The sequence below is a fragment of the Topomyia yanbarensis genome, chromosome 3, assembly GCF_030247195.1.
Source record: "Topomyia yanbarensis strain Yona2022 chromosome 3, ASM3024719v1, whole genome shotgun sequence".
NCBI lineage: Eukaryota > Metazoa > Arthropoda > Insecta > Diptera > Culicidae > Topomyia > Topomyia yanbarensis.
This window is the reverse complement of record NC_080672.1, coordinates 7,618,610-7,690,698: the sequence shown is the minus strand read 5'-3', so window position 1 is coordinate 7,690,698 and position 72,089 is coordinate 7,618,610. Positions and strand designations below refer to the sequence as shown.

The 72,089-nt window shown below is 36.9% G+C and overlaps 1 long non-coding RNA gene across 3 annotated transcripts; it reads left to right on the top strand.

Moving 5' to 3' along the window:
- Positions 1 to 39,787: 39,787 nt before the first annotated feature.
- Positions 39,788 to 69,673, top strand: LOC131691239 (uncharacterized). 3 transcript variants are annotated; one of them, XR_009305744.1, is made up of 4 exons: positions 39,788 to 40,075; positions 40,135 to 40,290; positions 51,598 to 51,689; positions 52,080 to 52,494. It is a non-coding gene; the product is annotated as an uncharacterized LOC131691239 (long non-coding RNA). The 3 variants fall into 3 exon arrangements; XR_009305743.1 differs by lacking the exons at positions 51,598 to 51,689; positions 52,080 to 52,494 and adding an exon at positions 68,773 to 69,673 and having other exon boundaries at positions 39,791 to 40,075; XR_009305742.1 differs by having other exon boundaries at positions 39,792 to 40,075; positions 51,598 to 52,494.
- The last annotated feature ends 2,416 nt before the right edge of the window (positions 69,674 to 72,089 follow it).

Sequence of the window (72,089 nt, the reverse complement as noted above, 5' to 3'; positions counted from 1 at the left end):
TTTATCGAAGTTTCAATACAATATATCACAAATACATCAAAATATGTATTCGGAATACTTGCACATTTTTACCCTATATGTCGGTAACCAACCTAATTTGGACCCCTACATATTTTGGACCCTGTTCATGTATTTGCCTCCTACACTGCCAAGTTTCTCTGAATTTGTTTGGTTTGATGCAGCAATTACATTCCTTGGGTTGTCTATTAAGTTTCAATATCATTAATTCATCTCTAATTGTTTAAAATTAAACAGAATCCACAGTTTTCAAAGGTATCACCGAAAACGCTTCATGTTTCAACGATAGCCAAGAGGAACAGGTGGAAATGATACATTTTCAAATTGGATTAGTTTGTATGATTTGGTATTATGCATGTTACGTGCTTGAAAAGGCTCCTTCGTAATGTTTTATCTAAAAAATCTTAAATAAATGGTGTCCACAATATGTCTTAAAAAATTGATATCAACTTATTTTGGACACCCCTCGGTTTTTTTTTTCTTTACAGCTATTTGTTTATCGAGTTAGAATAATCAAAAAGTGAAAAATTTCGTAACGGTAGGTCGCCTGCTCTTTTTGGTCAAAATCTTTAAAAATGTTCAAATCAATGGATGTCGAAAATCAAACGATTGAGGAACATTTCATTGAAGACCATAATATGACCAAAAAGGAGACTTCTGAAATCCATGTTGAAGAACATTTGTAGTTCGAATTTGTTGAATTCGACGAGCTATATGTTGACAAATATAAGAGACATATCACAGCTAAATAATGAAAATATGAGTGTGCTTGCTGAATTCCTAGAATCGCCTAAAACACTCACGCGAACAGGAACATCACGATTCAAGCGACGTAATCCTGCTGTTTTAACATTGCGCCGAACAGTTTAATACCACAAGGCGAAAACTGAAGAAAAAGGAAAGTAAAGGAAGAGAAACAAAGAAAAACTGAGCTTAGAAGGAATAACAAGAAACCACCTCGTAAACAAAAGAATTAAAAAATAATATTTAGTACAAGAAGATTCCTGACGAACTTTGAACCTTGATTTATCATTCACTTGAGGATGTTACTCCATAATACTGCTACAGATGAATTGTTACACGAAATATATTATTGTTAACTCTATTGCATAACATTTTATGCTGCTTTGTTAAGTCTGCGCAACCTAATTGTACCGAAAGTTTTTCTATTTCTCAAAATGATAAAACTAAAAAAATACTTCATGCAGTCAGCCTTCCATATTAATGTACCATTTTTGATTGGCAGTCACTGATTTGCTTATGTTCTTCTTTCATGCATTAAATATACTGCAAAGAGAACGAGCCAGTAGGTCAGTTTAGTAGAAAAAACTTCACTGTTTCCAAAATATATGCAGTCACATTCAGTGTGTCCAAAATATGCTTGGAACACTGTCCAAATTAGTGTGGAAGGGTCCAAAATGTGAAAAATTCATGCTGTGAAGAAATGTCATTTTCGAGTTTATGTCAATGTATAAAACATCCATTGATAGTTTTTTTCAAGAACAGTAATTTTGGAGCAGACTCGTGCATGTATTGCATTAAAAAACATAGGCGAGCAAATATTTTTTGACGTTCACGTAATTTCACTTCCTCTAGGGGTCCAAAATTGGTTGGTTACCCTACGGTACACAACGGAACGTCGATAACTTATTGCAAAAAGTAACACCTTTTTGAGAAAACTGATTTTTAAAAGCATTATATTTTTTATTAATTTTGCTCACATTTTACTTCAATTTTTTCGGAAATTCTTAAAGATTGAATTTAAATATTTTCGACATATTCCATAAAATTTCCCCTGGTTGTAAATGTTCTAAAACTATGTCGAAAACTCCAATCCTCTAAAATGCGAAATAAGAAAGTAAGTATCGCAGCGCCACCTATACAGTGAAAGTTCAAAATAATTTCATTCTCCTAAAGAACAAGGTATTGAGACATTCACTGAAATTAGAAAAAATCTAGTAAGAGAACTGCGGAGAGAGAAACAGCATTTTTGGCAACGTATGCCCCGGCATTGTATGGCAACACGTCCAATGTTATAAGGATAGGCAATGTTCGATTGGATTCGTTTTTTGACAGCTAAACGCGAATCCAATCGATCCAAAATGGAGTCTCCGCAGTTCTCTTTCTAGAGTATTTCTAACTGAAATGTACACGCCGCACCAACTGCTTACTAAACGCCGCCCTAAGGTTGCCAGCAAGGATGTAACTAGTATTTCTATTTGCTATTTGCAGTAGTAATAAGCCTCTCATTTTGGTTTAAACGCAAGGACAATTTTTAAAACAGAATTTGATTGATAAGTATAGCTCATTGAACCAATTTTATCAATTGTGAAATTTAAACAGAATTTTTGAACGTGATGAATTTGGCACCACTTGCATCTGGTACACTCAACCTATAAACCTATGCATAAAGCAGGGCTGATTTTTGGAACAAATTATTTGCTCATTCAGCCCTTCGTTATGCAAATTTGCAGCATTATGACAGATTAGCTAAGCGCGGCGTTTCATGAAGCGCGGCCGTTCCTTTCGATCAGGAAAGGTCGCGTGGAATTTTGGGGAAATGCGCTAATACTATAACAGCGTTTCAAAATATTGCCTACCCAAAGCGCTAGAGGTTTTGTCTTGCTAATTTCTCTTTGTGTCCCACTATGCATTGCGCCACGGCCTACTTTGATGCGTTTGAATCGTTGTTGCACGTTCGCTTCGTGCAATCATCGGAGACGAACGTTTGACGGTTTTGGTAGCGTTACTACATATTGAAGATGATTGCAGGTGAATATGATCAATTTAATCTACTCAACTTGCAAATTATTGATTATTGCTTCTTTTCAAAATTTCTAAAACGACCAAGCTGTTGAAATTACACCCATGTGAAGGATCCAGCGGATGACCAAAAAAGTTAAAGCTGCTGAATATATAAATAAATATACCGAGGTCAATTCTATGTTTAGGATACGTGCGGCGCTGCTTCTAAACTGTTTTAATATTTCTTTTGGGCCTGGCGAAAACACATTAATTACAAGATAACTTCCATGATGTTAACAAATATCATTTACAGATCTTTCTTTCAAGGTGGACTTGAATTTAAGTTAAGCTTTCCTGTATATGATATCTTCACATGATTCTTATAAGGAATGAATGAACAAGCATCTTAAAATTTCCGATGCCCCAGGATTTCATTACAGGTACGTATGTTTGTATTTCAGCTCTAAAACTAAAATATTTCAGATCTTTCATATAAATCCTAAAGATACAAAGATTTAGGATTTGTACAATTTTACAACTCCAATGCAGAATCCAGTGATGACTGTTCGAACGAATGAAGCATCCTCCTTCGAAAAACTTGTAATGCCTACCTTCGTACCGCAAACTTAAACACCCGAAAACTTCAATACTAAAAAAACTCGTTGTATACCCGTCTTTACTCATAATTTAATATCACATTACTCCTGTAGTAGGGGTTTTGAAATTACCACCACCGCAGCAAACGGACTAACGAAGCAAGGGAAGAAAAAAATCTGACGATATTGCATGCACGCACCGACTGTCGACTTACCACCGCGGTGCACCGTGGCCGAAGAGGGTGAGCATCCGACCCACGCCACGTACACCGGGAACTGTAGGTTACCGGGAAAAAAATTGCCAAGGGAGATCGGGAGAAAAATGCGATTTTTTTTCGTGGAACTTATTGTGTTCAAGAGCCACGAGCCCTTCGAGATGTATGAACGAAAAAAAAATCCTGTGGGGTGAAAATATCGTTAGGGTAAAAAATCAGCTGCGGGATGACAACATCGGGGTGAGAAAAAAAAAACCGTACGGAGTATTTGGATCAATGTGTGAGTAGGCTTATTCTGAATTTGTTCGATTTTTGTTTTATCGGAACGTGCCATCCGTTAGGAGTAAGCAGTTGCAGTTGCAGTTGTTCTGCAACGGATTCAAGGGAAAATAAAAAAAATGCAAATTAAACTATTCGCTTTTCTTTCTTTGTTTAGAGACGCATATGGTTTGCCCTTCGGGAAGGGTGCATACTTAATCAGGTGGAACGAATGTTTTACCGATTGATTTTTTGTGGGATGGTCGCTGTTATGGTAAGTATTAGGAAAGAAAAAAATGTATTACTCAATCAGACTAGTTTCGGGCTCGCTACCAGCGTTGATAAGCTGCCTATCGAATATTGAAAGAGATTTAGGTTTATTCTTCCAGAAATTGTTTGCTGTTTACAAAACAGTTCTATAATTAGAATAAAACTTCAGCTGACAAACGATCAGCCGGGCACATTACCTATTATTTCGAAAGATTTGAAAATAATGTTTACTTTGACAATAAATTAAATAAGATGTCGAAGTTCATCGCAAACAATTTGTTTAAGCACGAGTTTAAGTATAATACTTATTTTCATCTTAATCTAGCAATTTTTGGTTAATATGCACAGTTTCTTAAAATTTGTTCACGGATAAAACCTCCACAGACATTTTCATTCGATTTTGCAATTTCCAAAACATGCGATCGGCAGTGCGCTATCGAAAGCTCCCGTGAAAGCTAAACTAGTACGATACCGCCATCTAAGCATGCTACGACAAACTAATTGAAATTATTCCAGTGAAATATTTCGAAGCTTTGGGTCTCTCTTCACTGCAACAGCTTGTGCGCACGAACGGCTATGTCTTTTCCAATTGTAGCTTTTTAATCAGGGATGCCACATGTTTTGATGGAATACCTGTAAAATAATATTTGTAAAAGTCTGTAAATGAAAATAGAACACAAATTTGACGAACGGATCATGTTCTTTCAGTATTACCAAGTTACTGAGAATATTGTGTAAAGTTGATGCGTAAAAATTTAACAGTATTTTATACCAATAACTTTGAAAAAAATGTTCATTACTATTTTTGAAAATCGGCAAATGTCTGGATCCGCAAATATGCGGAAGAACTTTTATATATGTATAATTATGAAATACAGTTACATTTCGTAGAAGTTTAGGGCTATTGTAATATTCATAGGAATGACAATAGTTTAGCTTGCTTCGAAAGCATTTTATTGATACAAATTGCAAAGCTTGATTATTTTCAGAAACTTTACATTCTGAGGAGTCCATTAAAGTAAAATTTCGTGTATATACAGGGTGTTTGGTTCATGGTTAAGAGCATCTCGAGAGATGATTGACTGTCATATTTGGAGAAAAAAATCCATCTACGCATACCTTCAAATCTCAACCGTTACTAAGTTATTGAAATTTTTGTGTTAAAAACTTAGTTGTCTTAAAATAGCTCTAACTCAAAAAATGTACTTTGTATTTCAAATCTTTTGAATCTATTGGATACGTGAGAAAATTTTCCATTGAAAAATGCCCTCAAATGTTTCAGCTAATGAGGTTAAGTAACCTTTTCACAGTAATTTACTTGAAATTTAACAATTTTGATCGATTTTTCGTTCATTTCTTGAAAGTCTTAATAGTTAACATCACCATTTTAATAATTCAAATTTTTAGTCTTGAAGAGTTGCATAATTTGTTCCATGACATGATATCTTATCTTTTCTTGTTTTCATGTGTTTGTGTTATTGAACTTGAATATTTTGATCTCATATTCACTTATACTAGCTCTTATTGAAAAAGTATGGCACTTATTGTACCTTTTCTTATTTTTATTCTAAAGCCAGGAAAATTTTGCATAGAAAAAAGTATAACTACATTTCATTCAAGTGAATTTAGCATTCTTTTAGAAGTTAATTAGTTTAAAGTTAGTGTTATTATTAGCATTTTCGTTATTTTATTAAAAGAGTAAGTAAGAAACAGCACCACTATTATCATGAAATAAATGCATCTTAGCAAGTTGTACAATTCTTTTTTTGGCTCCATTCAATTATCTCTTTTAGTTTCGAAGCAAAACCATTTATTTTTTGCAATAACAACGATTTCGAATCTACTACATTTGTGATGAGTAGAGCTTCCATTTCCCGACGGTTTTCAGCTTCCCGGGATTCGGGAAATCTATATATATAAAAATCAATGTATGTTTGTATGTATGTCCGCTAACTACTTCTAAACTACAAGTCCGATCTTGATGAAATTTGGCATACATATTTTTTCACCCAAGAAGATGTTCATGGCATAGTTTTTTTTTAGGAAGGGGGGGGGGGGGTACACTGAATTTGGGGGGGGGGGGTTAGGCGAAGAATTATTTATATCTCCAAATTTATTAGTATTTGACATATGTATTTCTCCCACTGAGCCAATGGTTGATAGGAGTGGACCACGAAAGAGGGGGGGGGGGGGGGGGAGAAGAGAGTAATTGTGCTCCAGGTGATCAAACCAAGAACATTGTCTATCTGCGAGAATTACAATAAGTTTCTTCTTTGTAACAAACATATTTGTTATTTTTGGTATATTTAAACTATTTTGTTTAGTCCTGATGGGTGTAGCGAAGCGCACCGGGTTATAGCTAGTAAATAATAAATTTCCCGGTAAATCCCGGGATCCCGGGAATTCAGAAGAAAAATGAAAAGGTGAATGATTTTCTTGAAAAAAAAGAATAAATTGAAAAGTTTTCAAACCCATTTGATTGCATGTATATCTGTCCTAGAAGCAGTTGTCAGAAAACGGCGATTTGGTGTTCTACAAATCATTCAATCATTTGATATCTCGTCAATAAGTTTACGCAATATCAACTTCTTTTGATGATTTTTCTTGGCTATATGTGTAACCTAAATTTTGGTAATTACGATTACAATTGGACGATATATTAAGCGCAGCTGCTGGTGTTACTGACCAAAATTGGAATTCGTTGTTCTGATACGATGGAATGTGATCAATTTAATGCAAAGCACCTTCTTTGGTAATCTTGAATAAAAAGATTGAGCTGCTTCAGTGTATTGTGCAGTTATTTCTGATCAAATGAGAAAATGTGATATATGGAATCCATTTCCGTCGCAGTAGGACCAGCAGCGTTCCGAATTAAGTGTGAATCAAAATCTACCATCGATTTCCTGTTACGGGCGAGTAAGAGTTTGGATGCGCATGATATTGGACAGCTACAGCGTTATGCATTTCTTTTCATGCATCCAAAAATTTATAGATATTACAGTTACGGTATAACAAATTAGACGAAATATGCATTCAATGAACCGATAAAATATTTCTGCAGACGTTCTAGAAACATTTCTTATTTTAAATAGTGTTTGCGTTAAGCAAAAAACTTGGGATGGTTTGTAGTAATATAAACCATCCCAAGTTTTGAAACAAAACCTCTTTGATTTTTTAAGAAATTACCGCTATTTCAATTACTAATTTGATTGCAAGCCCTTTCATTCAAGATATAATTATTAAAATAAACTAAATAAACTATTAAAAGCACTGAAAAAAAATCTGATTAATCAGCTTAACGGTTGCAGAGATATCTCATCACTAACGCTACTGTAAGGAAATGCTTTGGTACAACGGCCGGCAAATTAATCCATTTTTGCATGAAAATATCAACATTTTTAGTAGTGTTTTGAGTAAGGCTTGGACTATATACATAAAAAAAATCACGAAAACATTTCAGCGAGCCTATTTTATTTAGGATATTTAGTCCATTGATTTGCAAATCAGTTGGAAAAGCACAATCTGCATTCATTGCTCACTCCAAATATTTGCCGGTAAAGATATTTCCCATAGAATTTCTTTCGCAGAACCGAAGCCTTTTGGAATAAATTAAAAATTGTTTTTCCCGGTATTCCCGAATCCCGGGAATGAGAAAACCCAATTTCCCGGGAATCGGGAATCCCGGGAAATCCAAAAATCCCGGGACTCCCGGGAAATAAATTCCCGGGATGGAAGCTCTAGTGATGAGGTCATGCTGTGTTAACTATTAAATTGCAGAGAAATGAAAATAGCGATAGGGATAAAGTGCCAAATAACAAGTTGTAGAGAATATTATGGGACACCAAATGAACAATAGTGATGATAAATTTAGTTGATTAATAATTAGAATAATTACAAAACTCTCAAAAAACGCTAATTTTGAGTTATTTTACTAGTAAAAAGTCATTTAGTACACTTAACTAAAAGATATCTGTACATACGTCGAAAGGAAATTTTCTCAACTTTCTAATGAAGCCCTGGTAATAACGATATAAAGCATATTTATTATATTAGAGTTAGTTAAGCACTTGCAGGTCGATTACAGGAAAAAAAAATAGAAGTGAAATTACAAGGAAACGAGAAGAGATAGGAATATCATGTTGAAGAACAAATTATAAATCGTCCTCAAACCCATCTTTTGGATAATAGATATTGCTATAATCATAATTCATTATTTTGAGAAAATTAACAAAAACCTTAACAAAAACACCAACTTTGAATTACTTTATAACTAAACGGTCATTAAACTATTTAACTGAAGGATATGACACCACTCAATAGAAAATTTTGTCACCTTTCCAATGGAACTAAAAGATTTAAAATACGAGGTATACTTTTCGAGTTAGAGGTATTTTAAGATAAATAAGTTTTTTACACAAAAAGTTCAATAACTCTGTAACGGTTGAGATTTGATGGTATGTGTGGAACGATTTTTCTCTCTAAATATGACAGTTAATCGACCCTCGAGAGATTCTTAATCATGAACCAAACACTCTGTATGAGTATGATTTTATTATATATGGTTATACAAAATAAATGAATATTTTTTCAACAATATTTTTAAAAATACATCAAGTTTGCCGCATCACAGCGCGGTGCGGTGCGGTAAATGCAGTGCGGCTGTTGTAAGCGGTACAATTGTATTATTATTTTGCTGTTACGGTCAAGTCAGTTGCTTTGAACGTTCACATGTGTCGAGTGAACTGTTTGGAATTTTTTTTTGTGTCTAACTAGTGCTAATTTGGGTACTAGTTAAGATACATCGTCTAATTAGTTGGGGCTAGTTACTGACGAGATGAATTCGAAACACAAAAAATAAAACTTAATTTAAATTAATTCATTTACCGCATCGCGACGAACCTGCGAGCTTCAGGAGCGGTGCCAGGAAGGTATTTTTGAATTTAAAGGTGAGCTAAAAACATGAAGCAAGTTTGACAATTTTTGAAATAGTTTTTCAAACTTCAGGGAACTACTTCGAACTGCAAACAAGATCAGCGATCTTAAGATTTACAATCGTCCAGGATAATCAGCTATATTTAAAAAAAATTCTGCAATATTCAGCAAGGTTCTAGGTTCATTCTGTTAGCTTCAGAGAAAGTTTCGAAGATCTCGAAACAAAATCTACATTCCTAAACTAATTTTGTTTGCAGAACTGCACTTTTTCGAAAAAAGCTTAAATTTCATGTAAGTTTAAAAAATTATTAGAAGTTCAGAAACAAAATTAGTCTAATAGATGCCTTTTATAAATTACAATATGCGAAACTGTGAAAGTATGATAATTCAAAGTACACGTTTAAAGTGGAATAAATGTTCCAAAACTTTTCTATCGGTCAAGATCATATAATTTCAAAAGCATCAACTTTGGAGTTTTAACAATTTCAAAGAAGCTTTCCAACCTAAATAAGCACATCTTTTGATGTAATAATTTTGGTAATTAAATTTCCTAGAAATAATTATGGAGAATTTATTTTTCAAAAATAGTAAGAGACTTGTTGTCTTTAGCTAAGCTGTTGGTAATGAAGTTTTAAACAACTTTGTTGAAAATATGAAGGCTACATGAAAATATTTACTCTGGACTTTGTTCTAGTTATTCCAACGCAGCAACAGCGTTGGAATAGGTAGAACAAAATCTATAGTGAATATTTTTGTCTTATGTTCTTATTTTTGTAGAATATTACAACGTAAAGCAACCCTTATCTAATAAAATAATTTTTGCGGTCAATCCTCCTAGTAGCAGTTATAAAAAATTGCTATTCAAACAAATTTAATTCGAGATTTAATGTCTTCATTTTTTCGAAAATGTTATACTAAACAACTTTATGAAGCGAACATAGTATAGTTGATCAGTCGATTGTCTTGTACGCAGCTCACCTGAGTTCGATTCCCAACCCCTGTACGTCAGGTTAGATATTTGCTTACAGTCCCCTAAATTTCATAAATAGCATCCTCGAACAAAAATTTTATCCTTCTGTGATTGTTAACACTTAGAAACTGAAATCAAGACGAACAAAGTTGAATATTTTTACAGTTTTACAATTTTACTCCGGGTACTCAAACCCCCGTAACGCTGGCCACAGATGCGTACAGTGGACCAAACTAGTTGCGTTTGATTTCTCATTAAATTCCGCAACTTTTGATATATAGATTATGATAGGAAACTCGCGGCGACTAATTAAGTGCATCTGGGGGTCACTTTTTGCCCACTGTGCATATCATGTCATGTCAATACATCAATAACCTAATGCGAAATTGATTGTGTAGGCTTCGAATGTTGCATTTGAACTGGAATCCGTTCAGAAATCCCAACTGATTTATGGATAGTTTAACCGGATTGGACCAAGTTAAATTGTAGCGCTTTTCACCCTTGGTTACACCACTGGGTTAGGCTAACCCAGTAGCGTTTCGGTCAAAAGAGAAATGGTACAGCAGTCTCAAACAAGCATGAAATAGGGAAATCTCGGTCCTCCGGAGAAAGAAGCTCCAACAGGAGGAACGAGATCGCGAAGTGATGGAACAACTGTACCGCGTAAACGACACACGGAAGTTCTACGAGAAGCTGAACAGTTTGCGCAAAGGACTTAGACGACAACCTCACTACGTACGAGTGTGCGGTGATTGAGAGGTAGAAGCAGTACTATGACGAGCACCTCAACGGTGCAGCAGCAGAGGACGAAGGCAGTATGGCAACGGATCTTCGAGCACGCACAGAAGACGATAGGCTGCCGGCCCCTGATCTCCAAGAAGTCAAGGAGGAGATCGGTCGACTGAAAAACAATAAAGCTGCCGGTGTAGATCAACTACACAGCGAGCTATTGAAATACGGTGGTGAAACACTGGCTATAGTGCTGCACTGGGTAATCGCCAAAATTTTGGAGGAGGAGATTCTTCCGAAGGAGTGGATGGAGGGTGTCGTTTGCCCAATCTACAAAAAGGGTGACAAGTTGGATTGCTGCAACTACCGCGCGATCACACTATTTAGCGCCACCCACAAGGTCCTCTCCCAAATTCTTTGCCGCCGATTGTCATCATTTGCAGGGGAGTTCGTTGGGCACTACCAAGCGAGGTTCATGGGTTCCCGCACCACCACGGATTCGCGATTCGGCAGATTGTGCAGAAGTGCCGCGAATACAACGTGCCCACACATCATTTGTTCATCGATTTCGATTTCGGCGTAAGACACAATCGAACGAGATCAGCTATGGCAGATAATGCACGAGTACGGTTTTCCGGATAAGCTAACACGATTAGTCAAAGCGACGATGGATCGGGTGATGTGCGTTGTGCGAGTATCAGGGACTCTCTCGAGTTCCTTTAAATCTCGAAGAGGGTTACGGCAAGGTGACGGTCTATCGTGCCTGCTGTTCAACGTTGCTTTAGAAGGTGTAATAAGGTGAGCGGGGATCGACACGAGTGGCACGATCTTCAGGAAGTCCATCCAGCTTCTTGTCTTAGCCGACGACACTGACATAATGGCACGAAACTTTGAGGCGATGTCGGAAACGTACATCAGAATGAAAGCTGAAACCAGCAGGATTGGACTTGCCATCAACGTTTCGAAGACAAAATACATGAGAGGAAGGGCTTCTAGAGAGGACAATGTGAACCTCTCATCCCGAGTTTGGATTAACGGTGACAAAATCGAGATGGTCGACGAATTCATGTATTTGGGCTCCTTGGTAACCGCCGACAATAATACCAGCAGAGAAATTCAGAGACGGATCTTGGCGGGAAATCCTACCTACTGCCTACTTTGGACTCCGGAGACGCTCCGATCGAACAAAATTCGCCGCCACACGAAATTGATTATCTACAAGACACTGATTAGACCGGTAGTCCTCTACGGCCACGAGACCTGGACTATGCTCGTGGAGGACCAACGCTCCCTTGGAGTTTTCGAACGAAAGGTGTTGCGTACCATCTGTGGCGGCGTGCAGATGGAAGACGGAACGTGGTGCAGGCAAATGAACCATGAGTTGCATCAGCTGCTGGAAGAACCATCCATCGCGCATACCGCAAAAATAGGACGTTTGTGGTGGGCAGGACACGTCGTAAGAATGTCGGACGACGACCCGGTGAAGACGGTTCTTGAGGGCGACCCTACAGGAACAAGAAGACGGGGCGCACAGCGAGCACGGTGGATCGACCAGATAGAGGACGACCTGCGGACCATTCGAAGACTGTGAGGCTGGCGACAAGCAGCATTGGACCGAGCGGAGTGGAGATGGCATCTGCATACAGCAAGAGACAGCAAGGCTCTAGCCTGAACGGTAAGGTAAGTAACAGCGGTCTGCAGCCTGGAGGGGGAAAGTTGTGCATCTCCACTATATATGTCCAGCTTGGCAGCATCAGCCTTTAACAAACTTTCGAAGGGGACGCCACGAAAAAAATTTCTGGCTAACACAAGGGGTGTAGCCAAAAGATAATAGTAAGCTTTGAGGTCAATATAGTATTTCGAAGATGGTCCGTTAGATTCAGGAGAACTATAAACTATAGGAATGTTTTGTAAACTTCTGCTTCTAAGCAAATGTGCAAGCATTAGCTTCGAGGAAATTTTGTAAACGCTAAGAAGGCATAGCGAACTTTAGAGAAGGTCTGTGAACTGTAGGAATTTTATTTCAGAAAAATTTTGCAAACATATCAGTAATTTATTGCAAACTTCAAGAAATTTGTGGAGCATTATGCAAAATTCAGGGAAGGTTCGCGATCACTTTAAGTAATTGTTTTGCATTTCACGATAGTTTTTCAAAATATTACCGAACTTCAGAAAATTTCTACAATCTACAAGGAAATTTGGTTATTTGTCTACTAGCTCAAGGATAGTTTTGTAAATTTTGAAGAAGGCATGCGAGATCCAGAGAGGTTTGAGCTTTCATAATTTAATGGTTCTTCAATATACGATTTTGAATTTTTCAGTATTCAGTTTTTTATTGGTATATTTGCGATTTTGAGTTTATTTCATTGCTCACTTTTCTATTTCCCATTTTCATCTTTTTTTTCATTTTACAAATTGTTATTTTTCAATTTTTAATTTGCCACTCTCAAATTTGTATAGTTTTCAGTTTGTTACCTCTTCATTTTTCATTATGTTCCCATATTTCGATATTCTAGTACCTTTTTCCATGTTTAGTTTTGAAATTCATCTCATTTATTATTTTTTATACTTTTACATATCTATTTTTCAATTAACTATTTTCAATTTCCAGTTTTTCAAATTCCTAGTTTAATTTTCAAATTCCCATTATTCAATTTTCCTTTATAATATCTTAGTTTTTTTTTTCAATGCTTTCCTTTTTAAATTTTTTAGTTTATCATCTCTCCCGCCCCTTTCGTTAAATGTCTATTTTATTAATATTTTTTGTTTCGTTTTTCCAACTTTATTTTTTTAGTTTTCAGTTTATCGTGTTTCACGCTAGCATTTTTCAAAATTGCATTGTTTCATTTATGAATCTTTCATATTTTAGTATGGAGGAATGAAACAGCGGGTTAAGCAATTCTTCAATTCCCCAATTTTCATTTTTTCATTTCCCACTTTTCCATTTCGCACTTTCTATTTCTCAAATAATCAGTTTTCAATTTGTCTGTTTGTTTGATTAATGTCCAGTATCTAAATGCCTTTTAAAACACCAGTTTCGGGATCAGTACGTCAAATTATAAAAATAATATTGTTCTAAACCTATTTATTATAATATTAAATTTTTCAAGAAATTCAAATGATCACTTCAAAAATTTGCTTCCCTTACCATTTTTGAATTTCACATGTTAAATTCAACATTCCATTGTTCAATTTCGATTGTTTTCTTTCCTTCAATTTTAATTTAATTTCTCAGTTCCAATTTTCAATTTTTAATCTTTTAGTTTTCAATTATTATTAAACTTCATCTCATTTTTGAAATTTATTTCTACCTTTCACTTATTTTTTTTAAATTTTCATTAAAAAATGGTAACTTGCTGTTCATAGGAGTTTGCTACACAAAACTCTCAGATGTTCCAATCGGTTAAAAATACTAATCCAATTTGACGAAGTGGTTATTATTTTCATGGATTATTAATCTCATCCTAAAATACAGATTTCAAGTTTGTTTAACATAATGTCGATTTCACTAATACAAATACGAAAAACCCGTTTTAATCCACCTAGTGGTGCAATTGTGCCTTTCTCATTTATACAAACTACGATTCCATCGCTGGTTATGTTTAATATAATGATGGAACTGTCTATTAGGTATTCTGTGCGATTTACACATACGTACAATGAATCGACAGCTACGAACTTGAGTTGCTATGTGTCGACGCTGAAACACTTGAAACCAGCGGCGGAGCCAGAAGAAGGGGTTCGGGGGTTTGGACCCCGCCAAAAATGTTCAAATTGTTAAGATTTTAAAGCAACTCAAAATCATTTCCAAAAAAAATTTCACTGGTTTTTCAGTCCCACAAGGAAAGTTTATTTTAGAGGAATTGGATAATTTTATTCACGTAGACGGCGGTTTATGGAAGGGTGGTGAGTGGTGTGGGGGGGGGGGGGGTTCCCCTCACCGTATCCCCCTAACTACGACCCTGTTATAATACAGAAAACCTATGTAAGTAAAAAAAATAGATTGACGATGTTCAGAGTGATTGCATAACCTTTCTATAGGAGAAAGCCAAAAATGTGAATTTGCTATGTGTCCGCACTCTTAAACCCGTAACTCCGGAACCGGAACTCGGAATTTAATGAAATTCAGTAGCATGAATGGAAACGTTGTACCTTTCATTTGAGACAAAGTTTGATGAAATCGGTTGAGCCATCTCCGAGTAACCGATGTGCTTATTTTTGGTCACATACATACATACATACATACATACACACACATACATACGCACACACACAGACATTTGACGAACTGAGTCGAATGGTATATGACAGACGGCTCTCCGGGCCGGGATTATGTTGACGATGTTCAGAGTGATTGCATAACCTTTCTATAGGAGAAAGGCAAAAACGTCAAAGTATTTTTACACTGGCAGTGGTGCAAATTAAACGAGCGCGTAATTTGACGCTCGGCCTGGTGGTGCATGGCTGAAAAGTCGCAAAGTGAACTTTAGAAAAGATTCGCAATACTTTCGCGTATCCACTAATAACTAAAAACCAAAGCAACAAAAAGTTCATTTGACAGTCGGTCTGGGAATGTTGACAGAACTTCGGTCGAAATTAATTTATTTGCTGTGGTTGCAATAATCACATTTTGTGTTTTTTAACCGTTTAAGTAATGTACAGGTATATATGAAATTCCTATGTGACCGCACTAACCAACCTATAACTCAGGAGCCGAAAGTCAGATCGGAATGAAATTCAATAGCAGCCAATTGAAGCATCGCACCAATCACTTCATATATAGAAGATAATGGAAAACGGTCAAGAATGCGCTCTGAGAAAGAGGCGTGAAATTAACTCTGAACATTGGCAAAATTTACGGGGCATGAAGACATTCTAGGTGACCAATGTGATCAAAGTGACTACAGGCCAGCGAATCTAAGTAATTTAACAAGCATTTTAATAAGTTTTACATCTTCTAGGTATCATGGCAGTGCCAGTTTATATGGGAATTTACTGTATGATCGCACTTGTCAACCAGCAACTCTGAAACAGGATGTCGGATCAGAATTTAATTCAAAATCAACCTAGCAATACTATCTACCTTGAGTAACCGATGTGCGATTATTAGCCAAATACGTATGTACATACGCACACACACATTCGCCGAACTCGAGGAAGTGAGTTGAATGGTATAAGAGTTACGGCTCTCCGGACCTCTGTTGAAAAGTCGATTGTCAGAGTGATTGCATAATTTTTCTATAGGAGTAGGGCAAAAAGATTTATTTGGGAAATTTATTGTGTGAACGTATTCTTTTATTTATAACTCCGGAACCAATACTTCGTTAAAATGACAATCAGTAGCAATCAATGTGAATACTATACCCTTCATTTAAGAATAAGATTGTGAGAATCGATTCAGTAATATATGAGAAACATGTGTGACTCTAATTTCAGAATTTGGCCATTTCTTCGGACCTTCTGGAAGCCTCGATGGTTCCCAAAGTGGTCATAGAGACTTTGATTTACAATAAGTGATCAGGACCAACAATTTAAAACAATGTAAAATTCATTTCAATTAGTTTTGCATCATTTAGATGTAATGATTATACCGGTTTATATGGGAACTTCGCATGTGACCTCATACTTCAACCCGTAACACAGGAATCAGAGCTCCGATTCCAATGGAATTTAAGAGCAGTTAATAGGGATGCAGTAGCTTTCATTTGAGACTAAATCTGAGAAAATTGAGACAGACATTTCTAAAAAGCAGATGTGAATTAAATTCAGGAACTTGGTCATTTTCCCGAAGTTCCCGGTTCGGCCGAAGGTGTCCAAATTGGTCAACGTGAGTTTGATTGGACATCAGTGAGCTGAAACTACAAATCCAAATAATTTAGGCCACATTTTATGAAGTTTTTCATCTTTTAGATAACATGCTGATGCAGATTTATATGGGAATTTCATGCGTGACCGGACTCTTTACCCCGTAACTCCGGAACCGGAAGTCAGAATTAAATGAAATTCAATAGCAGCCTATGGGAACGTTATACCTTTCGTTTGAGATTAAGTTTGATGAAATCGGTTGAGCCATCTCCGAGTAACCGATGTGCTTATTTTTGGTCACATACATACATACATACATACATACATACATACATACATACATACATACATACATACATACATACACACACATACATACGCACACACAGGCATTTGACGAACTCGACGAACTGAGTCGAATGGTATTAGAGACTCAGCCCTCCGGGCCTCGGTCAAAAAGCCGGTTTTCAGAGTGATTGCGTAGCCTTTCCATAGGAGAAAGGGACCGTTCATAAACCACGTAGACCGAAATTTGAGAATTTTTAACCCCCGCCCCCCACCCCCCCCAGTAGACCTTAGTAGACTTTTACCAACCCCCCCTCCCCTCCACGCCAAAAGTCTACGTAGACTTTTAATTTTTAGTTTATTCGCGGCAAAAGTGGAATTAGCAAGAAGCCCATTATAATCACAGACTAACAGACATAACACTCAAAAACAAAGCTTCGCCCGCTTTAACGGTAATTTTAAAAATATTTGTAGTTGGGACTGTGGCCACATTTGAAATTATGGCGCCACTGACATATGAACAAGCATATGGGGGATAGACCACTAGTGAAAAATTGTTCCCAAACCTGAGGGGTAACCCACCAGTAAATGAGTGTTTGGGACTGTGAATAAAAGGTGGAGCTAGTGTTTTGGAAAAATTGTCGGATCGATGTTTTTTGAGGGAATTTCCTCATAGTGTTATGTCTGTTAGTCTGTGTTATAATGTTCAATTAAAAATTAGCGTTTAGATTTATTTCAAGCTTTTCAAATATCAAAGAAAGGTTTTTCACATTGGGTTTTTGTCTATGCTTGATCAAATCAATTAATACCAATTCAAGGTGCTTTGCAACGTTTGCGTAGCGGAATATTTCTTTTGAAGGTTACTCACTCAAGTATATGTAAAAAGATATATTGCTATAACTAGTTCAAATTTTGGCCGAAGTGCGACATACACCAACAATGCAGAATTGCTAAACACTTTTTGAGCCTTACTGGTGCATTCAAAATTGTTAAATTATAAGAAACAATTACAAAATAATACTGTCGATGTGTACTATCATCTAGATTAAAGTAATAAACCAGACATGTACACAAATTTCAATTTTCGTGAACAAATTTCAATATTTGGAAGATAACAAGATAATCTAAATTGCCCTTTTTAATTAAGGGGACGAAGCTATTTGAATCTTCCCAAAAATATTTATTTTTCTTATGTAATTAATAGCCATATCACCTGAGAGTATTATCGCAAAGTATCAAAGTTTAACTCCGAATATTTTCGATGATAAATATAGTAAAACCGGTTTGCACGGAGTTGCGTAGGGTGTTTAAAGATTTTGAAATCAGTGTAAATGATTGCAAGAGAAGCTGATTAACTCGTGTAAACACTTTGTTGTAGAAGTTTAACTACACTACTGCTTTAACCATCGACCACTTAATCGGATGTTTGTTGTTCAAATGGTGGTTTTAATGCTTAACTTTGACCATTTTTTAACTTTTTATGGTAAATGCATTTGATGGTCCATGCATGTCTGCTAACTAGTGGTGTTTCAGATGATTTCACAGTCAAAATCTTCCGTCGAGAGGAATTTAGGGTGATCGTCTTTGGAACTGTCATTTTGTATTATTGCTAGATCAAAACTATATCAAAATATACGCAAGAAACAACAACGTGTGAGGTTGTTCAAAAAAAATCATGGGTTCTGGGTTGAGTAGTCGCTTAACGAGTAGTTACATCAATAGTGTACTAGCTTTGAAGTGTCTGCATAAATACATCTAACTTAATAGAGCGATATTTTGAATACAACTCTCTTTAAATTTCATTTATAATTAGTAATACGAGAATAAGAAAAAATAAAAGTCTACGTAGACTTTTTCAAAGATCCCCCCCCTCCCCCCTCGTAGACAAACGTAGACTTTTGCCAGACCCCCCCGTCACCCCTATGAGTCTACGTGGATTATGAACGACCCCAAAGCAAATTCATTTACCTTCAATTTGATATTAATTCTGTTAATATTGGTGTCCTACATGAAGAAAAAAATGAGCTTTAGTAAACGATTTATATAAGAGTAAGCAGAATGATGCCAGAGTGAAAACTGAGCAGATCTGCGCCGACTGCCTGCATTTACTCTGACAGGTTCCATTTGATATGCTGCAAGCCAGGTTTCTAACATCTCGCACCCTACTGTCAGTACCAGTCCCTGTTCAGCTTCTCACCGTCACTTTGCACCCTTAGAAATTTTTTTGCGATTTGCTACGAGCGAATCTAGTCGTCATAAAAGTCCATGTAAACTACAAGTGAACTATCAAGAAAAGCGAGGTTAACTGTGTCAGTAAAGAATCTAATCGGGGCCTGTGTAATAAACAACCCGGGGACAACTTGACAGATAGTTCTTGTTTTATATATGTACTACAGATTTGATGGTGGCGATAGTATACCTTCTCCATACGAGTACCACGAACAATGAAATGAACTAGTTTCAAGAGAAAAGCGCATTTCGTTATGTGTGTTATGTACGCCGTCAATGCAGCAAGAACGACATTTAGAAAAGCGTATTCCAAAATGTGGATAAAGAAAACTCTTATTAGAGAACTAGTTTATCCGTAACTGGAAACCGTCAGCAAAGTTACATAAATCTTTTTATAAATTTAGCTAGAAGTTGTTTTTAGCAACCGGGTTTCTTCCTACCTAAGCTTGTTTTGGTTTTCTTGTTGTGTGAAATGTGTAATCGGTAAATCATTGGTTTTTTCTTTAGAAATATAAATGAAAACCATTTTGGCTAATGAAAGTAAATCACCAAGCTTAATACAGTCATGATTCGTTGGTTGGGCCGCAGCCTCTGTCCAACTAACGAATTTGATTCACTAGTTGGACCGACTGACAAATGTCAAAAACTCTCCAAAAAAGACATTAGTAGTGTAAATGGTTGTTAGATATAGATTGTCAAAATAAATTTAACATGAGATTTTGGCATTCAAATGCTTCTTACACAGAGAACAGACGTCCATATTCAGTATTCAACTTGTGTAAAATCTCTAACGGCTTCGAAGGTAGTTAGGATATCCAAACCAGGTGCGCTACTGTCGTCATGTTTTTTTGTGGCTGAGTTCGACAGAATTGACAGCGGTTATTCCTTTATCCAGTCAAACTAGTCCGGAACCGGTTCGGACTTCCAGCATGAATTCCAGCTCAAATGCATCAACCGATAGAGTCGGAATCGGTTGTTTTCTTTGAGCAAGATTTCATACTGAATCCATTCAGGATTTCGAACCGGTTCCGCAATGGATTTAACGGATAGTTGGGATAGGTTGGTGTGGCGGCGCTAGTGTTTATCGTATATTAATTCAAATGTTTACACACGTTTTTTAAATATTTTTGTTCGATCATGGATGTCTGTTCTCTGTGCTTCTTAGTTCGACAGTCCTACTAGCGGAGGTCCAATTGAAAAGCGGTCCAGTTAAAAAATATCCAACCAACGAATCACGACCGAAATTCGTGAACCTGATGACATCTTGTTTTAAATTAACTAACGTAAAGAATTTTAATATTGTGGTCGGGAATATAAAAAAAATTGATCTATTTTCTACGCAAGATTGGTTTTGAATGGAATTTGTGTGCTTTTATCACAATTCTGGCAGCAACCCGGTAGTGCCCAGTTTTAGTAAGAATACTGTCAGGAATGTACAATTTTGTTCGACTCCCGCCAGAGTTTTGTTCGACTTTTGCAATTACTTTTTGATTTCTTCAGAATTCTTCTCATATTTTACTTGGCTTCAGTCTGTCCTAACCTAACTGAACGGCTTCTACTGGAGGATTTCATGTCTCTGGAGATGTTGGTTCGACCCCAAAGATTGTCGGAAATTCCAAAACAAGTGGAAATGGTTCGATTGTGAACGTCATCTTATTTCCGAAAATCGATTTATTTTATGGTGAAGTTTTCGGGTTCAAAATGGATTCTATGTTTCTGTTTAGGTATGGTAAAACGAGGACAGTTTTTAATTTGATAAGCGAAATATTTACAGATATGGGAAATAATAAATGGGATGCGCCTTTTTAAAATTTTGCTTCATTCAAGACGCCATGAAATCACCAAATTACTATAAAATTTGCTTATGAGTTCAATATATGGTAGCTGTCAAGTTGTCACCGGGCTGGTAATAATGAAACTGAATAAATTCAAACATTCCAGTCAATATTTCCCTTATTTAACTCAAATATTGTATTCAATTTTTCCCGGTAGCACACAACATTCCATCGAACATGAATGAACCACCCATCCAAGTCGTTCATTTTCCCCACCAACTGAAAAACTTTCTGCGCGCGTTATATTTACAGTGCACTGCCTACTGAGGAAAATTCGTTTCATTCATTACACGAGGAAATGCAGCGCTCACACGTGCTCGAAACGGTAATCAAATCAACAGCTACTACGATTTAGCGTGCCACTTCGGGACGAGCAGCACGATGAGCAGGATGCAAAGACTGATTGTTTTAAAATCTGGATTGTGTTACAGATTGGCATGGTTGACATGGAAGTGACAGAAATATGTTTGGCTTGCTGTTACCTTGAGGCGCAGAATGATGGAGATTCTTGGTTGTTTGCTCGAGTTAGAACTGTATACTGATTTTTTTTATTTGATAAGATATTTTGTTTAACTTTCATTAGCCACACGTTCAAAAACAAACAGATAATTAAATAAGTTCGGTCATTAAACAAAGAGGAAAAAATAAGCTGTAAAGTGATAATAAAGATGAAGAGCCGAAGGCTGATACAGCTAAACTTTAGAAAATGTGGACTGGTAAAAAAGAATATGTATGATAATGTTGGTTTATACTTAGTACCAGCGTCTAGTTTTTGGCGAAATCAAGATGAAGATTAATTTAAAGATGAATAATTTTTTTTATTTTTTTACTAATTTGAAATTGTACATGTTGGCGCAAGGCTTTTAGTAGTAGATTTTATTTCAAACAATAAGTTTTTCAGCTTGGGTGTGGTTTCCCTTGGTTAGTCCTGGTGTCGTTTGCAAGGAAATTGAATTCTCTATTGCAAACGAACGATCAAAAAAGAAGTATCTAATCGATACGATCACGAACGTCAATACTTGGTCTATAGATCCTTAGTAAGTCATTCTTGCGGAGAAGCGAATTGTCCCCCGGGGCCGGGTCTCGTCGCCGTAAGCTAGCTTGCTGCCAGACGAACCTACCGGTCACCAGGATTCAAATCAAGAATGAGCACTTCCGGCCCAGGTTAGCATCGGTTTAAAACTTACCGGATTGTTCCACTAGCGATCGCTGGTGTTCCGGGATGGACGATTTCAACAAACAAACCAAAAAACACTACTTACATACATGTGTTACATCAGCGAAAAAAAAAATCAAAATTCCTTCACTCAGAGGGAGGAGTAAAACATAATTAAACTTTATCGCAACAGTAAATAATGGCAAACATAGTCTTAAATAAAGATCCAAAACCGCCTTTTGAAAGGTAAATAAACCAATCACAATCCTTTGGCGGGATGAACTCCCAGGAGAAGTGTGACTGCGCAACCGTTAATCAATGGCGAGGAGGTTGGTCTATAAATAACATTATTGCACCTAGACACACACATATCCGCCAGTGAGGTCCTAATGGGATGCACCGACGCGCGCAGGATCTCAGTTCGCTATACGACCACAGTCCAAACAGTTGGCGCTTTGCGAATCAGTACCGGCAAATGTACCGGACGACAAGAAGGACACTCTATGGCGTGACGTCAACGAGATCAGTGGTACGGTTATAAACTTACGATGACATATTTTGGTTTTCTTAATAGCACGTGGAATATTGTTGTAATTTTACAAATGTTATTTTTTAGTTGAAAACCAATAGATGATTGGACACGCAGTAGTTCACCGAGTTCTGAGAATTGGATTAACAGTATATCAAACCAGTTGGATTGACCGACGGTGTTTTTGAATGCCTATTTTCGACCGATTAATTTTTTTTAATGGCGATGTGCTTTTACGAAATTGTTTTTTTGTTATATGCGAGATTTTGAAAATGGTAGTTTAATCGGAACACATTAAAACGTGCTTTATAGTCGTATAGTAGTGCCAAAGTACAAAAACTTTTTGATTGCGGCAAAACTTTTGATTGTAGCAATACGTTTTTATATGTATTTGAAGATGTTTTCTAGAATAAAATTCCCTTTCTTTTCAGCGCATCGGGTTAATGATTAAATTTCCTTCGTTTCTAATAATTCTTCGTAGATTCAGATACAAAAATATTCTCTTCAGTAAAGGTATAGGGCAACTTATTACAAATATCTTTTCCGAAGATACTAGCATTTCGATTGTTCTGATTTTGGAAATATAAGCCGTTATTTATGATGGACCTATAAATTCTAATTATTAAACGATTTTCATTGTTTTAGAGCTCAAACTATTTTAGTTTTAGAACTATCCAGCTAAACTCAACCATTATTTCGCAAAAAAATGAAGTTCGTGGGAATCGAGTACTGATACACCGCTATGCGCTGTTAGGTCTCATGTAAATCGACTAAGACATAATTTTACTAAAGGCTTAATTGTCGTTTTTGTTTTTACCCGATATCTGACACTTACTTTTACTAGAGGCCGTATATACTACTGCCCACTCCACAAGTGTCACGGGAGGAAGGAGATTGTTAGTAAAGATAATGATTGGAAATTGTGCTGGAGTTTGAGCGCGATTCAAGAATTTAGGAGTCTCTGGGCATCCGGGCACCAGGAGTCTCATTAGGTGCTTCAATAACGTTTTAGGAATATCGTAATATGAGACAGTAAAACAATGTTTAAAATTATGCTTAAGTAAAATATCGTTTTAACAGAAGACAAATTAGGAAAAATGACAAAGGAAAAGAAACAAAAAAAATCTAATAGAAAAAATAAGAGTGGAGTGAACATTTTCGCGACAAGGATATGAGCGGTGCAAGTAACTGAACTAAAAACCTTACTCTATTATTATACCAACAATTAGAGAGAGAGAGAGAGAGAGAGAGAGAGAGAGAGAAACAAGTCAGTGGCATAGCCAATAAAAAAATCGTTGGAATTTCGAAAATGCTAAAATTTAATATGAAATTGATATATTATTGAAAATTCAGAAGCATTAATAATAGTCTAACAGATGCCATTCCAGTCTACAAATAAGGAGAATCAACATACAACAGTTTTCAAAACTCTGCAGATTCTTGTGTAATATGTCAGTGAAGTCAAAGAATGTGAGGGATAAATGTTCGAAGACTTTTTCAACTTTCATTTCGAAATCCTTTGAAGATTTGACAACTTCTAGAAGTTTTCCAATATGAAACAGCACATACTTTGCAATAAAATTTTTAGTGATTAATTCTCCAAGAGGTAGTTATGTAGAAATAACTCTTAAAAAAGAGTAAGAGACTTTTGCCTTCAGCAAAGTTGTTGATAATGTAATTTTAAACAATTTCGTCAAAAATATGAACACTACATGAATGCATATCGAGATATAAAACAATATTTAGAACTATGCTCTATTTCTCCTTAGTGGAGAAAAATTTGGGTAAGAATTATTTTTTCTGCACTAAGGAGAAAATTGTTTAAAACCATCATTGCGCATTGAGAGTACAAAACCTATAAGTAAATGGAATTTGCGTTTCGACTTTGCCTCATCATAATCCGACACTAACTTAGTGACAGGATTAAGCTAGCGCCGAATTGATGCTAGCTCAAAAAACCTGTTTTAATCCACCTAGTGGTGCAATTATGCCTTTCTCATTTATCCAAACTATGATTTAATGCCTGGTTACGTTCAATATAATAATGTCTATTACATTCTTATTGCACTTGAGAAGCATATATAAGTGCACGACTGTCATGAACCTGATAAGCAACATGTCGATACTGACATACTTGAAACAAACAAACATGTGATATTTATATAGCTTAATCAGCGTGAGTTCAATGTTGTCTTCATATTAACTTCATGGTGGAGAAGGGAAGGGATATAATTAGTGGGAGGGGGAGGATGCATCGGGAATCATCTAACTTATTTTAGTATACGGGGTGAATGAAGCGAATGCAAGTGGGAGGTTGGGGTGAGGAGGGTGGTGAGTGAAGGGAAAGGGTAGTTGAGAGGTAGAAGATAGAGGAGTAGATGGAGGTTTAAACTTCATATTATACCATCCATATGGGACAAGTGTACTGAAAATTGGTTCAGTCATCACTGACGTAGCTTTCGATCTGAAATATGCCCGGAACCCGGGACTTCCGGAATTAGCGATGGTGGACAATATATTCCAATAATCCTTGATTCGCCTTCAGTGATCTAGGCCTGCCAATCGAAGTAATTTGATGTTCATTTCAATAGATTTTAAACCTATGAGGTATTACGATTGTACCGGTTCATACGAGAAATTACTATGTGACCGCAATAACCAACCTGTTACTCCGGAACCAAAAGTTAGAACTGAATGAAATTCAATAGCAGTCAATGGGAGTATTATATCTTTCATTTGGTCATCCGGTAAGTTAGGGGGTTGGTGTCAGGCCCTGCGAGCCAGCCGTAAAAAAGCCAATTGCTGCGAAAAGTCAACAAGATAAGAATGCGAACCGATACCAATGGCGACGACCACTGCGACGAAAAGGGACTAGCGATTGGAAGCTCGGAACGTGGAACTGCAGATCTCTCAACTCCATCGGGAGCACCCGCGAACTCGCCGATGTTCTCAAGGACCGCGGGTTCGGAATTGTAGCGCTGCAGGAGGTGTGTTGGACAGGATTTATTGTGCGAACGTTTAGAGGTAATCATACCATCTACCAGAGCTGCGGCAACACACATGAGCTAGGGACAGCTTTTATTGTGATGGGCGATATGCAAAGGCGCGTGATTCGGTTGGTGGTCGATCGACGAAAGAATGTGCAGATTGAGGATCATGGGCCGTTTCTTCAACATCAGCATAATAAACGTGCACAGCCCTCACTCCGGAAGCACCGATGGTGACAAAGACGGTTTCTACGCGTAGCTCGACCGAGAATACGACCGCTTCCCAAGCCACGACGTCAAGATCATCATTGGGGACTTAAACGCTCAGGTAGGCTAGGAGGAGGTATTCAGACCGACGATTGGAAAGTTTAGCGCTCACCAGCTGACGAATGAGAACGGCCTTCGACTCATTGATTTCGCCGCCTCCAAGAACATGGCCATTCGTAGCACCTTCTTCCAGCACAGCCTCCCTTATCGTTACACCTGGAGATCACCGCTACAGACGGAATCGCAAATCGACCACGTCCTGATCCATGGACGGCACTTCTCCGACATTATCGACGTCAGGACCTATCGTGGCGCTAACATCGACTTTGACCACTACCTGGTGAAGGTTAAATTGCGCCCAAAACTATCCGTCATTAATCACGTACGGTACCGACGGCCGCCTCGGTACGATCTGGAGCGACTGAAGCAACCAGATGTCGCCACTGCATACGCGCAGCACCTCGAGGCAGCGTTGCTGGACGAGGGAGAGCTCGACGTGGCCCCTCTAGAGGACTGCTGGAGAACAGTAAAATCAGCCATTAACAACATATCTGAAGACATTGTCGGGTACGAGGAACGGAGACGACGGAACGATTGGTTCGACGAGGAGTGCAAAGCGGTTTTGGAGGAGAAGAATGCAGCGCGAGCGGTCATGCTGCAGCATGGAACCCGACAGAATGTGGAACAATACAAACAGAAGCGGAGGCAGCAGACACGCCTCTTCCGAGAGAAAAAACGCCGTCTGGAAGAAGCGGAGTGCGAGGAAATGGAACCGCTGTGCCGTTCTCAAGATGCACGAAAGTTCTACCGAAGCTCAACGCATCCCGCAAAGGCTTCGTGCTGCAAGCCGATAAGGACGGGAGCCTGCTGACGGACAACCGTGAGGTGATCGAAAGGTGTAAGCAGCACTTCGACGAGCACCTGAATGGCGAGCAGAATGCAGGTACAGATGACCAAGGCAACGGAGGATTTGACTACGTCAGTGCAGTTGAGGACGGGAATGAAACAACTCCCACGTTGAGGGAAGTTAAGGATGCCATCCAACAGCTTAAGAACAACAAAGCAGCTGGCAAAGATGGTATCGCAGCAGAACTCATCAAATTGGGCTCGGAAAAGTTGGCCACTTGTCTGCACCGGTTAGTAGTCAGGATCTGGTAAACCGAACAGCTACCGGAGGAGTGGAAAGAAGGGGTGATCTGCCCCATTCACAAGAAAGGCGACCATTTGGAGTGTGATAACTTCCGCGCGATAACTATTTTGAATGCCGCCTACAAAGTGCTATCCCAGATCATCATCCGTTGTCTATCACCTAAAGTAAATGAGTTCGTGGGAAGTAATCAAGCCGGCTTCATCAATGTCCGGTCGACAACGGACCAGATCTTCACCGTACGGCAAATCCTTCAGAAATGCCGTGAATACCAGGTCCCAACGCATCACCTGTTCATCGACTTTAAGGCGGCATACGACAGTATCGACCGTGTAGAGTTATGGGAAATCATGGACGAAAACAGCTTTCCCGGGAAGCTGACTCGACTAATCAAAGCAACGATGGACGATGTACAAAACAGCGTAAGAATTTCGGGTAAACTTTCCAGTCTATTTGAATCTCGACGGGGACTGAGACAAGGTAATGGACTCTCGTGTCTACTATTCAACATCGCTCTGGAAGGTGTGATGCGACCAGCCGGGCTCAACAGCCGGGGCACGATCTTCACGAAGTCCGGCCAATTTGTATGCTTCGCGGACGACATGGACATTATTGCCCGAACATTTGAAACGATGACAGACCTGTACACACGCCTGAAACGCGAAGCAGCGAAGGTCAGACTGGTGGTAAATGCGTCCAAAACAAAATATATGCTGGTAGGCGGAACCGAAAACGACAGGATCCGGCCAGGCACGTAGCCAGAGGGGGGGCTAGGGGGCTAAAGCCCCCCCCCCCGAAACTTTTCAAAAATAAATTTAAGAAGCAATATGTTTTTCGGTAACTCGTAAAAAAATTGTATCTTGTTTGGTTTCAACAAATTAATGGGAGAATGGTGAGGAAGATTGCTATTTCGAGCCACCGAAGACATCGGTCACGATATCTACTCAGTATGCCGAGTCTGATAACACACTTCCTTTCATGTGTGACTCGTCGGAAGAACAAAAGAAACTGTTACTTTAATTCTTTTTTTTTGTAATTGATAAATTTATTTAGGCCCAAATGCGGTAGCTCGACGAGGCCGATTGTTTGTTTTTTTACAATGAATAAAAAAAAACAGCTACATTAAATTTTTGGTCTCGTTCAGGCGCAGCTTTCTGCTGCGTGTTGAGATCCTTTTTCTAGGTGGCGAAATATTGCCAATGTTGTCCACTGCAAGTTGAGGTTTATTTCGTTTGTCTTCTTTCGCGTTATCGTTCACGTCCATGTCCTCATCCGTACTACTTTCCTGCTGCTCGCAGTCGGTTGTTCCAGTTTGCGTTTTACTCTTAAGGGTCGTTTTATTATGTTCGTTATCGGCATTCGTTTCGTTGTTGTTGTTGCTGGTTGTTGGTTTTGCAGCTGTTAGTGGTTTAGCGTAAGATGGTTCTGGGCTGATTTCAGTTGGATTGGTTAAGTTTTCCTTAACAGTTTCTACGCAAGGTTTTCCGAGGTGCAGCTTCTTCGTGCAGAACTGGCACGTAGGAATTTGCCCTGGGTACGTGACTAGCGATGTTTGATGAATGAGAACATCGTCACTTCCTAACGCTGTGACGGTTATGTATGAGGGAATTGGCTTGGTCACACGCATTCTCACCACACGAACACCGTTAGGGATGCCCGGGGAAAAATTCTTCCAAGTCTCATGTGTAACGGAGTCTACTTCTCCGTATTTTTGCAAGCATTTTTTAATCGCGCCGTCAGGGGTACGCGTAGCCAAATCATGGACACGAACTTCTACAGCGCCGTTCTCGATGTATACGGGAATGCTATATTTAACATTTCCGCATTCGGCGGTGTGCTGCATGTTGTTTCGCGAGGCGAATGACTCAGCTTGGTTAATGTTTTTGAACGAAATCAGCACGCAATGTTTAATATGATGCATTTGTAGGGTTTTCACTTCAGCCAGATTGAGTTTCATCTGCACTTTTAATAACTGTTCCACTTCCCGAATGGCTGGTCTTACGGGGCATTTCGAAAAATCAACAGCAACACAGTTCGGCCGTATCTGGGTTGCTTTTTGCTGGGCACCGTCACTCATCACTAAATCGCACAGTAGGTATAGGCTATTGTTATATGGACTGCTTGTGTGATAGGCACCGATTGATTTGATTGACCGTTTCACTTGCGCGGGACGATTTTTTGCTCCTGCTCAGGGCGAGATGTGAAGACAAACTGATGACTTTAATTCATGCTGGGGTAATCCGTCGGATGATTGAATCGTAAAAGCAAGAAGTGGTGCTCCAGCCAAACGTGGAGGCTATTGACTTCTGGAATTTTTGCATAACCGAATTTCATGATGGGAAATATTTGCTGAAGGTGAAAATAGAGGTTATGCTTACGAACATCGCCTTTAACGAGTTCTACCTTGTCAGGCATTCAGTACTTATGTTACTCAACAAATTAGCCTAGGCGAAACCAGTCATTTTGCAACTTGTAACACGTGGTTGATTCTCATATATATGGATGATGAGAAAATCAATGTTCGGCTACAAGATCTGATACCTCTTACTTGAACCGCGGGCGAGCGACCAGGAGGTTAAAGCCCCAATAAACAAGCTTAACTTCTTTGAACCGTGGCCATTAAAAGATTCCTGTCACATTTGGAAAAAATGTAATTTATTATAAAGGACACATCTAGGAATTAGACGGGTAGGGTCAGCTAGGATTTCGTCCTAGCTGACCCTGCACGCACAAAACACATTGCGATAATATAATCATACACGTTACATCTTTGCACATCCATAGTCTCCAATACGATTACCTGAAAAACAAACAATTGCCAAATTTGTGGCTGCTGTTCATATAATATTGACGGCAAAAACTGCGTCTAGTATCTCAAAATTAACAGTCAGCATCATCATTGAGGAAGTCGACACTTGTGGCCCGTAAGGGGACAAAACAAAAATGAAATCAGATATTCGCGAACTGCCATGTCCATGGCAGTTACCACGATAATAATACGGAAGTGTACAAGATAGATATGAACGACCACCAAGACGCGGTTGGTTATGAAAAATATTTCTCAATCAGTAAACAGGTCAATCGCACGAGATCTGTTGGACAACCATTAGCGTTTTATCATTTTCATTGTTTACATCGTGGAAATATATTAAAGACTCAAGGCTTCATTTAGCTAATGCATTGAACCGACTCAAGTAAACGAATTGTATAATAAAAAAATAGAAGTTTCATAGAAAACTGAGTACAAAAACTGTCCCAAAATTAACATTTATCGCTAGTAATGGTATCTAACAATACTCATTTTATGCTAGATATAATAGATTAGAGCAATGTGCGCTTAATATAAACGTCAAGCATCTTCCAAACTGTTTTCTTACATTCTTTAGCTAAAAATAATTGACACGTATTTTTTGGTTTGGCTAAATATTATATTTTTTCAAGTTATTCGCTTTTGAACTTTTGAAGTCTATAAAATTGAACATTTTTCAATCACTGATAACTCGGAAACGACTCGATATATGGAAAAAAATATTAAATAAAAAAGTTGCGTTTTCAAATAAGCTTACCAAAAAAAATCACAATTTTTTTGTTATATAACTTATGAAATTTGCAAATACTTGAAACAAATTGAATTTTTTTAAGGCTGGACCAAATTTTTTATTTATTATTTTCTTTAAGTATTAAAATCGTGTTAAAAAGATTGTGTAAAAAATTGGCAGTGGAATTCTTTGCGAGATATTACAATTATAAACATAAAACATGGCAATTTTACACTAAACGCCCAGCGAAAGGCCTGTTATAACTGAAATGTCTCGTAACACTTCGAGTTCCATTCTGAATTTTTCACATAATCTTCTTAATATAGTTATGTAATCAAAATAAATTTGATTTCGGGGGACTTTAGAAAATATTTGCTTTTAACATGAGAATACCCCCAAAAAAGTCTTAAATTTGCAGAATGCGAGTCATTCCACGATTTACAACTATAATTTTAGTTCCCTTCAATTTTTTTGCACTCTTTAGCTGAAAATTATAGACACGATTTTTTTACTTTGGCTGAATTTGATTTTTTTTCAAGTTATGAGTTTTTGAACTTTATAAAGTACTAGCTAATACCCATCGCACGTTGATGCGACTTTCAACGAAATAGGAGGAAACCATAATTTGTTCCGAAGCGCCTTCTTGTAGGCAGATAATCCCCACCAATAGCACACAAACACGCTCCATAACAAATTCCTACTATACATAAATTTTTACGGCAATTGGTTAAGCCGTTTGGGAGTCCATAAATCACATACATACAAATATCGACTTTTAATAATATAGTGATTTTTTAAAGTTTTATAAATTTAATAGAATTGGACATTTTTCATTCCCTCATAACTGAGAAACTATTAGATTTCTGGAAAAAAGCATTAAATATTAAAAGCTGCGTTTTCGGAAGATCTCGGCGGATTTTTTTTGTAATATTTGTTTTTGTTAAATAATTTATGTATTATGCAAATATTAGTAACAAATTTTTTTTCAGGGTGGAGCCAAAAAAATCTTTTTAGCTTTTTCAAATAATTTATAATTATATCGAGAAGATTGTGTACAAATTTCAGAACGAAATTCGAAGTATTTTACGAGATATTTCAATTACAATAGGCCTATCACTAGGCGTTTGGTGTAAAATTGCCTTGTTTTAAGTTTATAATTGTAATATCTCGCAAAGTATTTTGATATCCACTCCCAAATTTTTGCACAATTATTTTAACATGATTTTTAATATTTAAAGAAAATAATAAGTAAAAAATTGGTCCAACTTTAAAAAATTCGATTTGTTTCAAACAATTGCAAATTTCATAAGTTATATAACAAAAAGAAATTGCTATTTTTTTCAGTGAGCTCATTGAGTACACAACTTTTTTATTTAATATTTTTTTCCATATATCGAATCGTTTCCGAGCTAGGGGCAGATCACTCGAAGAATGTATAACAAATTTGCATCAAATTAGAAAAAATGCATTTAATTTCCATTTTTGCATCAGCTTTGCACTCCCTCGCAGAAAAGTTTGTTTAACAAACGTACTACGCGATCCACTTTGTCCGACGTTTTGTTAAATGTAGGGCTAGTTTTTCTGTAGGGTTTTGACGTCTTACACGCAACGCAAACAACATTGCACGCAACGCAAAAACATTGCACGCGACGAAAAATACATTATGAATTTCTATTTTGATGGAAATAAATGCATTTAATTTCGCTGATTTTTAAAAATGCATCACAAGTGATCTGCCCCTAGTTTCCGAGTTATAAGTGATTGAAAAATGTTCAATGTTATAAACTTCAAAAGTTCAAAAACTAATAACTTGAAAAAAAATCATATTCAGCCAAAATAAAAAATACGTGTCAATTACTTTAACTAATGAATGCAAGAAAAATAATTGGAAGGAATTCAAATTTTGATTGTAAATCAGACGTGGAATGACCCATATATTTTGATCCTATTGATCACCAAAGATCCTCCTTCCTAACTGGGGTATGCCAAAAAATTATGTTAGCATGATGCATTAGAACTGGTAATAGTTACAGGACGCCAGATCAAGAAAATAGAAGTTGAACCATCTACAATTCGTTTGCTAAATCAGAAGATTTTGTGCAAATTTCGACATTCTCTTCGATCGAACATTTTATGGATATTTTTCTACTCATTTCGATTTAGCGTCATCTACACCTTTTAAACGTGTAGCTTAGAACACCTTGCGTTTTCCAGCACCGTCAAGGATTGTCATATTCGGTTAGCGCATAAATACTGAGAACTCTAGAATATCCATTGTTGCAACGAGAGTAAATTGTAACTTGTAAATAAAAATAAATAATAAAAATCAAATTAAACATCAATAATTCGTTGATGTACTATAGCCTTTCTTGTGACAAAGAACATGGATTGTCTTAGATTTGGCTTTGTTTTCATTAAGAACTTTTCAAAATTTCGTTTAGTTTCTAGTGACAATATGAAGTAATTAGAACTAAAAGCTTTATGCAGGGGCGGGTAAAGCGTAGTTGGTAAATTGATTACCTTTTACGCAGCTCATCACGGTTCGTTCATCAATCCCGCACATGTAGGGTTAGAAATTTTTCTAAAGAAATTTTCTAACCCAAAAAGAGGCGAATAACCATAAGGTTAAAACATGTATAATCGAAATAAAAAAGCTTTATACAATAATTTTTTAAGCCCCTCCCGAAATAAACTCCTGGCTACGGGCCTGGATCCGGCTAGGAAACAGTGTTACGATCGACGGGGATACCTTCGAAGTAGTGGAGGATTTTGTCTACCTAGGATCCTTATTAACGGCTGATAATAACGTGAGCTGTGAAATCCGAAGACGCATCAGTGGAAGTCGGGCCTACTATGGGCTCCAGAAGAAACTGCGATCAAAAAGATTCACCCCGCACCAAATGCACCATGTACAAAACGCTTATAAGACTCGATTCGGTTACGAGACTTGGACCATGCTCGAGGAGGACCTGCAAGCGCTAGGAGTTTTCGAGCGTCGGGTGCAAAGGACGATTTTCGGCGGTGTGCAGGAGAATGGTGTGTGGCGGCGAAGGATGAACCACGAGCTCGCTGCACTCTATGGCGAACCCAGTATCCAAAGGGTGGCCAAAGCTGGAAGGATACGGTGGGCTGGGCATGTTGCAAGAATGCCGGACAACAATCCTACAAAGATGGTGTTCGCTAATGATCCGGTTGATACGAGAAGGCGAGGAGCGCAGAGAGCACGATGGGCGGACCAGGTGGAACGTGATTCGGCGAGTGTTGGTCGTAACCGACATTGGAGAGCTGCAGCTACAAATCGAGTATTGTGGAGGCAAATTGTTGATTCAGTGTTATCATAAAATTGCTGTTGAACTAAATAAAGGAATAAATATCTTTCATTTGAAATCAAGTTTGTAAACATCGGTTAAGGGTTTGCTGGAAAATAGGTGTGACAGTAGCTCGGGAACTTGGCGAGTTCCCAGGCAGCATCAAGATCCGTCAATATATGAGCAATGTGGTCAAAACTACTTTAACTGGTCATTAGTGATATATACCCGCAAATCAAAGTAATGTTGAACGTATTTGAATATGTATTACATCATTCGGACATCATAGGGTTACCGGTTTATATGGGAAGTCGTTGTGTGACCACACTCTTCAACCCGTAACTCCGGAACCGGAAGTCCGATCAACTAAAAAATCAATAGCGTCTTATGGGAGCGTTAAACCTTTCATTTGAAACTGAGTTTGTACAAATCGGTTCAGCCATCTCTGAGAAAATTAAGTGACATTATTTGAAACACACACATACATACACACATACATACACACAGACATTTTGCGATCTCGACAAACTGAATCTAATGGGATATGAGACTCGGCCCTCCGGTCCTCGGTTGAAAAATCGATTTTTGGAGTAATTGCCTTTCTTTATATGAGAAAGCCAAAAATAAGAGTGGAGTGGATATTTTCGCGACAGGGATTAAATTTATCGAGTCTTTTTAATTCCAGCTCACAACTTGACCACGAGTAATAGTACCTAGTACACGAAAATTTATTACACCATTCAATTCAGCACTCAAATATACATCAACTAACTTGAAATATATTGAAATATTTATTAATTCTAATCCTGCTTTAAAAGCTATTCACATATTCAGTATCTTCCAGTTAGTTTCCGAAATGTTATTTTTTTGTTGCAACACTACAAAATCTCAAAAAATTCATTTTCAGCAAATATTGACAATCAACCTATTCAATCTTAGCTTCCCATTCGAACAATTGCCCGTTATCCATATTTTGGAACATCTGCCCAGTTTTTGTTACTTCTTACGACATGGAAGCAGGACAAACTAAATAACCAAATTGAAACAACAATGTTCCAAAACCAGAAAATGCAAAATAGTAAGTCGAGTCGAATTACAAAAAAACCTATCTTTGATTTGGATGAAATTTATTCCCTACCTACCGTCAAAAATTCAAGTTGGGTACTTTTAGGTGAAAAAAAGTTGCATGAAAAAACTTTTCCTTGTCCAAACCGAATTTTTTTCAGTATATTTTTATCGAAACCTTACATAAAATGCATAATACATCGAAAAAGGAGTCCATGCATTTTTTTTAGTTCAATCGGACATCATTAAGGGGGTGCAGCGTTTGAATATTGATTTCATTATTTTCTAAAAAAAATCAAAGGGGGGCACATGAAATGTTTAAAATGGATTTTTTTTCGTCGAAATATGCCTAACAATAGCATCAAGCATCAACATCTAGTGTCAAAACAAACAAAAACCGCAAACAAATTTTAAAAAATTTAAGCGCTTTAATTTTAATGTAATGCCATATGGTTTCAAAAATACGTAAAAAAATTTTTTTGGGGGCATTCAAGTTGTAAAAAAGTTCTTTGGAGTTGGAAGGTGCGCCAGTTATCACAAATATCTTACTTTTCAGTTCATATGTGCAAATCGCCCGCCAAACCATGTAATTTTTGGGAAACTTCGATAGTTCTGCTTGAAAAGTAAAAAGCAACAAGCAAAAAGCAAAAGGCAAAAAACAAAAAGCAAACAGCAAAAAGTAAAAACTAAAAAGTGAAATGTAAATAGTAAAATGAATTGTCAAATCCGTGACCGTCTGAAACTCTCTTATTTGCAATGAATGTGATTCGCCAGTGCGTTAGTGGTACGTACTATGCGGACCAGCTTTTCACATACACACATAACTCTTTTTGCCGAAGCAAAACAAAATGTCGAGAATCAAACAGCCGACTGTTCAGCACTGATCTCGGTAATTGAAAACTAACTTCTAAATAACTAAAATCTCGATAATTGAATTTTACTTAGAACTGTCAAACTTTTGCCGAAGGCTCAGTTTAATTTCAACTGATATTTACGGTAAATCTAAGAGAAAATATTTACTGAACATTCGACTATTGATTGTTTTTCTCTAAAATCTAATACCGACTTTCGAAATTTAAACAACAACATAGAGCACTTTTAATTTCCACTGTTAGTTGTTTTTTTTTATTAAAAAGTATTTTATTTGTCGCTTGGGATATTATCAACGTGGAACACATCGAACCACGCAGAATATTTGGAAAAGGCCTCAGTAAAATCATCGCCAACATCGACGTTTAACTAAGACCACGATATGAAGCATTTTTCGCCACTCTCGTGTCTGTGTCCTCCTTTAACGACGGAGTTACGCTACCTTTGCAACCGTCAGTTTTTTAGTTTCTGAATTTTCGTTAAAACACTTTGGATGACGATCATTCGGTAAAGTCAATTAACAATTTTCGGAAATGTTTAGAAAATACTGCAATGTCAGGTATTTTCGGTATTACCGACATATCTCAGCTAAATTATTTACCGAGCTAGAATGATGCAATTGAGTGTGTACACTTACAAACGTTGTGCTTCTGATGAGGAATAATGTTAAAAGTAATGTGATGTAAAGTAAATTTAATTTTCTCTTTGATTTGGTGATTTTTATTCATATTCTGCATTTTCACTAAATTTTGTTAGGGTGCCGACAACCGATCACATTTTAGTAAATGGCAAAATATAATTTCACTAAATTGTTAGTAACATTTTTCATATTGAAGGTATAAATTAAATACCCTCACCAGTTGTTAGCTAAGGTCTCTCGCTTTCAATTGGTATGCTTATGTCCCTATATTATGCAATTGGAGCCATGTTATGAAATAAAGACAAAAGGTTTTAATCATGAGTTCTTCAATAAACTTGAACTATCTGCACGCCAAGATAGCGAAATTGTTAAAAGTGGCCAAATCAACTGTCATCAGCGTGACGACAACCGGGAGGAATAGTGGTCGATATTTTCAAGCATATGAAGCTGTCCAAGTTCACACAAAAATATCTGGTTTGGCAGGCTTTCTGTACCTGTGGTTTGAAAAGCGACATTTTCATTACAACCGAACCGGTCAACAAGGAAATTTACGCGAAAGAGTGCATGAAAAAATATCTGCTACCGTTAATAAAGCAACACGATTATTCCACGCAATTTTGGTCGGATTTTGAATCCTGCCATGGTATGACGCCTACAAGGTTCAGGTGGCGCCGAAGGACAAGAACCCTCCCAACACACTAAAGGTGGACCCAATCGAGAAATGCTGGTCCATCGTCAATCGGAATTTGAAAAAGACCCAAAACTGTTAAAGTAAACTGACTGCGCCGAACAAAGTGGACGAGGTGGCTTAACAGTATGTGTTGGCAGTAATTAAAAGACGCTCAACCAAAAGCTTAGCTGAAGATTCTTCTGTATTTTATACTAACTGAACCTAGTGAACAAACAAAATATTTTAATAAAAAATAAACAATGTTGTTTGACCAAATTTTGATAATAGATGACTCCGCTAGTTGAATGGTAAGCGTGACCGCCACTCAGCCCAGTGCGTCTGGGTTCAGTCCCAGCCGGGATTGTTGAGATTTTCTATGGTGAAAACTCTGTGTCACGTCTTTCTACGCAAGGGAAGTTGAGTCGTAGGTCCCGGTCCATATGTTGATGAACCGATATCTGGTTGTGGAGTCACCTCTCTGATGTCGGCGATAGGCGCTCAGTGCGGACAGAGACCGACGGAAAATAAACGAAATATATTTCATGTTTAAAAATTGAATAATGTTACCCTTTGAAATTCATATTTTTTTCTTCTTTTAATTGCATTTAGGTATATTAAATTATTATGTTTTTTATAATGATGATAGAAGTCGGTACCATGCGCAATGTTAGGGCAGTTTCAGTTAAAATTTGTTTTGATTGTGGAGCTAATCTCTAGCGATTCTTTATAGTCAACTCAAAAGTAATGCCATCTGTCCATCAAGCGAGAGCACTGTTTGGTTTTTATGTTTATCGCCGGTTTGCAAGCATTAGTATTTTATATTATTTACTTAATATAAGTTACTAACACTATCTAACCTGTGATAAACATAAGAACCTATCAATCAATAATTAGTGGCCTAGAGTTTAGAGAGATAGAGAAAGTTATATAGAAGTTTCAAAATGGAATTAAAGTATCACATATCGGAAATCGGATAAATTACATCCCCAGCAGAGCGTTTTAATTAATTATTTCAAACAGTTTTTGCGTTATTGTAAAAACGTTTGGAACTGTTTTGAATATATAAAGAGGATTCAGCACATACGTTCAAGTTTGATAGATTGGGAAAAATAGTTTCGAGTCAAGTAACAACCTAAGGACACGTTGTGCAGTAGTTCAGTTCTAGATTCATAATTTTGACAACTCTATAATATAAAACGGAAAATTTTCAAACTAGAACTTACTCTCCTCAGCAGCAGTTTAAGCGGGTGTTCCTTTCTGTATAAAATTCATGCCACGTCATATCGTAAACGTTATTCAACATTGAAAAACCTATACAAAGTAAAACGCTGCAGAGCATGCACTAAGTTCATTGTTTCAATTTCAAACTGGATCTGGTTTAATTTTAAAATTGTCAAAATTTCAGATGCACGAGGCAATAAAGCTTTAATTTATTAAATAACTTTATTTGTGTAGCCATCAATCCATTAAGAAATACTTTACTTAACGATTGTTTACCATTAATACCTTATTGAAAAGCATGACATATCTTCCGTGCAATATTATAGGATCATACAGGTCTTGTATTCCAATAAGTTCCCAAAAATCAAAAACGACAGTTGATAGTTTTGAATCAGAGAATATCGAATTCAAATTTATACAAGCACTGCGCATAACAAATCAATCAGTGATCTACTAAACCCGTAAAAGCAAACTCCTCCTTTCCTAAAAGATTATACAAAGATACCTAATACTATAATCAACTCAATTTGTTATTTAATTAATTTTCACACCACAAATAGCATTCAATTAGGAAGCAACACGGAGAGCACCCATCCCCGCCACCGTGTCCATTCCAGCTTTCCTGCTAGAATTGCTCGAGGCTACAACTTTCCCTCTCCCACAGCATCCTTCTCCACCCACGATAAAATAACGTTGTTAGAATATGCCATCGTGATAATCATTTTGTATCATTTATTTAAGCCGCTCTAGTTGGTAGCCGTCCTACCTGCGAATAACGTTGAGGGGATTATTCCCAGGAGAAAATCAATAGCCTTGTTTAAATTCTATTACGGCTCAGACAATAACTGGGATGAAGGGCCCCGACGTTGGATGAAGCTTATAAAACAATTATAGAGCAAGTAACGACGTGTCTACATGGTAGATGATAACAACTGGAGTCGGGATTGGTGCGGGTTGAGCAAACAAGATCCGGCTGTTCGGTGTGCTGCGATGTGGATGTGAGTTGAGTATATCCTCCATAGATCCCAAAGTTTAGAAGTCAACTTTATCCGTTAGGATTTTGTATGAAATTTTCCATAATTTACACACAATAGAACAATTAAACACGTTATTTTAAGCAAAAAAATGTTTAAATTTCTTAATTATAACCCCAAGAATTGAGCTCCGTTAAAATCGGTCACGGTCTGTTGGTGAAAATAGACCATAGGGTGAGGTAATAATAACGAAGCGTCATATTATTCACACACTTAATTGAATTGGTTTGATAAACACGCCCCCCAGTGGAGCAGTGTGGACCAATCAGAGGAAGCGTTGGAAAAGGCAAAATCGGAAGTAGGAAGCAAGCATCCGGCTGGGGGTTGATTGGGAAGCATCACATTCCTTTGCCAAGCCGTAGTATCTCAACCGTCCGCATGAAAACTAACTGGCGCTACTTTATACGCAACGGCAAGCACGTGGTTCGACTGTTTTGCAAAACCAACTGATGCGCAAGATCCCGCCATCTGAACTGCTGCGGTGTTACCTGGTCTGGCCGTACGGGACGGTCCACGTCTGCTGCACTGTTTACCTTACCTCGGGGAGTGGTCCCATCGAAGTGGTGAAAGTGTCCTCCGTTGGACAGATGACAGATTGTTGAGCTGAAATATTGAGCAGATTCTCTTGTTCCGGCGAAACAGAATGGTTCATTGTTTCCGTTTACGTGCAGCGACGACGACGACGACGACGATGATGACGGGGAAATTCTATTCGGAACCCGGTGATAGTGGATCGAAAGGTCGACTCTTATTAGGTGAAGTGTAAATTTGAGTAATGATTGTTTTCGATAGTTGATTGTTTTGGTGCTTGCAGATTGATTACCTCCCGGTTGGATTGTGTCCGTTGTCTGGAGGAGAACTGTGCGATCTAGTGGGCCTTGAGAGTGAAAGTGCACTATTTGGATGACATTGAACCCTATCGGATTGTCGGAAACAGTTGGTCATTAGAGTAGGTGATTTGAATAGACTGGTAAGTAGTTCTGAAATGTGACATTGAATTTATTGACTTTTTCGAAAAAGGTGTTTTGTATGAAAGTGTATCTCCATTACCGTTATGTGTCCGAAAGGTTTCGAAATATGAAAATTAAATGTAAATCGCAATGCAGTAGAATGGAACTGAAAGACATATACCAAGCCTTTCTAAGGAATATGATTGTGGGAACCACTGAATTGTTCTATACTTGAACAGAAAAAAAACAGATGGAGATACATTCGATGAGAATGATAAAACATCACAGTAAAAGATATTTAATTTTAGTTTAGGTATCGTATTTAACCCTTGTTTAACTCTTTTTGGCAGCTGAAAATGAACCTGATGCGACTCGGGATGAATAGAAAAAATACTGTTATAGTACAATAATATTCATTTGACTGAATATCTGGGAAAATGTTTTCAAAAGTTGGTAAAGAAAATAAAACAATAATTACACACTGCTACAAAAAAAAAATGATCGTTCTTTTTTATATATTATTTTCTATTTGATTATATTGTTTTGTTTGCATTACATTTCTAATTTAGTATATTGGGTGTTCAGCCACAAGTGGTGACTTTTCATCCCTATTGTTTACATGATTCAGTTAATTATTATTAAGTTATAATATGCAGTTAAGTATTTTTTTCAGAAGGATGTTTTAAACCTACTTGTCTTCTGAATAAGGAGCTAAACAAATTTTATAAACTAACTTATAAACCATAAAGAGAGCTAATCGTTGCAATTGAGGATTGGAACGATTCTGTCGGAAGTTGCTTATAATACTGTTCGTCATAATTTTTAATGTTTCTATGTTTGCGAGTCTGTGCAACTCGTTTGTGATAAACCAGGGAGGACGCTTCAAAATCATTTTCATAATTTTATTCTGAATCCTTTGAAGCGTTTTCTTCCTAGTAGCACAACAACTTGCCCAGATTGGCACTGCATATAGCATTACCGGTCTGAATATTTGTTTTTAAATTAATAGTTTGTTCTTTAGGCAGAGCCTAGAATTCCTATTTATAAGGGGGTATAAACATTTTATATATTTGTTGCATTTTGTTTGGATTCCTTCAATGTGATCCTTAAAAGTGAGTTTTTTATCGTAAATCAAACCCAAGTATTTAACTTGATCTGACCATGTTAAATTCAAACCATTAAATTTAATAATATGGTTATTATTTGGTTTAAGAGAAGAAGCTCTTGGCTTATGCGGAAACACAATCAATTGTGTTTTTGCCGCATTAGTGGACATTTTCCATTTTTTCAGGTAATCATTGAAAATATTTAAGCTTCGTTGCAGTCGACTGCAGATAATACGAAGACTCCTACCAGTGGCTGAGATGCTAGTATCATCACAGAAAAGTGTCTTTTTACAGCCTGTAGGTAGATTTGGAAGATCAGAGGTAAAAATATTGTATAGTATTGGTGCGACGCTTGATCCTTTCCTTGAGGTACGCCTGCTTTAACGGGTAGCTTATTAGATTTACAATTCTGATAAGAAACCTGTATGGTACGGTTAGTAAGATAATTTTTAATTATCTTTATTATGTAAATTGGAAAATTGAAATCCCACATTTTGGCAATTAATCCTTTGTGCCAAACACTGTTAAAAGCTTTTTCGATGTCTAGAAGAGCAACTCCAGTGGAATAGCCCTCTGGGATATTTGCCTTTATCATGTTAGTTACTCTCACAAGTTGATGAGTAGTTGAATGTCCAATACGAAATCCAAACTGCTCAGGAAGAAAAATAGAATTCTCATTGATATGTGACATCATTCTAATTAGGATGATTTTTTCAAATAATTCACTAATGGAAGAGAGTAAGCTAATTGGTCAATAGCTAGATGCTTCTGCTGGGTTTTTATCTGGCTTCAAAATAGGAATAATCTTGGCATTTTTCCATCTTTCAGGGAAGTATGCTAATTCAAAACATTTGTTGAATATTTTGACCAAGTATCTCATGGTGATTTCGGGAAGGTTTTCAAGAAGAATGTTGAAAATTCCATCATAACCTGGAGCTTTTATTTTTTTAACTTTTTCATGATGGATTTGATCTCATCATAGTTTGTTTCAACAATATCGTCTAGAGACAATACTTGATTTGAAACGTTTTCATATTTTTTAAGACTTCGGTTTCAATAGGACTCACAACGTTGAGATTAAAATTATGGACGCTTTCAAACTGCTGAGAAAGATTTTGAGCTTTTTCTTCGTTTGTAAGAAGTATGTGGTCACCTTCCTTCAAACTGGAATTGGTTTCTGAGGTTTCTTAAGAACCTTAGAAAGTTTACAGAAAGGTTTAGAATTTGGATTGATTTGTTCAACCTCTTTCGCGAAATTTTCATTTCTTAAGAGTGTGAATCTATGCTTAATTTCTTTTTGTAGATCCTGATAGATATATTTCATAGCAGGATCACGAGAACGTTGATATTGACGTCTTCGAACATTCTTCAAGCAAATCAGAAGTTGAAGATCGTCGTCAATAATAGGAGTATTAAATTGTTTCTGTATTGTTGGTACTGATAAATTTCTAGCATCAACTATAGAATTACTTAAATTTTGTAATGCCGTATCAATGTCAGCTTTATTTTATAAATCAAGGTCATGATTAAAATTATTCTCAATATGAGTTTTGTACCTTTCCCAATTCACTTTGTGATAATTAAACACTGAGCTAATGGGATAGGAAACAGCTTCTTGAGAAAGTGAAAAAGTTGCGGGAAGGTGATCAGAATCAAAGTCAACTTGGGTAATCAATTCGCTACAAATGTAACTTTGATCTGTCAAAACCAAATCAATTGTTGATGGATTCCTTGCAGACGAATAGCACGTAGATCCATTCGGGAACAAAATTGAATTATAAACAGCAGAGCAATCATTAAAAAGTAGTTTACCGTTGGAATTGCTTTGAGCATTATTCCAGGCTCGGTGTTTGGCGTTAAAATCACCGTTTATGAAGAATTTCGACCGATTTCTTGTAAGTTTCCTTTCAAGAAATTAATTTGCTCGCCAGTGCACTGAAAAGGCAAATAGGCTGCAGCAATAAAAATGATACCAAGATCAGTTTCAATATCGATAACTAAACTCTCGATCACCTTACTGTCAAGAGACGGCGTAACGGAATGTTTGATCCTGCGATTAACCGCTATTGCGATTCCTGCGCCGAATCCATCATTACAATTTTGTTAGCAAATTCCCACCTCGCTTGAAAAGCTTCAAACATGGAGGTGGAATTTAACATGGAAATCATCATAGGTAACATAGCCTCCTGTAGGTATTTTAATTTTTCTTCCGTTACGCTACCTAGATCCATTGGACTAAAGGAAGCGTTGGGTGCAAACGAGATTGAGGGCGTGGTAGTTGTAGCCGTTATTTTGGCATTGCTACCTGCCACTGAAGCATAAGATGACACACCATTGTAGGATGGTGTGACGGAGGTAGAAGAAGTTGTTAATCTATTTTGAATCGGATTAACACGTTTGGTCGTGTTTTCTTGAAGTGTACCTGAAGAAGTAGGTACATTTTTTATTTGTTGTTTTTGTTGTCTAGAACGAGAATTTATATTTTTTTCTCGAACAGGACAACCCCAGAAATTCGATTTATGATTTTCGCTACAATTAGCGCATTTGAAACTTTTTGTGGTTTTTTCACCGCACAAGTATCTTTCGTGTGCGATTTATCACCACAGATCATACATTTTGGAATCCAAATGACAATTTTTTGTGCCGTGCCCAAAGCCTTGGCATCTACGACACTGGGTCTGATTTTGAATTCTGCCCCCATGTCGTCTATAATGTTCCCACTTTACTCGCACGTGAAACATAAAACGTGCTTTTTCAAATACTTTATAATTATTAACCTCACTACGGTTAAAATGAATTAAATAAAGCTCCTGGATAATTCCAGAGCGTACTGGCGTGTCATCACCGGTAGCCTTTTTCTTCATAAGAATAACTTGCGAAGGAGAAAAGTCAAGTAAATTTTTCAATTCGTTGGATATTTCATCCAAACTTTGACCTTGAGGTAGCCCTTTCAAGACAGCGTTGAATGGTCTATCTGTCTTGAAATCATATGAATTAAATTTATATAACTTCTCCGTAAGATACTGTAGTAGTCGTTTGTGGCCAATCAATTCCTCCGCTGTAACTCGACATTCTCCTCTTCGGCCAATCTGAAAAGAGACTTTTACGTCCGGAAGGAACGTCGAAAGCTCAGTTCGAAAGGCTTTGAAGTCGGAGATCATCACTGTTATAGGCGGAGGTGATTGCGTTTTCTTTTCATTGGCATTATGCGAAATGCGAGGAAATTTAGAAATTTCATCAGCTTCACATTCGGATAAAACATCGAATGAGTTGCTGCAGTCAATTGAATTTTCGGGTGGAGAAGATACCCTTTTCCGTTTAGCTTTAATTTTTGGCACACGGCTTTTCTGGGAGGACCCAGGCATGTTGGAAGAATTAAATATTTCTTTAGGCTGAATTGTTTTTGAAAAATGATTTATTCTTGAAAAAGACTGATTGTGTAGAAAAAGTAGGTAGTCTTGAAAAAGACTAATTGTCGAAAAAATATTGGTAGTCTTGAGAGAGACTGTTGCTGTTGAAAAACTCTAGGTAAACCAGGAGCTATCAAGATTTATGACCGGTTCGAACGAAGGTTCAAGCCGGTATGTGAAATGTATCTTGTTGCAAGACTACAAGTAAGAGCTTTTTAAACTGCAAATGTACACAAACAGAATACAGCTTGGAAATGATAGGTTATTTATAATAATAGTATTTTAGGAGCTGAGAAAAAATAACGCGACAAGTGATCAACCACCTGCTAGTGATAATAGATGAAAAAACTTCTCAGTTGGTACTGTCTCATAACTTATCGACTGTGATCATTATCGAAACAAAACGCCCTAACCCATGTTGTTCGTGGACAACCAAGTTTTTAAACTTACAGCTGTTTTGATTGAGGCAAGATTTACTCACAATACCAAGTAAGGCTAATAAATGCGACTATTGTCTTTCATTTGAGTATTAACAGTTATAAGGATCAGCTCTATAACTGAAGTTCTAGCAATTAGTCTGATTGGATTCCGATAGAGCACTGCTGCCAGGGACAGTTGTTGTTGTTGTTTATTGGGGCTTTAACCTCCTGGCTAGGGACAGTTTACGTTGACGACGGAAAATGAATTTTTCATATATCGTCGTTATGATGCAATATTAATAAAAACTGATAAAACTTATCAATTTAGACTGTATTTGGCTATGTTTTCATTGCAATTGAACAATTGTAAATATTTTAGGAGAATTTATTGAGCATCGGAAGGTAAAAATTGAGCAGCTTCTAACACTGCAAAGGAAGCAACTATCTTTTTCTTGATCCCACCATTTTCAAGGAAAAATAGTTTTGAAACTCTACATGCACTAGAAAAAAGTTGGGCATGAAAGGGTTAATATTACTTATACGCTACTCTTCCAGGCCCATTGACAGACTATTTTGCCAGTGATTACCACAGCGGGTTACGAGAAGACGATCGATGGGCTGTTACCCTATGACAACATTAACTTTCGTTATGTTACCAGCGTTTACTTCTTTATTGGCATTGCTGGCTGTTGCTTTGAAGGTACTGAATGCTATCGTTATTTCTGTTGATTTGGTACTGGTGTTAGTTTTCGAGATACAAAATGCATTAGTTATTGGGCTGTCTTTTGATTGAGTTTTAACAGCGTATATCGATGGCTGTTTGTTAGTGTTGATTCTAGTAGGTTCCCGATCAGAACATCATAACAGAAAACTATCAAATTTATATCTCATGTTGATATTTATTACTCTCTGTGTTATCTTTATGATGTACCGAACAGGAATGCGAGAAAACTTATATCAAGATTATATCTTCTGGTGCTATCATTGGATTAATAATATGATATTAATGTACGCATACAACGATGATGTTACAGTAAGTTATATATTCTTTCACAATTATCTTTGAATGGTAACGGTTACATAAATGACAGCCTATTTGCTTATACACTGAAGTCTCTTTTTATGCGTCGTAATTCAACTTTTTAAAGCGCATTTTCGAAGCTTTTGATTTTTGCCTTTCTCAATAGAAAGGTATTGCAATTGCTCTGAAAACCGACTTTTTAACGGAGGCCCGGAGGGCCGAGTGACAGATACCATTCGATTCAGTTCGTCGAGTTCGGCAAATGTCTGTGCGTGTGTATGTATGTATGTGTGTGTATGTGCATCTGTGTGTGTATGTGACCAAAAATGTTACTCATTTTTCTCAGAGATGGCTGAACCGATTTTGACAAACTTAGTCTCAAATGAAAGGTGCAACGTTCCCATAGGCTGCTATTGAATTTCTAATGGATCCGACTTTCGGTTCCGGAATTACAGGGTGATGAGTACGAACACGCAGAAAATGTCGATTTTAATAAATTCTGCAATGAATGTATAAAGGTGAAAATTTTTCCAAAATATGACCACAACTGCTTCGATTTGTAGTATTAGGTCACTAACATCCATTCAAAGTCTATTTGGCCACATTGGCCACCATCCTCGGTTCCGGAAGCCCCGGCGGAAGTATCTAAATTCAGAATAACAGTCACATCGGTTTCTCGGAGATGGCTAGACCGATTCGACTAAACTTGGCCTCAAATGAAAGGTATTGCGTCCCCGTAAATGGCTATTTAATTTCATCCCGATCCGACTTCCGGTTCCGGAGTTACAGGTTGTGGCGTGCGATCACATAGCAAATTGTGATTCAAACCGATACTCCGATGGAAGCAAAAAAGGTAAAAATTTCGCTAAAATGTCTCCCAAACAACTTAAATTTGCTGTTCTAGGTCACCGACGGCCAACCAAACTTTCGTTGACTACATTGACCACCATAGACGGTTCCGGAAGTGCCCGGGAAAAGCGGCCATCTTTCAAAATTTACGAACTCACATCAGTTTCCCGGAAATGGTTTGGCCGATTTTCACAAACTTAGTCCCAAATGATAGCTATAATATCCCCACAGATGTCTATAAAATTTCGTACGGATCGCTTATATGGGTCCGGAAATATAGACTAAATCGTCCGGTCACATATGAAATTCCCATATAAGCCGGAACTCAATTTTTTTTTCAAAGGGGGGACCCCATGAAATTTCAGAAATCGAATTCGTATTTTTGATGCCAAACATCTTTAAAATGCATGAAACGTCGAGATTTTATGTTATCTCGAAAATTTTTTTTTTATAAGAATCGACTTTTTGGGACTTTGCCGATTTCGCACCTTTTTTCAGTTCAATATTACCGTGGCTGTTTTTTCTTTTTCAAAATTTTAGAACTCGAATAATGATTTATTTTCCTGTATATAGTTGTCATGTCATGTATAATAAAATGTAATATATAGGGGAGACCGGGGCTAGTTGGCGGTGTTTTCAGTTTTTATTTTCTAACGCTTTGTTTTTGGTAGATCGTGCAGAATAGAACACGTTGCATGAAATGGCAGACTGTTGGCAACATCTCTGAATTTTATGAAAATGTTTGATAAGATGTCTTCATTTCTAGAGACAAAAATATGTGACGTGGAAAACCTGTCAACTTACCCCAGCCCCGGGGTAAGTTGGCGGAATGCCAGAAAATAAGCAATGAAATGGAAATTCGATTACATCAGTGGTCCCTATGAAATGTGCCGATTGTCTTTTCAATAAAACTGTATATTATTCGTTATTTTCCATAATATTTCAGTCTCAATACCCCGTCATTTTGACTTTGACGCGTACTCCATATTCGAAAGCAAATTTTCGAAATTCCTAAGGCAATTGGCCGAAATAATTGTCCCCTGCATTGGCGAGAGACACAAGAAAAAGTTTCTCTTACTTTGGAGTGCATTCCAGAAATGCAAATATTTGATGACTAATTTTGCACTGTAAATAGTACTGCCAACTTACCCCGTGTGCGTCACCGCCAACTTACCCCAACCGCATATTTTATGAAAAATAATTTAAAAATTTACTTTTATGTATGAAAAGGTGTAATATTGGTACGGATACTGAAAGCTCTTTTCACGCACTATCGAAAAATATATTAATCATTCGGGAAATAGATTGAAAACCACCTTAAATAACACAAAATGCTTAAAATTAAGAAAGTTTTCAAAGTATGCTCAAAAACACAATATCGCCCGGAACTTCTACAAAACAAAATGTTTTGCAACAAAAACACATTGGATAATGTGTTTCATTTTACTTGAGGTTCACAACGAGAGACAGCGCTTTATGTTTCATAGAAACGGAGAAAAGGGGATTCCGCCAACTTACCCCAACCGCCAACTAGCCCCGGGCTCCCCTACATTTGAAAGCTTTTAATGAATATAAACAACGCGAACATTCTCGTGTTCATGATTGAGAAAGGCACAAAGGCGCTAGGTGGATTAAAACAGGTTTTCATATACAATCAACGAAAAAAAATTTTGCGGGTTTTATCGTGAAATTTTGTAATTAATGATAAAAAATGTTAAAATTTTCAATAACTTTGAAATGAATGAGTATTTTTATTTACAGTCTTCAAGATTATTATGTTGTTTTAATGCCTCCACATTTGTTTGGAACATAGTTTGCACGAAAAGTCACAGTGGAAAAAATTATATTAAAAAAAACTAAATTTAAGGGAAGAAAATGCTTTATAAATCGATAACTTTAAGTCCTACAAGTTCAAGTTATTCAACAAAATTCTTCTTTACGAGTATTTCTAAAACTTTGTCGAAGAAACCAACTTTCTTCCTCGTCAGTATACAAAGTTATTTATTTTAGTTTGATCGTAGTAAGCCATGCCTAATTTTAATTTTTATCAGGTTGTGGGGAATATTCTTACGAACAATTCGTCCAAAGATACCCTGTGAATATATTCGATGGATTGGCCTCTAGTGAATTAAGTTCACACTTTTGGGGTTTTCGACCACTATGCAGCGATGACTCCTTCTCGATAACAAACATTTACCCAATTTGTTGAGCTGAGTTGTTTGGTTCACAAAACTAGGTCCAGGCCTCTGTAAAAATCTTCAAAGTTTGAGGGTTTAAATAAGCATAAGTTTATAAAAATGCATTCATAATTGGCGGAGGTATGTCGTTTTCCCTGAAACCCTTTTTTATTTAAGGATCACGATCGAAGACCAATAAATAAACTAAAATTCCAAAACTCAAAAAATTTCATTAGTATATGAGTATTCCTCGTACAGTAAGAATCCGTTTTTGGCACGTTCCTTTTTTGGAATGCTCCATTTTTGGCAACAAAAAAGTTCCGATTTTGGCAACATTGTTGTTGTACATAGTATATCTTTTAAAAAATGCGCATACACATTTTGTTGTAATAATTGATCACTTATGACTTTTTTTCCAAACATGGGAGCCATATTTACTATATTTTATGGGAGCGGGCATAGCAAATAAAATTAAATTTGCTGATTTTCTTCTATCCTTTCATTCCATATCACATATTCTTATATAATTAATATTTTTGTAACATTTATGATGTAACAAATTGAAAATAAAAGCTTTTAAAGTAGGGTTCCATTTTTGGCACGGTTCCTTTTATGGCAATTGAAAAAAAATAATATTTTTTCTTGCATTGGGGAACGTTATTCTTAAAATATCGCTGTTTTAAGCAATAAAAATAGTATTAAAAAATTTATCATCCACGAAACAAAAATTTATGCATAAAAAAGTAATCATTGAGGTACGAAAAAAATTAATTACGATCAATTGAAAATAAAAATTTGAAGAAAATCGATTGAGTCGTTTTTCGGCAATCGTGATCACGGAAAAACCATTTTTGGAAAAACGATATTTCGAGAAAATCGAGTTTAAAATTTCAAGTTACCGCTGCTCTTGGTAGGCGAAGCGCGCTTGGAAGCGCTGTAACTTTCGATCTATTTCTCGGATCTCTATAAAAATTTTGGGAAACATTCTCGGGGAGTTGTACTTTTAGAATAATCTTCAAGCACAACTTTGCTCTGGCCATTTCAATATTTGCGATATATTATTATTGACAAGAAAAACAATAAAGAACAATAGGGATCTTAGGGGTGTGCGGGTTAAGGCATATTCTGATGCAGAATAGTACCGTGAGTTAATATCTTAATCCTTTTTCAATTTGTAGGCCCGAAACTATTGAAAAAAAGCATTTTTTAGTTTGTTTCCTTTTAGGACAATAATACATCCAAGCCCATGCGACTTGCACGATTCTATAGGTTACCTTATCAGATCTACCATAGTTTGCATATGAAACTTGGGAAGGCAGCCTGCTAGCGGATAGCAAAAGTACCAGATCATGCTGAGTGGGGTGCTGTCCCGGTTAACAATGAGGCGAACGAGATATTTGCAGATACGTCATTTAGCAGGACAACTGTCAGTTTGTTGGATGAATTTAATTTGGATTTTTTTAATTTAAAAATCAGAAAAGAATAATTAAAGTTTAAAAATGATATGAGTGTGCTCGTAAGGACACCCGCTATCAATACCTATGTAAAACTGACACAATTTTTCCAAATTAAAGATCCCTATTGCATTGTTTTACAGAATACTTTTCAATACTGGCAGTGTACGGGTCAGCATAGAATACAATAGAAAAACGGGTTTCCTATATTACAGCATTATAAATTACCGGATGAAATAATAGGTAACATAATGTGAAAAACTACCAGTCAGTGGTCAGACTCCGTTGGATTCCGACTCAATCAAAATGAGAAAAATAGTTGTTTTTTAACTCACGATAATTAGAGTGATTTCTGAAACACTTAACTTATTTCAAGTATTCCTTGTTATCAAACATTTGTAAATAGTTTTCTAATCTGCATCTAAAACAATTCGATAGTACATATGATACTATGTCATGCAAACTTTATCAGCTTACCGAAGCTTAGCACGTAGTTATTGTAAGTTCAACAACAAGATAGACTCGTCCAACAGATTCAAAACACGAAAACAAATCTCTCTCAAGAGAGAACATAATCCGAGCAATTCAATTACACCCTTCATATAAAAAGAACGTTATTATCGAGAATAGTGCGTTGTTTCACCCATCGTCAGTTTGTAAGAACCCATTACACAGCCATCTAGTTAAGAACGACGAGCAAAGGAGCCTGGACAAATTGTTCTGCTAAATAAAAGACAAGGTTACGGAAGCAAACAAGCAGCCCCTTTCATTCCTCAGGTAGTCGTCGTTGAACGAAACCATCTCGATGAGACAAATAAGCCTCTCACCTCCTCCCTCTCGCAAAAGAAACCTATGCTACAGTTTGTAAAAATGAGTTTTGCTTGTTTTCAGATTACCGATTTTCGGCTCTGGTGGAAAAGGATCGACAAATCAACAGAGCGAGCAACAAATCACTTCAACTGAAGAGGATAAGAAACTCAAAGGTATTTTCTCTATTCAAAACAAGTGATTATTTATTCCGTTACGTTCCAAGATTGCTTTAATGAGTCTAAATTGAGTTTTAATTAACGTATTTAATAATAAATGAGCTGCATCGAAAGTGTTTGCTCGAGTGTCGTAACCTATCTAACAACCTATCTAGTTTCAGGCCAACTCAACCCGCCGTGGATTCTAAGCATTAATCATCATCAACTAACTCGTTTTCAGCCCAGTGTTCAAATCAAGACGTACCAACTCTATCTTGTTGCTAGCGAAAAGCCGCAAACAAGGGGAGATGGTTACGCAAAAAAGTTGTTCTCATTATATAATTTCGATGTTTATGAACATTTTTTCTGTAACGAAAGCATGATAGTCACACCTCTTTCTTCTAACAGCGACGAGTACGAACAGCGATGCACATACTGTCCCACTGACAGCAGCCCGACTGCCTGTCCGCCGGATTGCTTCTGCAAACGACCACCAGATGACAGGTCGGACCGGCTGTAAAGCTTTCTGGCGGGAATATTGCAGGCAAACGTTGCTAATAAAATGATGTCATTCTTATTGGTGTTGTTTCATGAACTTTCGATTCTCTAGTAGAAGTTACAGTGATTTAGATGAAAACTAATAATAGCAATTCACAAATAAAATAAAATGGAATCGACGTTGAACTACTACTTGCCTGATTGGCAAATTAAAGAATATCAATAGAAACTGCTGCAAAATATCCAATCGCTTATTATAAACAGTCTAACGTTGAATGTTTGCTTCCATAGCTTCAAAATACCATTGATTCGCTGATATAAACTAGGCATGTAATCATGATAATCAAAATAAATAATAAAAAAAATTAGTTAATGTGTTTTACTAATTAGTTTCGATTTATTGATTTACGTCTGGAGCTTCCACTTAATTATTTGGTTTCATCGTTTCGTTTTTTTATTTACGTGACTTTAAAAAAATTTCATTCGTCACGTAATATTTGGCTTCATGATGATTTTTTGTTGTATCCGTTAGCTCTGACGTAAGAAAAAGCAAGGGGTTTCCAACGGCATTGATTACATGTCACTCTCGAGAAAAAATACCTAGATTACTTCATGGTTATAAAGATTATTCTTTCAAAAATCTCGATTACTGCAAAATTCCTCGATTACACTGGATTATTTGGAATAAGGGCGAGTTCCTGTTGAAATTACTTTAGATGATTCGATTATTTTAAGCGGAAGCTGCGCAAGTTGAGCAAATTTATCGCAATTTTATTAGATAAACCATTCATACATTCTAGCTCTGCTGGATTATTTTCACTACAAAAATCATAACGCAACTGACAAAAAAATCAAAGCAATAATGCGGATGAATAGGAGCTGTCGTTTGCTCGTTGTTAAACCATTTCTTATACACAATCTTCAACTTTTTTTTAATAAGATTAAAAAAAGAAGGTAAGCGGTTAAATGATTGCCTTGCGTGGCTTACAATATAAATTCTAATGGCATGTGCTCGCAAAGAGAAAATAGCATCAGTATTTTGGGAAACAAAGGGGATTTTGAAGAAGTTTCTATCAATGTGTTTTCAGAGAAGCTGCATCAGCATGGTCTTTCATCGGCATTAAACAACTTGTAATTTCTTCGGCATTTTGTCCAAAATATTTGTACCAATGTTGTATTAAATTTTGGAATATGTAGGACATTCATTATCAACGGAAAAATAGTGTTTGAAAAATCTTTCGAAAACGACTTGGAAAAGTGAAAATTTTCAGCCCATCCCGCACGGAGCCATCAATATGGTGCACCAACCGAACAATAATATGATGAAAAGTTTATATATAGGTCCACTACATGTTTGTTCCTATGAATATTCGTATTGGGTTGCTTGACGAGAGCAGTTGGTGGGGGAAAGCCGGCATATTAATTTTGGTTATGCCATTAGAAGCCGGACGGAAAGGATAGGCTCAAGATCGCACGAGAACGAGCGAGAAAGCGATAGTAGTGCAAATTAGCGAAAGCGTTACGTACATTTTGAACCTTAATAACTTTCCTTCTACTAAACAGATTGCTAATCTTGTTTCATAAATCGGAAGGAAAACGTTCAACGCTTGCTACCGATACGTTGTTTACTATATACAATTTGTTTAAATAGTTCAAAAACTACTTTAAATGAGAATCAACAATAATGATAAAACCTATAAATGGGGGTGTCGCTGCTTTTCTCTAAGCCAGACGTGTGTAAGACGCAGTGTATAACAGACGTGCGTGCTATGTGTTAGGGCGTGAGAAGCTGCATCGGACGACCAATCAAATCGGATACCACCGGAGAGAAGAAAAACGTTGGCCAAAAAGCTACAAGCCCGTAGGTTTTTGCTAATCCTTCTAAGAAAATCAGTGAATATGGCAACTCTGCCACTAAGCGAAAGCTACACCAAAACGAATGATGAAAATATTTTCATTTATCGCACAAAAGGATGGCCTTCCATCTGCACCGAAAAGTTAATAAATAGGAACGCCTTGATACAAAGCGTACACAGTGACAGTCTAATAAAAATCTATCCCGGCATTCGAAAGGCAAACAGTGATGAACAGCAGCAATCATCATTAAGGCTGATGCTAATCGTCGACAGGTATTCAGTGGTGATCTTGCGTGGCTTAATTTTTGTCGGTTGTCACGGTAAAGATGGACACGTCGATCATTACCAGGACACATGTTAGTGAACTCGGGTGATTCGTAGTTATACTGCCTAAGCTCGACCCTCATTTACAGAAGCCAAAGATTAAGCCCGCACGATGTTAAGCCTGTTCTAATGACCCTGCCACTTCTAGTTTTCCGATCTTTTTTTTTAATACTTTCTATTTGATTATATTATTTTGCTTGCATTACATTTCTAATTTAGTATATTGGGTGTTCAGCCACAAGTGGTGACTTTCCATCCCTATTGTTTACATTATTCAGTTAATTATTACTAAGATATAATATGCTTTCGCAGTTAAGTATTTTTTTTTCAGTAGGATGTTTTGAACCTACTTGTCTTGTGAATAAGGAGCTAAACAAATCTTATAAACTAACCTATAAACTATAAAGAGAGCTAATCGTTGCAATTGAAGATTGTAACGATTTTTGTCGGAAGTTGCTTATAATACTGTTCGTCATAATTTCTAATGTTTCTATGTTTGCGAGTCAGTGCAACTAATTTGTGCTAAACCAGGGAGGACGCTTCAAAATCATTTTCAGAATTTTATTCTGTATCCTTTGAAGCGTTTTCTTCCTAGTAGCACAACAACTTGCCCAGATTGGCACTGCATATAGCATTGCCGGTCTAAATATTTGTTTACAAATTAATAGTTTGTTCTTTAGGCAGAGCCTAGAATTCCTATTTATAAGGGGGTATAAACATTTTATATATTTGTTGCATTTTGTTTGGATTCCTTCAATGTGATCCTTAAAAGTGAGTTTTTTATCGTAAATCAAACCCAAGTATTTAACTTGATCTGACCATGTTAAATTCAAACCATTAAATTTAATAATATGGTTATTATTTGGTTTAAGAGAAGAAGCTCTTGGCTTATGCGGAAACACAATCAATTGTGTTTTGCCGCATTAGTGGAAATTTTCCATTTTTCAGGTAATCATTGAAAATATTTAAGCTTCGTTGCAGTCGACTGCAGATAATACGAAGACTCCTACCAGTGGCTGAGATGCTAGTATCATCACAGAAAAGTGTCTTTTTACAGCCTGTAGGTAGATTTGGAAGATCAGAGGTAAAAATATTGTAAAGTATTGGTGCGACGCTTGATCCTTGAGGGACGCCTGCTATAACTGGTAGCTTATTAGATTTACAATTCTGATAAGAAACCTGTAGGGTACGGTTAGTAAGATAATTTTTAATTATCTTTATTATGTAAATTGGAAAATTGAAATCCCACATTTTAGCAATTAATCCTTTGTGCCAAACACTGTTAAAAGCTTTTTCGATGTCTAGAAGAGCAACTCCAGTGGAATAGCCCTCTGGGATATTTGCCTTTATCATGTTAGTTACTCTCACAAGTTGATGAGTAGTTGAATGTCCAATACGAAATCCAAACTGCTCAGGAAGAAAAATAGAATTCTCATCGATATGTGACATCATTCTAATTAGGATGATTTTTTCAAATAATTCACTAATGGAAGAGAGTAAGCTAATTGGTCAATAGCTAGATGCTTCTGCTGGGTTTTTATCTGGCTTCAAAATAGGAATAATCTTGGCATTTTTCCATCTTTCAGGGAAGTATGCTAATTCAAAACATTTGTTGAATATTTTGACCAAGTATCTCATGGTGATTTCGGGAAGGTTTTTAAGAAGAATGTTGAAAATTCCATCATAACCTGGAGCTTTCATATTTTTTAACTTTTTCATGATGGATTTGATCTCATCATAGTTTGTTTCAACAATATCGTCTAGAGACAATACTTGATTTGAAACGTTTTCATATTTTTTAAGACTTCGGTTTCAATATGAGATTAAAATTACGGACGCTTTCAAACTGCTGAGCAAGTTTTTGAGCTTTTTCTTCGTTTGTAAGAAGTATGTGGTCACCTTCCTTCAAGGCTGGAATTGGTTTCTGACGTTTCTTAAGAACCTTAGAAAGTTTACAGAAAGGTTTAGAATTTGGCTTGATTTGTTCAACCTCTTTCGCGAAATTTTCATTTCTTAAGAGTGTGAAGCTATGCTTAATTTCTTTTTGTAGATCCTGATAGATACATTTCATAGCAGGATCACGAGAACGTTGATATTGTCGTCTTCGAACATTCTTCAAGCGAATCAGAAGCTGAAGATCGTCGTCAATAATAGGAGTATTAAATTTTTGCTGTGTTGTTGGTACTGATAAATTTCTAGCATCAACTATAGAATTACTTAAATTTTGTAATGCCGTATCAATGTCAGCTTTATTTTATAAATCAAGGTCATGATTAAAATTATTCTCAATATGAGTTTTGTACCTTTCCCAATTCACTTTGTGATAATTAAACACTGAGCTAATGGGATAGGAAACAGCTTCTTGAGAAAGTGAAAAAGTTGCGGGAAGGTGATCAGAATCAAAGTCAACTTGGGTAATCAATTCGCTACAAATGTAACTTTGATCTGTCAAAACCAAATCAATTGTTGATGGATTCCTTGCAGACGAATAGCACGTAGATCCATTCGGGAACAAAATTGAATTATAAACAGCAGAGCAATCATTAAAAAGTAGTTTACCGTTGGAATTGCTTTGAGCATTATTCCAGGCTCGGTGTTTGGCGTTAAAATCACCGTTTATGAAGAATTTCGACCGATTTCTTGTAAGTTTCCTTTCAAGAAATTAATTTGCTCGCCAGTGAAGCCGTGTGGTGTCCGGCGGGCTGAAATCTTTTTGCACTATTTCGACCAAGAATAGAACCTCTGGGAACTGCTCCCATGTCGTAAGAGGCGACTAACAACATGCTAGGAGTTCCTAGGCCGAGGTTTTGCTCCGTACCGAAGACTTAATCTGGACGGACCTTAAGGTTTTCCATATTACCCTCTTTCCAGTCTGTATTTAGTGAATCACTGACATATACTCACCTTTTCTGATTCGCCTTTCTTGATTGTGTACCAACGTTTTAAGTTTCTTCTGGCGGTTGTATATTAGCCGTAAATGACGAAATCTAATTCTACACTAAGTAACAGAATATATTAATATACCGGCACTTCCACGCCAAGGTTTAACTTCCAAAGCTTTGGTTTAAAAACCGTTTTTAAAAAATGGAAACTTTCATGTAGGAAATTTATTGAATTGGCCTAAGATGGAGCTGTCGAATTTCACAAAAAGCTTTTTATGTTGCAAGTGATCTGTAGTTGTGTTAAATTAGGTATTTTTCTATTATATTTGGAACCGTCTACCGACAAATCTACATTTACGAATACCTCCAAAAGTGACTCCTTGAGGTCTCATGAAGGCCTGACACTAGCTTTATGATACTTTTGCTTTTCTAAACAGTAATAAAAATCTCAACATTCAAGAACTTCACTTTGTCAGAAAATGTAGGGCCATCGGAAGCTAAAACTTCGTAAAATCGCACTCCTGGTCCTTTTTTCAGTGCAGTACTCTACGTCACTCGTTCAAATTTGCACCGCTCTTATGGTAGTCGGTATTTGCTAGTATTACTGTTCTCCCATCCATTCTGGTAGTCAAACGGTGGGATAGCAAAATTCTTACAAGTTTCCTATCTCATGCCTCCACGCGATTCTAAGTCTATTGATGACATTTGGTCCTTAGACCGCAGAATGAGAGGGTGCGAACAGAATGAGAGGGTGCGAACAGATCTAGTCGAGAAAACATTGCCGTAAAAATGAATAGTTGATCGGAAATTAGCCCCAATACGACTAATCTGACTAGTATCTATGAACACGGCTCAATACGTATTGAAAATTCGCCGCGTCTGTTTTTATGAACCTAACTTAAATCTCCGTTATTGCTAACAAGCCCGTGCATCAGATTAACAATCCTTTATATTTCCCTTCAGTGTTCGGTATTATCGCTCGTATACTTGTATTCCACAAACAATCCGATATGGAAAATAAGAAATACTTTCCTTGATTTATAACATCTCGCGCTATTTTTGCCTGTATAATGTGTTATCACTCGGTAGTTTTGAAGCCAATAAATATATCGTAGAGAAGAAGTAGCGAATTCTGTCCAAATACTGTTGCAATAAATAGTGATCCGGCCCATTACGCGGATAAGATTAGCTTTTCTAGGCAATACTCCCACGGTCGGCCGTGTGGAGTTCAAATTGCTTTTGTTTAGGGAACATAGTATACTCTCGGTAGCCGGCTGCCCAGAGTTTAAAAATAACCAAAAACTAAACAAGATCATCTCTTTTTCGAGTGATCGTGCACTCGAAGACTAACTAAACAACTACCTAATAAAACATGCTTTACAGGTCGCATCGTTTGCTTGGAGCGAATCCTAGACCTGATACCCTTCCAAACCACCAACTCCGCGACACCTAGGGAAGAGTCTGATGAATCGTCGTCCTTCCGTTAAGTAGGTGGAGCATCAACACTTCCCGTCTACCTTATCCTTTATCCTTCCCCGTGAACGATGGAGATGGGGGCGGCCGGCAATGATGGCTATCATGCTGTTGAGGTTTTAATATGGGTCTTACCATTTCCTAAGCAACTCTTATTAGATAATCAGCAGTCAAACATGATGAAGTCAGTGTGCAATCCGCCAAAATCATCGTCACAATGCAACGCAACGCAAAGAAATTAATTTGCTCGCCAGTGCACTGAAAAGGCAAATAGGCTGCAGCAATAAAAATGATACCAAGATCAGTTTCAATATCGATAACTAAACTATCGATCTCCTTAGTGTCAAGAGACGGCGTAACGGAATGTTTGATCCTGCGATAAACCGCTAATGCGATTCCTGCGCCGAATCCATCATTACAATTTTGTTAGCAAATTCCCACTTCGATTGAAAAGCTTCAAACATGGAGGTAGAATTTAACATGGCAATCATCATAGGTAACATAGCCTCCTGTAGGTATTTTAATTTTTCTTCCGTTACGCTACCTAGGTCCATTGGACTAAAGGAAGCGTTGGGTGCAAACGAGATTGAGGGCGTGGTAGTTGTAGCCGTTATTTTGGCATTGCTACCTGCCACTGAAGCATAAGATGACACACCATTGTAGGATGGTGTGACGGAGGTAGAAGAAGTTGTTAATCTATTTTGAATCGGATTAACACGTTTGGTCGTGTTTTCTTGAAGTGTACCTGAAGAAGTAGGTACATTTTTATTTGTTGTTTTTGTTGTCTAGAACGAGAATTTATATTTTTTTTTCGAACAGGACAACCCAAGAAATTCGATTTATGATTTTCGCTACAATTAGCGCATTTGAAACTTTTTGTGGTTTTTTCACCGCACAAGTATCTTTCGTGTGCGATTTATCACCACAGATCATACATTTTGGAATCCAAATGACAATTTTTTGTGCCGTGCCCAAAGCCTTGGCATCTACGACACTGGGTCTGATTTTGAATTCTGCCCCCATGTCGTCTATAATGTTCCCACTTTACTCGCACGTGAAACATAAAACGTGCTTTTTCAAATACTTTATAATTATTAACCTCACTACGGTTAAAATGAATTAAATAAAGCTCCTGGATAATTCCAGAGCGTACTGGCGTGTCATCACCGGTAGCCTTTTTCTTCATAAGAATAACTTGCGAAGGAGAAAAGTCAAGTAAATTTTTCAATTCGTTGGATATTTCATCCAAACTTTGACCTTGAGGTAGCCCTTTCAAGACAGCGTTGAATGGTCTATCTGTCTTGAAATCATATGAATTAAATTTATATAACTTCTCCGTAAGATACTGTAGTAGTCGTTTGTGGCCAATCAATTCCTCCGCTGTAACTCGACATTCTCCTCTTCGGCCAATCTGAAAAGAGACTTTTACGTCCGGAAGGAACGTCGAAAGCTCAGTTCGAAAGGCTTTGAAGTCGGAGATCATCACTGTTATAGGCGGAGGTGATTGCGTTTTCTTTTCATTGGCATTATGCGAAATGCGAGGAAATTTAGAAATTTCATCAGCTTCACATTCGGATAAAACATCGAATGAGTTGCTGCAGTCAATTGAATTTTCGGGTGGAGAAGATACCCTTTTCCGTTTAGCTTTAATTTTTGGCACACGGCTTTTCTGGGAGGACCCAGGCATGTTGGAAGAATTAAATATTTCTTTAGGCTGAATTGTTTTTGAAAAATGATTTATTCTTGAAAAAGACTGATTGTGTAGAAAAAGTAGGTAGTCTTGAGAAAGACTGTTGCTGTTGAAAAACTCTAGGTAAACCAGGAGCTATCAAGATTTATGACCGGTTCGAACGAAGGTTCAAGCCGGTATGTGAAATGTATCTTGTTGCAAGACTACAAGTAAGAGCTTTTTAAACTGCAAATGTACACAAACAGAATACAGCTTGGAAATGATAGGTTATTTATAATAATAGTATTTTAGGAGCTGAGAAAAAATAACGCGACAAGTGATCAACCACCTGCTAGTGATAATAGATGAAAAAACTTCTCAGTTGGTACTGTCTCATAACTTATCGACTGTGATCATTATCGAAACAAAACGCCCTAACCCATGTTGTTCGTGGACAACCAAGTTTTTAAACTTACAGCTGTTTTGATTGAGGCAAGATTTACTCACAATACCAAGTAAGGCTAATAAATGCGACTATTGTCTTTCATTTGAGTATTAACAGTTATAAGGATCAGCTCTATAACTGAAGTTCTAGCAATTAGTCTGATTGGATTCCGATAGAGCACTGCTGCCAGGGACAGTTGTTCTTGTTGTTTATTGGGGCTTTAACCTCCTGGCTAGGGACAGTTTACGTTGACGACGGAAAATGAATTTTTCATATATCGTCGTTATGATGCAATATTAATAAAAACTGATAAAACTTATCAATTTAGACTGTATTTGGCTATGTTTTCATTGCAATTGAACAATTGTAAATATTTTAGGAGAATTTATTGAGCATCGGAAGGTAAAAATTGAGCAGCTTCTAACACTGCAAAGGAAGCAACTATCTTTTTCTTGTTTCTTGATCCCACCATTTTCAAGGAAAAATAGTTTTGAAACTCTACATGCACTAGAAAAAAGTTGGGCATGAAAGGGTTAATATTACTTATACGCTACTCTTCCAGGCCCATTGACAGACTATTTTGCCAGTGATTACCACAGCGGGTTACGAGAAGACGATCGATGGGCTGTTACCCTATGACAACATTAACTTTCGTTATGTTACCAGCGTTTACTTCTTTATTGGCATTGCTGGCTGTTGCTTTGAAGGTACTGAATGCTATCGTTATTTCTGTTGATTTGGTACTGGTGTTAGTTTTCGAGATACAAAATGCATTAGTTATTGGGCTGTCTTTTGATTGAGTTTTAACAGCGTATATCGATGGCTGTTTGTTAGTGTTGATTCTAGTAGGTTCCCGATCAGAACATCATAACAGAAAACTATCAAATTTATATCTCATGTTGATATTTATTACTCTCTGTGTTATCTTTATGATGTACCGAACAGGAATGCGAGAAAACTTATATCAAGATTATATCTTCTGGTGCTATCATTGGATTAATAATATGATATTAATGTACGCATACAACGATGATGTTACAGTCAGTTATATATTCTTTCACAATTATCTTTGAATGGTAACGGTTACATAACTGACAGTCTATTTGCTTATACACTGAAGTCTCTTTTTATGCGTCGTAATTCAACTTTTTAAAGTGCATTTTCGAAGCTTTTGATTTTTGCCTTTCTCAATAGAAAGGTATTGCAATTGCTCTGAAAACCGACTTTTTAACGGAGGCCCGGAGGGCCGAGTGACATATACCATTCGATTCAGTTCGTCGAGTTCGGCAAATGTCTGTGTGTGTATGTATGTGTGTATGTATGTATGTGTGTGTGTGTATGTGTGTGTGTGTATGTGACCAAAAATGTTACTCATTTTTCTCAGAGATGGCTGAACCGATTTTGACAAACTTAGTCTCAAATGAAAGGTGCAACGTTCCCATAGGCTGCTATTGAATTTCTAATGGATCCGACTTCCGGTTCCGGAATTACAGGGTGATAAGTACGAACACGCAGAAAATGTCGATTTTAATAAATTCTGCAATGAATGTATAAAGGTGAAATTTTTTCCAAAATATGACCACAACTGCTTCGATTTGTAGTATTAGGTCACTAACATCCATTCAAAGTCTATTTGGCCACATTGGCCACCATCATCGGTTCCGGAAGCCGCGGCGGAAGTATCCAAATTCAGAGTAACAGTCACATCGGTTTCTCGGAGATGGCTTGACCGATTCGACTAAACTTGGCCTCAAATGAAAGGTATTGCGTCCCCGTAAATGGCTATTTAATTTCATCCCGATCCAACTTCCGGTTCCGGAGTTACAGGTTGTGGCGTGCGATCACATAGCAAATTGTGATTCAAACCGATACTCCGATGAAAGCAAAAAAGGTAAAAATTTCGCTAAAATGTCTCTCAAACAACTTAAATTTGCTGTTCTAGGTCACCGACGGCCAACCAAACATTCGTTGACTACATTGACAACCATAGACGGTTCCGGAAGTGCCCGGGAAAAGCGGCCATCTTTCAAAATTTACGAACTCACATCAGTTTCCCGGAAATGGTTGGGCCGATTTTCACAAACTTAGTCCCAAATGATAGCTATAATATCCCCATAGATGTCAATAAAATTTCGTACGGATCGCTTATATGGGTCCGGAAATATAGACTAAATCGTCCGGTCACATATGAAATTCCCATATAAGCCGGAACTCAATTTTTTTTTCAAAGCGGGGGCCTCATGAATTCGTATTTTCGATGCCAAACATCTTTAAAATGCATGAAACGTCGAGATTTTATGTTATCTCGAAAAATTTTTTTTTTATAAAAATCGACTTTGGGACTGCCGATTTCGCACCTTTTTGCCTTACTCATATAGAAAGGTTATGCAATCACTCTGAAAAACGTCAACCTAATCCCGGCTCTCATAAGGTTTCTGGATTTTAACAGGGGCGTAGTTGATGGTTTACGGAGAGGGGTTACACCCCCCCCCCTCTACTGTTCACTCCCCTCCTTTAAAAATCTCCTTAAATCACCCCTCAGACCACCACCCCATCCAGCCCTCATACCCCTACCTTTCAACCCCATCATCTTTAAACCACCACTATATCACAAAGCATACCAATTTAAGCTGGGGAGTCGTTCGTTCATGGGACTTTCGCCTGCCTCACATACCCACCCCCGCATGACAAAATGAGTTAGGAAGCAGATAACATTGATCTAATGCTGATTAGGCTAATGGAGTATGATATTTTTTTGTTTCAAGTGTTTCACCGTCGACACGTAGCTCATCAAGTTCGTGGCTGGCATGCCATTGCGTATAAGTGCAAAGTGTACTAAGAATGTAATGGACATTTCCACAATTATGTTGAACATAAAAAGCCTCCGTGCCATAGTTTAGAGAAATGAGAAAGGCACAATTGCACCGCTAGGTGGATTAAAACAGGTTTTTTTATTAGGATTTTTAAAATTCCGCGTTTTGAGTATAGACAAGTTTTAGATGCAATTGGTCGGAGAACTTGTCAGTGAAGTATTTGATTGACTTACTTGGTCGCAGTTGGATTAAGAGATGACATTTCCTATTTTCTGAGACACTCTTCGGACACATAACTTCCAGTAGGAGGCGTACGATTTAAATATTAAAGACATTATCATAAAAAGCTTTGAAAACGTGAAGTTATCAAAGAGCTTTTCTATAAAGATTATAATTTTCCTATAAAACTTATTTCGAAGAATATGCAGGAAGTATCAAGCAGTCCAAATGAAATAAAGAAACGCGAATTGAAATCAAATTGTACTGGTTTCTTCAGTCTTCCACATATCAAAAATGCCAATAACAAATCCCCAAAAGAGACTTATTTTGAAACCTCAATACTCATTTGTTGCTTTGAATCTATGCGGAATCCTATATAAGACTTGTTGTATTCTTCGTAAAATAATTTACGTAAAATATCCGCTCAATATTACCATGTCGCATCGACATTATTTCTAAAAACCATGCAAAACACGTTTGCGTTTTGCCCTTGACGGATGCGTGGAATATTATGCTAACATTAAACCTCAGTCGAAAACAACGTCGTTGGTTCATGCAGGAAACTTCCCCATCAAACTCAGAATACCCAGGTTCAAAGCAGCAATATCGACAAATAATAATATGCGTGTCATATACTCATAATAACAATCAGCCAGCAGGCATGCAATCATTTGACAATGCTTATAAAAGCTTTCGCTGCGTGAAGCTTTTTGCTTCAAAGCAAAAAGCGCCCTAATGTATGCTTTATTTTTCTCGATTTCTATTTTTAGACGTGCACGCTAAAATCAGTGACATTATACAATAAGTAATACAAGCTATGTTGGGGTCAATTATGCTATCTCAAGTTGTTATGATCGTGTTATATTGCTATCAACATTTGTTATAAATGTGATATTCGTAGAGAATTTTTTGTTAGAATTTTTGTTATTTTAACACCAAACGGTTTTAACTTTATAACAAAATTTGATAGAAAAATTTTCGTAACAAAATATCAGCATGAGTTATAATTGTGTTATTTCCTTCTGGTCAGGTTGACTTTTCATCTCGGCTTCGATGTATGGGTTTCCGTAATGTGCCATCTGAGTACAGAACTGGCAGGAATCTGACCAGAGTAAGGGTCCAGTGTTATTTGCTTATAATTATTGTTGGCTTAAAACAGGGATCTGGATTTCACGGACGTGGTGTAGCTGCACGTATGATAGAGTAACTGTATCACCTCGCTTTAAATAACTTTTCCGTCTCGTTAACATTTGGTCTAATATCAGTAAATCGAAATTGTATTTTCCAATTTGCATAAAAATATTAATTACTCAAATGTCGCTAAAGCGATGGGCCAAAGACTAGATAATTTAACAAGTTTTCAAACAAAATTAGAATGGGATAGCCGGAACGATTCTTGAGATATTCATGTTACCACAGCTTCAAGAAAAAAACCTTTGTTCAACGTTAGAGTTTTGTTAACGGTTGCTCGCAGAATGAAATCGGCTCAGTTCAATTTTTTATCTCCTTGAATAATAACCCGATATGTTAGAAATTTTCAGTGAAGATTTTTGCCAACTTTCACATTTAAATAGAAAATGCACAAGATTTTTTTTTGAAAAATAGTGGCAACACAGCCCACTGCTTGATTTTGACACTTGTGGAAATGGCATCGAAGCAAGAGTAGAAACGTTCCGAACTACTCGTACGCCAAGTAGGCGAAATTGTTGAATGTGGCCAAATTAACTGTCATCAACGTAGTAAATGAGATGTTGCAAGCAAGCAGGGGGTGTCGTCTACAATCGTGCATCGAGTTAAAATCGAGCAGGACTTAAAAGAAGGGGTGGGGGTGTTGACGAAGTTTGATTGTGTGGTACTGGATGACATAATGCTGTCGAAGTTCGCAAAGTAATGTCGCGAGTGGCAGGCGATCTGTTGTTGTGGCTTTAAGAGCGACAATTCCAATTGAGACCATCAATCCCGAATATGCGCAGGAGTGCCTGGTCTGTTGCCTTTTCTCGAGCAACACAACTGTTCCGTTTTGATTTGGCCGGATTTGGCACCTTGTCGTTACGGAAAAAAGCCATGGAGTGATATGCTGCGGGCAACGTCCAGGTGGTGCTCGAGGACATGAACTCTCCCAACACCTTAGACATTCGCTCAATAGAAAAATATTGGGCCATCGTCAAGCGGAAACTCAAGAAGATCGATATGCAGTTCCAGGAAAACTAATGTTCTGAGACGTGGAAAGTGACGAGGGAAACTGCTCAAAACATGACGAAGGGAGTCAAACAAAAGGCCGGCCAATTCGCAGTTGCTGAAAACGAAACTAGTGTGAATATTTATTCTTCACTCTGTATTCGTTGTTCTTGCAAACTTGATTTTTTGATAAATAGTTTGACCGATTTGCACACTTTTTTTTTAACAATTTTTGAACGTAGGCACCGTTTATCAACAACGTTGCAAATGTGATGAAACTGAATATATTCGACATTCAACTCCGGGAAAAGTCACATGCTCTCTTTCAATAAATATTGCACTATTAAATTTAGATCCTCATTATTTTAATAGAAATCAGGAATCAGAATATATCGGCTCGATTGGCAGATCCTCATGTTATTTGGAGATTTGTGTCTATCCATGTCATCGCATCACTGGAGTCATCGATGGAGTTTGCAATGTGTAGTCGGTTCCTTGACTAAAATACTGAAAAGCTCTTTGCCTCCTCATGGCTAATGAACAGGAATGAATTTCACAATTATTTCCTGCCAAGCTAATGGAATGTAACAAATAAGAACACCTAAAAAAATATTTTTGAAGTGTTCATATCCTCGTTGAAATTAAATTGAAATGATCCCATATATTTCCGGAGACTTATAAAGAACAAAATTTGTTTTCGGAGACTTATAAGGAGCCTATTTGATCGATTCGGTTGTCACAATTCTACGAACAAATGGCCAAGAATCAGGACTGTCTGAGAAGAACTCGAAGGCTGTCTTCACTGATACAGAATGCAAATTGTGTGTTAAAAAGACAGTTGAGTGAGTACATCTTCATCAGATGGGTATTCACTATTAGCAGTTCTAATCGAATCGATATGCAACTCTTTCAATTATCATTTAACATCCTAAAGCACATTTTAGACCAATAAATAAAAATTCGGTTTTTTTTAAATTCTACAGTGGTGTAACTCCTTAAGAATCAGTGTAATCAACTAGCCAAGACCGTGACTTATAAAGGCGTTCACCGGAATCAACAGAAAAGTGCGATAAATTTCTTCGAAAGCACGACGAATGAATTGTTTCTGTTAGTTCTATGAAAAACTAGCTAATACCCATCGCGCGTTGCTTCGACTTTCAACGAAATAACAGGAAAACACAATATATTCCGAAGCGCCATCTCGCGGGAAGATAATCCTCAACCAATAGCACACAAACACGCTCCATAACAAATGCCTACTATGCATAAATTTTTACGGTAATCGGCTCAGCCGAGTCCATAATCCATACACATACAAACATTGACATTTATATGTATAGATATGTTATTGTCTATGTTTCACATTTCGTTTTTCGATTGAAAAAATAGGCATTTGAAAGGCCCCATAATATAAATAAAGTTTAATAACACGAATGGAAAGAATAATCTATACATTCCTTTGTTTTAATGTGAGTCTTTGTTTTTTTCCTTATACACATTACAAAATACAATAAAGTGAATCAAATGAATAAGATTTATAAAAATAAAAATTTATTGAATTAAATAAAATGAAGTGAGTGAATTGTTAAAATGGATTAAACGAATAAAACACACGAAATAGAATATTTGCTAAATTTATTTCATAAATAAAATTATTAAAGTTGAACAAATGAAATTAAGTGTTTCGGATTCTCCTCGTCAGTAGCTAACAGTGGACTGGTCCGTAGGTCAGGTGCTCAATCCAAAAAAGATTTCTTTCTTTTCAAGACTAAAAATGATGAGTAATTACTTTAGTGCCGTGCAATTTAGAATAATCTTCAAGCATAACTTTGCTCTGACCATTTCAATATTTGTGATATATTGACAAGAAAAGCAGTAGAATTGTTTTACAGGATACTTTTCAATACTGGCTGTGCATGGGTAAACATAGAATACAATAGAAAAACGGGTTTCCTATGTTACAACGTTAGAAATTACAGAATGAAATAATAAATAACATAACGTGAAAAACAACCACTGACTGACTCCGTTAGAATCCATCTCAATCAAAATAAGAAAAATAGTTTTACATCTCACGCTAAATTGGAGTGATTTCTGAAACACTTAACTTATTTCAAGTATTCCTTGTTATCAGACATTTGTAAATAGTTTTCTAATCAGCATCTAAAACAATTCGATAGTACATATGATACTATTACTACGTTCACACTACGAGTTAAAACGTGTTTTAACGCTATCTTGATGACATTTTTCTTGTTGCTAATTATTATAACATGTTTTAACTCTGTAGTGTGAACATAGTATATGTCATGCAAACTTTATCAGCTTACCGAAGCATAGCACGTAGTTATTGTAAGTTCAACAACAAGATAGACTCGTCCAGCAGATTCAAAACACGAAAACAAATCTCTCTCAAGAGAGAACATAATCCGAGCAATTCAATTACACCCTTCATATAAAAAGAACGTTATTATCGAGAATAGTGCTTTGTTTCACCCATCGTCAGTTTGTAAGAACCCATTACACAGCCATCTAGTTGAGAACGATGAGCAAAGGAGCCTGGACAAATTGTTCTGCTAAATAAAAGACAAGGTTACGGAAGCAAACAAGCAGCCCCTTTCATTGCTCAGGTAGTCGTCGTTGAACGAAACCATCTCGATGAGAAAAATAAGCCTCTCACCTCCTCCCTCTTGCAAAAGAAACCTATGCTACAGTTTGTAAAAATGAGTTTTGCTTGTTTTCAGATTGCCGATTTTCGGCTCGGGTGGAAAAGGATCGACAAATCAACAGAGCAGCAACAAATCACTTCAACTGAAGAGGATAAGAAACTCAAAGGTATTTTCTCTATTCAAAACAAGTGATTATTTATTTCGTTACGTTCCAAGATTGTTTTAATGAGTCTAAATTGAGTTTTAATTAACGTATTTAATAATAAATGAGCTGCATCGAAAGTGTTTGCTCGAGTGTCTTAACCTATCTAACAATCCATCTAGTTTCAGGCCAACTCAACCCGCCGTGGATTCTAAGCATTAATCATCATCAACTAACTCGTTTTCAGCCCAGTGTTCAAATCAAGACGTACCAACTCTATCTTGTTGCCAGCGAAAAGCCGCAAACAAGGGGAGATGGTTACGCAAAAAAGTTGTTCTCATTATATAATTTCGATGTTTATGAACATTTTTTCTGTAACGAAAGCATGATAGTCACACCTCTTTCTTCTAACAGCGACGAGTACGAACAGCGATGCACATACTGTCCCACTGACAGCAGCCCGACTGCCCGTCCGCCGGATTGCTTCTGCAAACGACCACCAGATGACAGGTCGGACCGGCTGTAAAGCTTTCTGGCGGGAATATTGCAGGCAAACGTTGCTAATAAAATGATGTCATTCTTATTGGTGTTGTTTCAAGAACTTTCGATTCTCTAGTAGAAGTTACAGTGATTTAGAGAAAAACTAATAATAGCAATTCACAAATAAAATTAAATAGAATCGACGTTGAACTACTACTTGCTTGATTGGCAAATTAAAGAATATCAATAGAAACAGCTGCTAAATATCCAATCGCTTATTATAAACAGTCTAACGTTGAATGTTTGCTTCCATAGCTTCAAAATACCATTGATTCGCTGATATAAACTAGGCATGTAATCATGATAATCAAAATAAATAATAAAAAAAATTAGTTAATGTGTTTTACTAATTAGTTTCGATTTATTGATTTACGTCTGGAGCTTCCACTTAATTATTTGGCTTCATCGTTTCGTTTTTTTATTTACGTGACTTTAAAAAAAATTCATTCGTCACGTAATATTTGGCTTCATGATGATTTTTTGTTGTATCCGTTAGCTCTGACGTAAGAAAAAGCAAGGGGTTTCCAACGGTATTGATTACATGTCACTCTCGAGAAAAATTACCTAGATTACTTCATGGTTATAAAAATTATTCTTTCAAAAATCCGAGTAATAATTGAGTACTCGATTACTGAAAAATTCCTCGATTACACTGGATTCTTTGGAATAAGTGCGAGTTTCTTTTAAAATTACTTTAGATTATTCGATTATTTTAAGCGGAAGCTGCGCAAGTTTAGCAAATTTGTCGCAATTTTATTAGATAAACCATTCATACATTCTAGCTCTGCTGAACTATTTTCACTACAAAAATCACAACGCAACTGACAAAAAAGCAATGATGCGGATGAATATGAGTTGTCGTTTGCTCGATGTTAAACCATTTCTTATACACAATCTTCAACTTTTTTTTAATAAGATTAAAAAAAAAGGTAAGCGGTTAAATGATTACCTTGTGTGGCTTGCAATATAAATTCAAATGACATGCGCTCGCAAAGAGAAAATGGCATCAGTATTTTTGGGAAACAAAGGGGATTTTGAAGAAGTTTCTATCAATGTGTTTTCAGAGAAGCTGCATCAGCATGATTTTTCATCGATATTAAACAACATGTTGTCTGAAACGCAAACGATATTTCGCATGACGATTCAAAAACATCTCGATTTAGCTACACGCATCTTTCAACGAATTTTACAGACAGTTGTAAAAATGTCGCATACTACGACTACGACTTCGATCGCAGTAAGCGAAGATGACGGATGGAATTTTTTTCTTTGCTTCGCGTGTGAAAACTTTCCGAGTGGAAAATAATAATTTATTTAATTGTCACCATGTGAATAGAATACATAAACGTTTTAATATTGCGACATGCAATATCATGTGAATTCGAGAATAAGTCTGCGTCTGAAGATGAATAAATTTATCGTATGATTATTTTGTTACCGGGTGGCGTAGCACTGAACTAGCGGTCGTGTGGTGCAAGTTTAATTGAATTAAATTAACTATTTTGCTAAAAGCAGAAATCCGCAATTGTGATAAGATGCATAATACATAAGTGAATTTGATATAAGTGCCCTCCTATACTAGGAAGAAGGCTTTGACCTAAGGTGGACGTGTTTTCTTGCAAAAAAAGTTCTTGGTGCTGCAATTCTCGGCTTTTTTTTTAGCGCTGAGGAAATTTGAAAACTGCGCTGTACTCTTGCACATTCGAATCTGTTGTGTTTAGCTGTCTCCATAACAGTATACTCAGCTTAGTGAAAACGTCAGCATCGGTATTGGTCTGTTAGTGGTTTGCAGTCAAAACCAAAACCCGGATCATCATCGATGCTTTCTTTGTCAACTTCATCTGAGACTTTTTATTGTTGCGGTATCCCATCTAAGCGGAATGCTCGGAAAAAGTAGCATAGCGATGGTTCCTGAAGCCTGCATCTGTTACAGATCAGCCAAGTGAATTTGGTGAGATCAATCTAATTTATAATTAATTTTTATTATCCATTTACTTGAATATTATATAAATCACTCCAAACCCAATCCCATTTTCCTTCCCTACTAACCAATTCTAACATCCATAATGCCTGTGAAGATTGTGTGGTTTCCCGCATCTTCTTAAGTAGGTATTCAACTAACATTTCCTTCCCTTTGGCGATCGTAAGGACATGGCCAGTAGAGTGGGACATGGTTATATGAAAAAAATAAAATTTGGCTCCGAGTACCTTTTTGGGTCCCATTTAGCTCCCAGAACAACTCTGCAAATTTTTAGCTCGATCGGTGAAACTATATTTTTGCGCTCACGGTTTAAAGTTTACATGGGATTTTATATGGGAAAATGGTCTTTTGCAAATTAATTCTTCCAAGAGTCGCTGGTTATCTCCTAAAAATAAACAGATGTCTGATTTTTATAGGGAATTTGTCAAGGAAACAAAGTCTAGAAGACTGCAAAACGATCTCATGCTTGTGGAAAAAGTTATTAAGCAAAAACCGATGGATGCCCTGAAGATTAATGAAAATTTCACTTTTCATAGCATCACTGCTTCTGACGGTTTTATTATATACAAAAATTTTAACTTTCTCTTATTATGTACAAAAGAAGCCTCAATTTATCCCTCAAAACCTTGCGAAGTGGCCAAATAGTATAGATAAACGATTTAGATACGTTAAGAGAGGATTAAAACAAAATTGCGTATAATTGGACAACCAACAGCAGTGGTGCTAGAA